General features: G+C 33.6%; 3 protein-coding genes across 3 annotated transcripts; 1 reads left to right on the top strand and 2 right to left on the bottom strand.

The window, feature by feature from the left end:
- Positions 1 to 16,569: 16,569 nt before the first annotated feature.
- LOC133188343 (HEAT repeat-containing protein 3-like) lies at positions 16,570 to 39,799 on the bottom strand. Its single transcript, XM_061323723.1, has 16 exons — positions 39,580 to 39,799; positions 37,720 to 37,892; positions 37,538 to 37,625; positions 36,661 to 36,761; positions 31,146 to 31,255; positions 30,665 to 30,808; positions 29,049 to 29,263; positions 28,459 to 28,552; positions 27,235 to 27,335; positions 26,692 to 26,754; positions 26,539 to 26,597; positions 26,060 to 26,196; positions 24,719 to 24,807; positions 21,799 to 21,954; positions 18,874 to 19,047; positions 16,570 to 16,914 (listed from the first exon to the last, which is right to left on the bottom strand). The coding sequence occupies exons 1-16, from the start codon at positions 39,718 to 39,720 to the stop codon at positions 16,807 to 16,809; spliced, it is 1,953 nt and encodes a 650-aa protein (XP_061179707.1). The 5' UTR covers positions 39,721 to 39,799; the 3' UTR covers positions 16,570 to 16,806.
- Positions 39,800 to 39,976: 177 nt separating this feature from the next.
- LOC133188344 (uncharacterized) lies at positions 39,977 to 48,882 on the top strand. Its single transcript, XM_061323725.1, has 4 exons — positions 39,977 to 40,209; positions 41,604 to 41,714; positions 41,923 to 42,045; positions 48,544 to 48,882. The coding sequence occupies exons 1-4, from the start codon at positions 40,032 to 40,034 to the stop codon at positions 48,741 to 48,743; spliced, it is 612 nt and encodes a 203-aa protein (XP_061179709.1). The 5' UTR covers positions 39,977 to 40,031; the 3' UTR covers positions 48,744 to 48,882.
- A 3,870-nt stretch (positions 48,883 to 52,752) lies between these two features.
- On the bottom strand, positions 52,753 to 59,383 carry LOC133188813 (diphosphomevalonate decarboxylase-like). The gene is made up of 11 exons (XM_061324297.1): positions 59,296 to 59,383; positions 58,467 to 58,537; positions 58,311 to 58,378; positions 56,011 to 56,057; positions 55,765 to 55,905; positions 55,622 to 55,676; positions 55,005 to 55,149; positions 54,540 to 54,707; positions 54,028 to 54,150; positions 53,163 to 53,315; positions 52,753 to 52,979 (listed from the first exon to the last, which is right to left on the bottom strand). The coding sequence occupies exons 1-11, from the start codon at positions 59,363 to 59,365 to the stop codon at positions 52,833 to 52,835; spliced, it is 1,188 nt and encodes a 395-aa protein (XP_061180281.1). The 5' UTR covers positions 59,366 to 59,383; the 3' UTR covers positions 52,753 to 52,832.
- Positions 59,384 to 72,089: the final 12,706 nt, after the last annotated feature.

The following is a 72,089-nucleotide window of genomic DNA, read 5'->3' as shown; positions in this document are numbered from 1 at the left end:
TTGAAATTTCAGTGAACTTCCATCAAAAGGACACTTCCTCTGCCTGTACTGTTTTTTTAATCCAATTTTATATTTCTTGGTAAAAAAGTATACGACACGAAATACATGCTTCTTTTTATCGTTATTTCTTTTCAGCAAACTTTGTTGCCTTGTTTTCTAAAAATAGAAATTTTCAATGAGATTCGTTTTAAACTCTACTTTTTAGTGGTTTTTATCCAATTTCAATAAAATTTTGTTTATAGGAAGACTATATTAAGCTGCAAAATATTTTTAAATCCCATGATTGACTATTGTCACAAATGGTTTTAAAAAATAGGAATTTCCTTGAAATTCTTGATAAACCTTACTCCTATTTCAGTTTTCTGATTTCAATTAAGCTTGGTACACAAGTAGACTTCACAAAGATGAATACTGATTTCGACAAACAGTGTTGCCCTCATTACAAACAATAGAATATTATCGATTTCAATTATAGTCTTGCCATAGTTATTAAAAATAAAAATTTCTATCAAATTCATTCAAAACGTTACTCCCGTTTTGATCCAATTTTTATAATAGGTTAGAACACAAAGAGTCTACATGCACTTTACATATTTCTGTGTATATCTGTTCAATGTTATGACTAACAGTATTGTCATAGAAAAAAAAAATTAATTGTAAATACATGAATTCCTTCAAAATACAGCCACTCTTGCAGTTAATATTACATTTTGGCAACATCTGGTAAACAGGTACAAACACTTCCTAGTGTAAGATTACAATGAATGATATTGTCATGATTACTAGTCAGAGAAATTTGCTAAAACACACGCTACAGTTAACTACTCTCTGTGTTATAGAAGTCTTCGGATGTAATGGATCAAGATATAAAGAGAAAAGCATCATGAAGAGGAAGAATCAATAAGGAAAGCATCGACTGCATAAAAAAACTCCAGGAAAACCAAAAGGTGAGGAGGAGCCCATTGCCCGTTGCCCAGCTATGTCCAGCAGCCAACATTACAGGAAGCGGTAAGAAACTGCTTTTGTTGCATTTTTGAATGCCTGATCTCCATTATGACTCCAAGTAAGAGCGAGTTTGTAATTGGACTTCTTTGATGCCTTGGTTTTGCTCTGTTAACAGAGGACGGTTTAAGCTGACCAGGATCCTGTAGCGAGAGGATCTCAATCAACTGCAGCCACCACTGGAAGATGCGGTAAGATTCAAACTGTTTTTTGCATCCTTTTCATGACCATGCCAATTGATTTTGACCTTATCAGGCCTTGACCTATTGATTTCCAATTGACAGGATGCATGCACTCCGACAGGGCCCGTCAGACGAACAGCGCCAGGAATCAATTCCGCAGCCAGGAAGCCTAATAGAGAAGCTTTTTTGATTGATTCCTTTCTGTCTCTTTTTCTGTCTCCTATCCCCTCCCTACTCTAACATGACTAACCATCCAATTCCCCCTCCCGCTACCCTCCCCTTCCTTTTTACCCTTTCCTGACCTAACTGTCTTTATTATCTAACTTATTTTTCATCTAACTTTCATGTGCTGATTATTTGTACTCGAATTTCTGTCATTTGTTTCCTTGTTGTGCTTTTTTTTTTCACTAACCTTTTATCAGTTGTATATTTTCAGGGCCTGGGACGAGCGACGACGCAGGAGCACCATGGCCAACCCATTGAGGAAGAGGAGCGCATTGTCTAGCTATGTCCAGCAGCCAACATTGGAGGAAGTGGTAAGTAAGAAGCTTTTGTTGCACTTTTGAATTCCCGATTTTCATTATGACCCCAAGTAAGAGCGAGTTTGTAATTGGACTTGCTCTTCGCACTTTGTGAATCTTAATGACTCTTTCTCAGTTGATATGAGGTCTTTGTGTTTCTTTGATGCCTTGGTTTTGCTCTGTTAACAGAGGACGGTTTAAGCTGACCAGGATCCTGTAGCGAGAGGATCTCAATCAACTGCAGCCACCACTGGAAGATGCGGTAAGATTCAGACTATTTTCTGCATCCTTTTCATGACCATGCCAATTGATTTTGACCTTATCAGGCCTTGACCTATTGATTTCCAATTGACAGGATGCATGCACTCCGACAGGGCCCGTCAGACGAACAGCGCCAGGAATCAATTCCGCAGCCAGGAAGCCTAATAGAGAAGCTTTTTTGATTGATTCCTTTCTGTCTCTTTTTCTGTCTCCTATCCCCTCCCTACTCTAACATGACTAACCATCCAATTCCCCCTCCCGCTACCCTCCCCTTCCTTTTTACCCTTTCCTGACCTAACTGTCTTTATTATCTAACTTATTTTTCATCTAACTTTCATGTGCTGATTATTTGTACTCGAATTTCTGTCATTTGTTTCCTTGTTGTGCTTTTTTTTTACTAACCTTTTATCAGTTGTATATTTTAAGGGCCTGGGACGAGCGACGACGCAGGAGCACCATGGCTAACCCATTGAGGAAGAGGAGCGCATTGTCTAGCTATGTCCAGCAGCCAACATTGGAGGAAGCGGTAAGTAAGAAGCTTTTGTTGCACTTTTGAATTCCCGATTTTCATTATGACCCCAAGTAAGAGCGAGTTTGTAATTGGACTTGCTCTTCGCACTTTGTGAATCTTAATGACTCTTTCTCAGTTGATATGAAGTCTTTGTGTTTCTTTGATGCCTTGGTTTTGCTCTGTTAACAGAGGACGGTTTAAGCTGACCAGGATCCTGTAGCGAGAGGATCTCAATCAACTGCATCCACCACTGGAAGATGCGGTAAGATTCAGACTATTTTCTGCATCCTTTTCATGACCATGCCAATTGATTTTGACCTTATCAGGCCTTGACCTATTGATTTCCAATTGACAGGATGCATGCACTCCGACAGGGCCCGTCAGACGAACAGCGCCAGGAATCAATTCCGCAGCCAGGAAGCCTAATAGAGAAGCTTTTTTGATTGATTCCTTTCTGTCTCTTTTTCTGTCTCCTATCTCCTCCCTACTCTAACATGACTAACCATCCAATTCCCCCTCCCGCTACCCTCCCCTTCCTTTTTATCCTTTCCTGACCTAACTGTCTTTATTATCTAACTTATTTTTCATCTAACTTTCATGTGCTGATTATTTGTACTCGAATTTCTGTCATTTGTTTCCTTGTTGTGCTTTTTTTTTAGCTCTACTGGTCAGAGACCAGAAGAGCTTATGCGATAGTAAGGTGTCCGTCGTCCGTCCGTCTGTCTGTCTGTCTGTCTGTCTGTCCGTCTGTCTGTAAACAATTTTTCAAAACGCTACTCCTCCTACAGTTTTGGTCCGATTTCAATATAACTTGGCACACAAGTAGACTACACTAAGATACATAATTTAGTGCATCGGTTTTTGATTTCGATGGACGGTGTTGTCATGGTTACTAAAAATAGAAATTTCTGTGAAATTCCTTTAAAACGCTACTCCTCCTACAGTTTTGGTCCGATTTCAATATAACTTGGCACACAAGTAGACTACACTAAGATACATAATTTAGTGCATCGGTTTTTGATTTCGATGGACGGTGTTGCCATGGTTACTAAAAATAGAAATTTCTGTGAAATTTCTTTAAAACGCTACTCCTCCTACAGTTTTGGTCCGATTTCAGTATAACTTGGCACACAAGTAGACTACACTAAGATACATAATTTAGTGCATTGGTTTTTGATTTCGATGGACGGTGTTGCCATGGTTACTAAAAATAGAAATTTCTGTGAAATTCCTTTAAAACGCTACTCCTCCTACAGTTTTGGTCCGATTTCAATATAACTTGGCACACAAGTAGACTACACTAAGATACATAATTTAGTGCATCGGTTTTTGATTTCGATGGACGGTGTTGTCATGGTTACTAAAAATAGAAATTTCTGTGAAATTTCTTTAAAACGCTACTCCTCCTACAGTTTTGGTCCGATTTCAATATAACTTGGCACACAAGTAGACTACACTAAGATACATAATTTAGTGCATTGGTTTTTGATTTCGATGGACGGTGTTGTCATGGTTACTAAAAATAGAAATTTCTGTGAAATTTCTTTAAAACGCTACTCCTCCTACAGTTTTGGTCCGATTTCAATATAACTTGGCACACAAGTAGACTACACTAAGATACATAATTTAGTGCATTGGTTTTTGATTTCGATGGACGGTGTTGCCATGGTTACTAAAAATAGGAATTTCTGTGAAATTCCTTTAAAACACTACTCCTGCTACAGTTTTAGTCTGCTTCTAATATAATTAGGCATACAAGAAGACTATACTAAGATACATAATTTATTGCATTGGTTTTTGAATTCGATGAACAGTGTTGCCATGGTTACTTAAAATAGAAATGTCTGTGAAATTCCTTTAAAACGTTACTCCTCCTACAATTTTGGTCTGATTTCAATCTAATTTGGCACGCAGTTAGAATACACTACGATACATAATATGTATTTCTGTTTTTTTTTATTTGGGTGAATGGTGTTGTCATGGTTACCGGTACTAAAAATAGAAATTTCCGTGAAATGCTTTCAAAACGCTACTACTCCTAGTTTTCATTTGATTTCAATATAACTTGTCACAAAAGTAGACTACATTAAGATACATAATTCTATTTATTGTTGCATGTTGCAATGTTTCAAATCCAAGTGCTACTTTTCTTTTGTTATACAAACAGACCAGTAGAGCTACAGTCTCATCAGAGACTTCTGGTTTACTAACCTTTTATCAGTTGTATATTTTCAGGGCCTGGGACGAGCGACGACGCAGGAGCACCATGGCCAACCCATTGAGGAAGAGGAGCGCATTGTCTAGCTATGTCCAGCAGCCAACATTGGAGGAAGCGGTAAGTAAGAAGCTTTTGTTGCACTTTTGAATTCCCGATTTTCATTATGACCCCAAGTAAGAGCGAGTTTGTAATTGGACTTGCTCTTCGCATTTTGTGAATCTTAATGACTCTTTCTCAGTTGATATGAGGTCTTTGTGTTTCTTTGATGCCTTGGTTTTGCTCTGTTAACAGAGGACGGTTTAAGCTGACCAGGATCCTGTAGCGAGAGGATCTCAATCAACTGCAGCCACCACTGGAAGATGCAGTAAGATTCAGACTATTTTCTGCATCCTTTTCATGACCATGCCAATTGATTTTGACCTTATCAGGCCTTGACCTATTGATTTCCAATTGACAGGATGCACACCGACAGGGCCCGTCAGACGAACAGCGCCAGGAATCAATTCCGCAGCCAGGAAGCCTAATAGAGAAGCTTTTTTGATTGATTTCTTTCTGTCTCTTTTTCTGTCTCCTATCCTCTCCCTACTCTAACATGACTAACCATCCAATTCCCCCTCCCGCTACCCTCCCCTTCCTTTTTATCCTTTCCTGACCTAACTGTCTTTATTATCTAACTTATTTTTCATCTAACTTTCATGTGCTGATTATTTGTACTCGAATTTCTGTCATTTGTTTCCTTGTTGTGTTTTATTTTTTACTAACCTTTTATCAGTTGTATATTTTCAGGGCCTGGGATGAGCGACGACGCAGGAGCACCATGGCCAACCCATTGAGGAAGAGGAGCGCATTGTCTAGCTATGTCCAGCAGCCAACATTGGAGGAAGCGGTAAGTAAGAAACTGCTTTTGTGCACTTTTGAATTCCTGATTTCCATTATGACCTCAAGTAAAAGTGAGTTTGTTATTGGACTTGCTCTTTACACTTTTTGAATTTAATTGACTCTTTCTCAGTTGATATGAAGTCTTTGTGTTTCTTTGATGTCTTGGTTTTGCTCTGTTAACAGAGGAAGGTTTAAGCTGATCAGGATCCTGTAGCGAGAGGATCTCAATCAACTACAGCCACCACTGGAAGATTCAGTAAGATTCAAACTGTTTTTTGCATCCTTTTCATGACTATGCCAATTGGTTTTGACCTTATCAGGTCTTGACCTATTGATTTCCAATTGACAGGATGAACACCGACAGGGCCCGTCAGACGAACAGCGCGAGGAATCCATTTCGCAGCCAGGAAGCCTAATAGAGAACCTTTTTTATTGATTCCTTTCTGTCTCTTTTTCTGTCTTCTATTCCCCACATATTCTTACATTTAACCATCCCCCCTCCCTTCACCTTTCCGTTTCTTTTGCCCTTTTTCTGGCCTAACTGTCTTTTTTATCTATTTTTTCATGTAATTTTCATGTGATGATGATGTATACTTGAATATCTGTCATTTGTTTCCTTGTTGTGATTTTTTACTAACCTATCAGTTTTTTCAGGGCTTTGGATGCAAGGGGGATGAAGACCAACCAACTGAAAAAGTGGAATTCTTTAGCCATCTATGTCCAGTGGGCAATATCCGTGATAGCGGTAAGAAGCTGCTTTTGGTGCACTTTTGAATTCCTGATTTACATTATAACTTCATTAAAAGAAGCTAGAGTACTCATTTTACTTCCTGAAGTTTGTGTTATCAGATGAATATTATTAGACACCTCTATGGTTTTTCACAGGAGTGATGAATAGGGAATTACTACAGCCGCTCGTTGAAGAATTGGTAAGATTCATGATTTAACACCTTTTACTGTGTTGATTTGTACCATTCGCATTTGATGAAGATCGTTAATTCTCTTGAACTTTTATATTCCTATTTTAGAAAAACATTTTAAGGTAGCTTTCTATCACCAGCTTTGAAGAGGAGACTGTCAAAAGTAAAAGTGCTTAAAGTTCAGCCACCTGCCAGGAGATGTTCCGTGATGGAATGTGGCTAATCCAAGATGTGAGGGTAAGACGCAATGCACACATGTTTCACTAAGTAAACTATTGGTAATCTGTGTCTGTTTTAAGAAAATCTTTACAATTTATTGACATGTTTCTTTCAACAGGAAAGTTAGGCTATCGTGGATCAAAACGTAAAGAAGAAACTCTTTATGTAGAAGAAGAGTCCAAAAGGGAAGGATCGACTGAAGTCAATTCCCCACGTGAAGGTAAGATTGGAACTCAAGTTGGTCTTTGCACTTTTTACTGACTCTTTCTCACTTGATATGATTTCTTCATATTTCTTTGATGCTTTAGTTTTGCTTTGAAAGCACAAGGAGGTTTAAGCTGAACTTCCCATAGGAAGGAGGAGTTTGTCTCTCATTTAACTGTATCTACCACTGAAAGATGAGAGATTTGGGATTTCCTTCCTGCACATATTCCTTAAACTGGTTTTCAATTGAATTTGTCCGCATCAAGACTTCTAAATTAAATGATGCAGAGGAGCAGAATAAATGAAGAGGAAGACTAAGGCAAGATTTCAGAAGATGAGGAGCAGCAGGATCCGTGAATAGGAGAAGTAGGACAAGGCCAACCAACAGAAGAAGGACCAGCAGGACCCATGAAGAGGAGGACCAAGCCCGACCAACAAAGAAAAGGAGCAGCAGGATCTACGTAGAGGAGGATATTTGATAGAAGAAGAGGAGTCCATTACCCAGCCGTGACCAGTGGCCAACATTGGCAAAAGTGGTAAGCAAAAGAATTGCATTGTTGCTTTTGGATCCTTTGTTTTATTTTAACTTGACTAGTTGTGCTTTTTTAATATCCTGACTTTCTGTGTTAATAGGAGAATTGTTAGGAAAACCTCAATACTACTGTGAGGTATAACTTCGTTGTTGGCAGGATTGCTGAGAGCAAGGATGGACTGCAGCCAACCATGGAAAAAATGGTTTGTTTCATGATTTCTTCGTGTTTTATGTTTTTGTGTTAATAGAAGAATGCTCAGGCAAGCTTCCGTCCTACTGTGAGATATAACTCCATTATCTGTCTATATCTCAGTATTTTCTTTTAAGTGTATCCAATATTTTTTTCTCCAAAGTTTGTATAATTAATATATACTTGAAGAGGTTAATATGATTAAATCTCATTTTTCTTGTGCCAGCATGGTGAATGTAAGTTGACTCTTAACTATGATATTTTTGGAAAGGTCAGGGTCAAAGTTTGGAAATGTTTCAAAGTCTTGCAATGGCATATAACTTTGAAGGGGAAAAAATTTAAAACATATGCTTGGTAGGAAAGTTCAGGGTCAAGGGTTTGGAAATGTTTCAAAGTCTTGAATTGGCATAACTTTGAAGGGAAGAAAAATTTAAAAGGTTTGCTTGGTAAGATGTTCACGACCACAAGTCCCTGCCATGATTAGGCTAGAGAGGGGCTCCAAAGTTTTACATAGAAATGTAGGAGAAAAGTCTCTAAAGGAAAAAAATTCTTAAGAATTTCATGACACTAAATTGTAAAACATATACTAGTACACCCCCCCCACACCTATATATATATATATATATATATATATATATATATATATATATATATATATATATATATATATATATATATATATATATATATATATATTAGGGATGGCAACGAATATTCGAACATTCGAATATTCATTCGATGAGTTGATATTCGAATATGAATTTAAGATTCAAATATTCGGTGTTTTTCAGATTTCATAAAAAGAAGTACTGTGATTAATAAATTTTGATTGGAACAGTGCTGGAATTATCCCTGTTTAATTTACTAGCGATTAATTTCGATCGCCTAATTTCTTTCACTACTTTCTTATCTGATAAATCTACTAAATTACATGTATTTTGTTTTGAGTAAGGTGTTAAAGAATTGTACAATAATGCTTTATGTATAATACAAAACGTACTTTCATATTTTTTATTAGTTAGATACGATCGGGTCTAGAATCGAGGACAACAAATAAAATCTAAGAATGTCTAAAAGGCGTGAAGAGTATACTTATCAAAATAAAATTAATTGATCATTGAATGAATGTCCGATAGAATTAATCAGTAATTAGTATTGTAAAGGGCTTAATTTCAGAATAAATGTGTAAATTACTTATTATCTTGGGTTGTGCATAATCCTGAATTTTACATTCATTATCGGGAAATTAGTTAATTACGTAGGGAAATTGTGTATGGAAATATTTCTTTACATTGTATCAAAGATTATAATCATATCTCTTATTAGGCAGATAGCTGTAATTTATTACACGTATTGAAATCTGAACAGTATACCGTTACGGCTATCTTGCCTTTTGTAAGACGACTGATTCCTCACTTGGAGCTACCATAAATAACGTTTCATTTGTTAAAATTATACTTCTCTACATTTAAATCAATTATTTATTTCAAACATTGACAAATATCAAATGGAATTTCTTATTGTACACCTATAAGTCTTCATACAATTTTACTTCCAATATAAGTATACCTACACCAAATCTTTCATGAGAGTAGGATGATGCATATTTAAAATAAAACAGATTATTTTTTTATCGAATATTCGAATATATTCGAATACTTTTATTGAATATTCGAATATGAATTATTGACAAAATTGACATCCCTAATGTATATATATATATATATATATATATATAGAGAGAGAGAGAGAGAGAGAGAGAGAGAGAGAGAGAGAGAAATAATTGAAAAACACATTTCTTTAAAACTTTTCTTTTCAATAACTTCAATGCTACAAATTGTCATTTTATTTATTGTTTATTCATGTGGTAAAGAATTATATTTATTCAAACTATTGGGTCCATTATTTTCCAAAAAATATGACAGAAAAAAAACTTAAATGTTTTTTAACAGGAAATTGTCAAATTCATATGCAGTCAGTATCATGTATTTCATAATCTAATCAGGGAGTGGAAATCTGTATATTGTCTTATTAAGTAATTTAATTAAAATCTTCTAAACTATACAACTTTGAATTGTCAATAATTTTAAGAATGTCATCATGTAGCATGGATTCAAAGTCTCTACCATTGCCTTTTGGAGCTAAAGAGAGATAGTGTTGGAGCTCTATAGATTTGTCAAAAGAACACATATCGTGGCTCAGAAACTCTGGTAACAGTAAAGGCCTATGGGCCTCTTCTTTCAATATTAAAAAAATGTAATTGTTGGCTGTTTTTATATTGTTCAAACTCAGTATAGCTTGCTGGGTTTTTCATAGATGTTTAAGTATATTTCAAATCCTATTTTACAGTTAAAGTGACAAATTTCTTTTTTGATAGAACTCATCAGCATAAATCATATGAACTGTTGATGTTTGTGGAACAAAGAAGGCTGAGCTACGCATCAGTATACTTTATGTCATGTCATGGAGCAAGAGAAATATAGGGAGAGCCATTTGTTACTGAAGGATGTGTAGAACTCTGACCTTTTGTGGAGGATTCTTTTGTTTTGGATCTGTTTCCTTCTGTTCTGTGACTTTATGTGAAGGATCTATGACTTTGTGTGAAGGATCTGTGACTTTATGTGAGGATCTGTGTCCTTGTGTGGAGGAACTGGGAACTAGTGTTAAGGATCTGTAACTCTCTGGTAAGGATCTGTGACTTTATGTGAGGATCTGTGACCTTGTGTGGAGGAACTGGGAACTAGTGTTGAGGATATATGACTTTCTGGTAAGGATCTGTGAACTTGTGTTGAAGATCTGTGACCTTTTGTGAAGAAGTAGGGAGCTAGTGTTAAGGATCTATAACACTGCGATAAGGATCTGTGAACTTGTGTTGAGGGTCTGTGACCTTATGTGTAGGAACTGGGAACTTGTGTTAAGGATCTGTGTCCTTGTATTAAGGATCTGTGACTTTATGAGGAGGATCGGTGATTTTCACCCAATTTCTTGCAGTTTCCAATTTTTGGTCCTTCATATTGATGTTCACAGTGAAGAAAAAAATGGTACTTCCCGTGCTTTGATAGTATAGCGGGAAAATGTTTCATTAATGACAAGATGTTTGTATACATGTAGTGTGTATTGGTCAGGGATTGACCACTAGAAATTCTGATGTGTAGTACATCTAGTAGGAAACTGGTTTTAAAGGTTGGTCATTCTAGCCTTTGACTAAAGCGAGCAACATCAAAGTTTTCATTATATGTAGATATACTCAAAACGTGTTTTTATTAGGTTTAGATGTAAGTTGTGAAGTACGTCGCAAATTTTTAATTATATGTAGATATATGCAAAACGTGTTTTATTAGGTTTAGATGTAAGTTGTGAGGTATGTCGTAATGGTTGATTTTTTTTTTTTTGCATGCAGCGAAACTTGGCAACAAACACAGGTTTTCTAAAGTTATTGGAGTTATTTTATCTCTAAAGTTTGCCTAGTCGGCCCTGATGCTGTTCAAATATGTTTCATATTGAATTTTAATATATGCAACAGATTTTGCAAATCTGTCAGGTTCTTTGCATATAACGTGCTGTTTATCGATATTGATTCAGTGTTTTGTAATTTACAATAAAGTATGGAGTCTATCACGTCCTTGCCTGTCATGCATAGCATGTAGTAGTTGTTTATGTTTTATAAAAGTAAAAGAGTAAATACCTCTAACTCTTTATAAGCCAGTTAATTCCCTAACTACACCAGTTGAAATTGACCAATTTATATTTCCAGTAAATGAATGTATATCTAACGTTCGCACTTAGACTCAAATAATATTTTGTGTTGGAATCAATTTTTCATTGTTTCTACAATATTTTTATGAACATTTTCGTGGGATCCGGAAGTTTTTAATGACATAGAAAGGGATCATTATACTCTTGCCTTTAATGTTTAATGTGTGGTCTATTTGGTTTAACAACAATTTTCATTCTTTATGTACTTAAAATATAATAAATGATGTACGCTTTTCTGAGTTATATATAGTTATTGCAAATATTTTTTCCAACAACCAGTAAATAATAACATGTAAATCTTCACAATGTGAGATGAAATAAACAAAACCCCCAAAAAAATGTAAATCTGAGTACTTTTTATTGTAGCCATCTTTGAGAGTATTGCAGTGAAATGACAGTAGAACTTCATAATGCTTCACAATATTAATCATACAGAAAATAATGTATTTGAGTAGCTTTTTTATTGCATCCTCTTAGAAAATATTAAGATGAAATGACAGTGGGAGCTTATATTTATCAAATCTGATATCTACTTCATAAAACAATCCTTCTTCTTCTCTCTGGATTGCTGAACTATATTTAAAAGTATATAGTACAACGACTTTGAATTGTGTAAATCTTCATATATGATGTCAAATAAAAAGTAACATAAAAATCTGAGTAGTTTTTTATTGCAGCCATCTGAGAGAGTATTATAGTGCAATGACATTCAAGCTTTACAAAATCTGGTCTCGAAACCTTTAACAGAAAAACAATTCCAATTTGCTATAACTTTTAAGATAATTTTGAAAATATCAAAATGTTTTAACTAGTTTGTGTTTGTATTTCCTCCTTTTAAAACATGTTTGTTAAAAATCAAGATATTTAAAATAAAAAGATGCCCATATGGGCCACATTGCTCACCTGAGTCACGGTGGTCCAGCTGTTCTTCTTCAGCAGATTTCCCCCCATTATATTCCTATGTAAAACTTTGATCACATATTGTTGCCCCACCCTATTCCCAAAGTCATAATTTGAATAAACTTGAATCTACACTACCTGAGGATGTTTCCATATAAATACAAGCAAACTGTAAGAATTGTGGTCCCCCGCTTTCGGTGCCTTAGTGGATGGGATGCCATTATCTATGGCTTGTTGTAACTGCCTTGTTCGTGTACCCTGTCTTGTCTGTGCGTTATACAAAAACACGTAAATCATTGAATTGATTACTAAGTACAGTTATGGCAAAGATTATAGCTTCTCAAAACTACATCAAACTTCAAGATCAAGGTCATGAGGTCAAATACCACAATACAATCCGAAAGGTCACAAGTAATGCACATGTGAAAAACAAAATATCAAAAACCACCGGGAAGGTATTGAAACAGGTAATGCACATGTCAAATGTAAATGCCATATTTTCTCTTAATCAAAAGTTATCAGCAATGTTAAAATTTTTGAAAACAAGGTTAAAATTCAAGGTCGTGGGGTTTAAAACCATAGTGAATTTGGAAATGCTTGTCACAGGTAATGCACGTTTCAAATAGGAATGCCCCATCTTCACCCCTTCTAAAGTTAGCAACACTGATGAAATGTTTGAAATTTAGGTCAAACTTGAAGGTCAAAGTCACGGAGTCAATTATCACAACATATTCGGAAACATTTTGACACAGGTATTGCACTTGTCAAATATGAACGCCCTACCATACTAGTATGTCATTCAAAAGTAATCACAAAAGTTAAAAGTGTTGAAAATTAGGTCAACCATGAAGGTCAAGGTCAAGGGGTCAAAAGAATAGCATGCTGAGAAACATCTTGTCACAGGTAATGCACATGTCAAACATGAAAGTCCTGTCTATTTCAACCAAAAGTTATAAGCAAAGTTCAAGGTCACGTGGTCAAAAACCATAACTGTAATAGTATTTATGAACATGAAAGCATTTTAAACTCAAATATATGTATTAATCTATGTCTCAATGAGTATTGACCTACACTACTACTTATGAGGTTTGTTACCGACTGTTCACAGAAATGTGTCAGGTTGTTCAAGTCCAGAAAGCGAGAATTCCGTGGACTTGACAACCTGTTATATTTTTGTAGACAGTCAGTAACAAACCTAATAAGTGTTTTGTTTTGTTGAGGTCCAATAATTTAACAGGCCTATCGAAATCGGTTACAATTAAACTATTTTCTCGTTTCTGCAAATCACCCTTGATTCGTCACCTTGTTTATCGATTACATCACTGAAAAGGGGTCCTACTTTAAATTTAATCGCAGCTTTGCCAAATCGGTAAGAACATAATGAATTTATTGGTTTCTTTTAAGATGAATGATCAAGTGTTTGGAGACACTATCAGACTTGCCTCGGATGCTGGATCTAACCTTCATTTTCAGATGGGTAAACGGGTTAAAGTTTTTGTAGCAGGTGCTATTTTCAAGAAACTATAAGGCTTGTTGCGACAAAACTTGCATGGATGATGCATCTAGGGATGCACATTTGGTGCCAGTCTTGCGTAGATGTTTGATATAGCCCTACATTTTCTGGATGAGTGAACAGGTTAAAGTTTTTGTAGCAGGTCCATTCCCAAGTAACTAACTGGAAAAAATTGCATTGATACATCTAGAGATGCACACTACCAGACTTACTTCAGATGCTGGAACTGACCTAAATTTTTCAGATGAGTGAACAGGTTAATGTTTTTGGAGCAGGTCCATTTCCAAGTAACTATATCCTCCAACTGGAAAAAATTGCATGGATGATACTGGATTTGCTTCAAATGTTGGATTACTCTTACATTTTCCATATGAGTAAACAGATTAAAGTTTTCAGAGCAGATCTATTCCCAAGTAACTTTCAAGCCATATAGTGACTAAACTTGCATGAAGGATGTATGATGTACTACCAGACTTGTTTCAGATGCTGGATCTGACTGACATTTCATGATGATGAAACAGGTTAAGTGTTAAGAGATCTATTCCCAAGTAGCCTGGTGATTAAACTTGCATCAATGATGCATGTAAGGATGCACATTACCAAGCATGCTTTGGATGCTGGATCTGATCTGCATATTTGATATATATCCAAGTTTCTGTAAATCTTACCATGACCAAACCTGTATGGAGCGCAGCATCTAGGGATACAAATTAGCAAAACATCTATTTGGTTTGAGATTTGCCTTTCTGATAGATAAAATTTGTTGAGGTGAGCTTATGTTTTTGAAATGTTGCTTCACAAGACTGAAACTATTAAAAAAATATATTAAAAGAAAAATATATATCAAGAATTAACATGCATTTATGATAGATAGGTGAATGAAAATACGTAATCCTCTATAAAAAAAAAATAAAAGGCAAGAATTTTGAAACAAAATAAGTCTGGTACCAGGTGGATTCGAACCATGAGCCTAAGAAATGGAATTAGTAATGAGAGTCACCTGTCTAATCATCTGAACTATAATGACTATGAGATTCTCTGTAACTAACACAAGTCAACTGGAACTGTATATCTGTGTAGCACACTTTGTTCAAGGACAAGAAACATTCACTCTGTGTTACTAGATAGTACTAAATACAGGTGTTCTCATCTGCAAGGAGCTGCGGATTGCAATTGTATATCTTTATACATTTGAAAAATATGTTTGAAAGAATTTGATCAATTCATTGTGCAAACATTTATTCCATCTATTATATCCTACTACTGAACACTAGTGCTTGTCTGAATTATCAAGTTGGAACATGGTAACATGTATTGATCAAAGTCTTGCACCATTTTAAATTTATATTTAGTAGTATATATTTAATGGTTATCACTAGTCAATGTCAGATTATTTATTTTCTTACAAGCAGAGAACTAAATATTTATTTTCAACATTTTCAAGGACTCTTTATTTCACAAATCTGCCATTATTGGTTTATGATTTTAAACCAGTTCATGCATGAAACGTAGGTAATCGAAGATTACTGAGCTCACCTCAAAGAATGTTATCTTAAGTAAGGCAAAGTCCCACACTAAACTATTATTCTAGTAGAGTGAATCCCTATTTGCAACATATATGCAATTTTGGTAGGGCTTGCATTTACTTGGGAACTGACTTGTCCTAAAAACTTAAACTGGTCACTCATCCAAAAAATGCAGATCAGATCTAGCATACAAAGCAAGTCTCTGTGTGCATCCCTTGATGCATCTTCAAAAATATGTTTGGCCCAGGTAGGCCTTATAGTCACTTGGGAATGGACCGACTTAAGAAGCTTTAACCTCATCAATCATCAGTGTATTTCACATCCAGCAACAGAAGTTAATCTGGTAGCGCGCATCCCTGGATGTATCATCAGTGTAAGTTTGCTCTATGAAGGGCTTTAAAATTAACCTGGAATGAACATGCTTCAAAACCTTTAACATGGTCACTCATCCAGAAATATAGGACAAATCCAGCATCCAAAGCAGATCTGGTAGTGTACATCCCTAAATGCATTGTCCATCAAAATTTGGTCCAGATATGGCTTTAATTTACACTGGAATGAACCTGCTGCAAAAACTTCAACCTGGTCACTCATCTAGAAAATGTAGGTCAAATCCAGCATCCAAAGTAAATCTGATAGTGTGCATCCCTGGATGCAAAATCTATGCAAGCTTGGTCCAAATGGGGCTTGAGGTTACACTGGAATGAGCCTGTGCCAAAATTTTAACCTGGTTATTCGTCCAGAAAATGTAGGTCAAATCTGGCATCTGAATCAAGTTTGAAATTGTTCATCCCTTGATGCATCATTCTTGCAAGTTTGAACTAGGAAGAAATTGAAGGTACACTGGAATGAGCCATTCTCCAAAAGCTTTAACCTGGTCATTCATCAAGAAAATGTAGGTCAAATCCAGCATCTGAATTAAGTCTGGTAGTTTGCATCAATGAATGTTTCTTCAATGTAATGTTGGTCAGCATAGTGCTTAAAGTTATCGCTTCAAAAACTCTAACCTGGTCATTCTTTAGCTGAAAATACAGCATCTGAAACCTGGACTGGTAAAATGGAACATACTTAAACCATTGTCAGTGCAACACTGATCAATGTAGACCAAAGAATACTTAAAAAAAATCTGCTTCAAAAAACTTTAACCGGCACATTGATGGGTATTACATAAGCTCCCCTTACTTTGTTGAGGTGAGCTAAAAATGCTTAAATACTTGTATCTGAAGAACAATTACTTTTCATTTGTTTTGAATTGGTAAATTTAATCAAAACAACTGGTATACACAGCACCTACATGAACCTTGTACATGTATAATATTCATATGAACCAACACATGGCAAATGTGTTTTATATCACTAATATCAAATCTCTTCAAAACAAGGTATTGCAATCAATAAAATTCATAAAATGTCAACAATCCAGCTCTACCTCAATATAATATTACATGTATTATTATAAATTAAAATCACTCTTATGATTTCTTCTTGGAAAGTTTGTATTTCACAAACCGAATCAGGTTTGTTCTTGCTGTAGAAATTACAGGATAATGTTCATCTGGTTTCTTTTTAACCATATTTACCTGAAATAAAAATACAATAAACTTAAATTGATTTGATTGAGAAAAAAAGATACTGGTACACATACAGCTGTATGTTGTAAAGTGTTAAATTTTCACACTCAATTTATGTCCACCTCTCTTCATTCCCTTTTTTGTAATTTTTTCGTGGTGGACATACACGCATGAATAAGGCATGAACTACATGTAGTGTCTGTCTGGTGACATTAATGAATCCCTTATTTCTTCGTAAATATTAGGCTGGCTATCAAGTGTGATTTTCCCTAAATGAAGGAAGGGCCATATCTGTATATATTTGTAGGCACTAGGCAAATCCTTTTCTTCATCGTATTAATAATGATGAAAATTACTTTTTGCAAGTTCAATTAATCTAAATCCCATATCCTGGAAGCAGGTACAAATCCCTTAAAATGTTACATTTACCTTTCATTAAAGTTCAGTTTAGTGAAAAAGTCATCAAGAAAGAACATGTAAATTGCCATATTTTAATACGGGAATTAACTTGGTTCTATAAAGAACATAATTAGTACTGTAAAATCACAATTAATTTTCATTGGTGTTTAATTTCTGTTGCTTTTGTGGTATGAAAGACGGAGACCCATGAATTCATGTCCACTGTGAAATCTTAGTATTTCTAATCAAATCAGCACAAAACTTCTTCAACCAGACAACGATAAATATGACTAATCATGGCTATGCTCTTTTTGAGAAGAAATTTTTTACTGATATATCCTTTATATTCCTTTGTATAACTTTGATCCCCTGTTATGGCCCCTCTTTACACCGGGAGGTCATGATTTAAAGAAATTTGAATCTACATGACCTGAGGATGCTCCTATATTTGTATCACTAAACATGGCTTTGCTTTCTTGAGAAGATTTTAAAAGATTGTTCCTATGTAAAACTGAGATCCCCCATTGTGGCCCCCAAATAATTATGGGGTCACAATTTGAACAAACTTGAATCTACACTACCTGAGGATGCTATATATTCCTAAGTAAAACTTTGATTGCCCATTGTGGCCCTACCAAATCCCCAGGGGTCATGATTTGAACAAATTTGAATCTACACTACCAGAGGATGCTTCCACATAAATATGACCAATCATGGCTTTGCTGTTCTTGACAAGAAAATTTTTAAAGATTTTTTCTTTTAAAGATTTTTTTCTTATGTATTCCTAAGTGAAACTAAATGCCTATTGTGGCCCCACCCTAACCCAAGGGGTCATGATTTGAACAAATCTGAATCACTGACACTTCCTGAGGATGCTTCCATATAAATATGACCAGTCATGGCCGTGCTGTTCTTGAGAAGAAAATTTTTAAAGATTTTTTCCTATGTATTTCAGTGTAAAAATTTGATCACCTATTGTGGCTCCCCTACCCCCAGGGGTCATGATTTGAACAAACTTGAATCTACACTATCATGTATGTTTCATATTTTCTAGCCCAGTGGTTCTTGAGAAGATTTTTATAAGATAGCATCAAATTTTTACTAATTCTTAATTATTTCCCCTTAAAAGAGAGTGTGGCCCTTTATTTGAATAAACTTGAATCTCCTTAACCCAACAATGCTTTGTGGCAAGTTTGGTTGATATTGGCCCAGTGGTTCTGGAGAAGAAATCAAAAGTGTGGAAAGTTTACAGACAAATGGACTACAGACAAAATGTGATTAGAAAAGCTCACCTTAGCTTTCAGCTCATGTGACCTAACAAGACATTTAAAATACTGCGACCCTTTTCACAAAAAATCTTACGACTAAGACAAAAATTTTCCCCTTCTTCATAAAGTATCTAGGCTGCAGTAGGAAATAAAAAAGGTCTTATTTTTTTCACATCAGATAACATTGTAAAAATATCTAAGAAAACAAAAATAAGTATATTTATTAAACAAAAAATTACAGAGTTGACAAATTTTTATCTTAGTCGTAAGAAGTTTTGTGAAAAGGGCCACAGGTACTTACTCTTGCTTTCATGTCTGGTATAAATTTGGACAGTCTCTCTGTGAGACCTATCTCCTGAGCAACAGGGTCAAGATGATCTTCCCCAAAAACATCAAATATACAATCCAATGCTTCTGATACCACCCATAAGTCTCTGTCACCACACACAATGGTCAACAAGAAAATGCCTATGTTCTGTGAGAAAAAAAAATCAAAATATACTGTAACACAATTATAGAAAAGTAACAGGGCTAGCTTAAAATAATTTGTTTCATTATATGATTGAATAATTCCCATCTCTCTGATTGGCTGAGATCCAACAATGTTAGAAAAATACTACGTTATATTGACCTGCACGTTACCTTATAGGTCCATATAAGGAAGTCTTCATTCTACATTGGACCAAATATAGATAGGGAATTTCCAAATTGATACCAATAGTTTTAGAAAGTTATTTCACTTGCACCTGACTTCTACTCATATGAACATAATTACATTAATGCACATAGATTCTTGATTCTTGGGTGAGGGTTGGGGGTGCAGGAGGCCTGCCCCTCTCCTTTAGATAATGTAACTTTAATTTAAATTTTAAAGATAAAAAATTTCAATGAAAGCCCCCCTTCCCTTTTTTATGGACCTTTACATCCCATCAAAAAACAAGAGGCCCAGGGGCCACATCACTCACCTGAGCACTATGGCTAGAAAAAAGCAGAAATCAGTTCAGTCTTGAAAGGTTGAAAAGTTTAAATATAAAAGTTGGGGGGGGGGGGGGTCATGAATTGAACAAATTTGAATCTACATTATCTGAGGATGCTTCCATTTAAATATGAACAATCATGGCTTTGCTGTTCTTGAGTAGAAGATTTTTAAAGATTTAACCTATGTATTCCTATGTAAAACTTTGATCACCCATTGTGGCCCCACCCAACCCCAGGGGTCATGTTTGAACAAACTTGAATGTACACTATCTAAGAATGCTTCCATATGAATATGAATATGCATATCATGGCTTTGCTGTTCTTAAGAAATAGTTTTTTTAAAAAGATTTTTACTACGTGTTCCTATGTAAAACTTTCATCACCCATTGTGGCCCCACCCTATCCCCGGGGGTCATGATTTGAACAAATTTGAATCTACACTATCTGAGGATGCTTCCTTGTAAATATGACCAATCATGGCTTTTCTGTTCTTGAAAAGAAGATTTTTAAATATTTTTCCTATATATTCCTATGTAAAACTTTGATCGCCCATTGTGGCCCCACCAGACCCCAGGGGCTCATGATTTGAATAAACTTGAATCAACACTATCTGAGGATGCTACCATATAAATATGACCAATCATGGCTTTGCTGTTCTTGAGAAGAAGATTTTTAAAGATTTTTCCTATATATTCATATGTAAAATTTTGATCGCCCATTGTGGCCCCACCCGACCCCCAGGGGTCATGATTTGAACAAATTTGAATCTACACTATCTGAGGATGCTTCTTTGTAAATACGACCAATCATGGCTTTGCTGTTCTTGAAAAGAAGATCTTTAAATATTTTTCCTATATATTCCTATGTAAAACTTTGATCGCCCATTGTGGCCCCACCCGACCCCCGGGGGTCACGATTTGAACAAACTTGAATCTACACTATCTGAGGATGCTACCATATAAATATGACCAATCATGGCTTTGCTGTTCTTGAGAAGAAGATTTTTAAAGATTTTTCCTATATATTCCTATGTAAAACTTTGATCGCCCATTGTGGCCCCACCCGACCCCCAGGGGTCATGATTTGAACAAACTTGAATCTACACTACCTGAAGATGCTTCCACATAAGTTTCATATTTTCAAGCAGAGTGGTTCTTGAGAAGAAGAGTTTTTAATGATGCCATTAATTTTTCACAAATTCTTAATTATCTCCCCTTGGAAGAAGGCGTGGCCCTTCATTTGAACAAACTTGAATCCCCTTTATCTAAGGATACTTTGTGGCAAGTTTGGTTGAAATTGGCCCCGTGGTTCTTGAGAAGAAGATGAAAATGTGAAAAGTTTACAACAACAACGACAACAACGACGACAGACAACGGACCCCCTTTTTCAAAATCAATCATGTATATATGCCCGACATTTATTTTTTCTACATTGCACCTAAACTAGAATTAAAAATTCCAAGATAACACAACTGGTTGCTTTTAACCCCGTTTCTCTCATTATGTTTGGCTATAACTTCAGTAGATGTGAACGAGTAAGATGGTATGGATTGCTTAATGAGTGTTTGTCATTTAATCATATAATAAAACAATTATTGCTGGTATACGATGATTTCAACACCTGAGGAGTACAATATTCACTGAGCCCAAAGGGCGAGGTGAATATTGTACTCCTCAGGTGTCGAAATCATCATATTGACCTCAAAAACCAGCAATAATTGTATAATATCCTTCATTACATTAACTCAATATCTTTTTTCTTAATCCATGTACATGTGCAGTCAAACCTCGTTATCTCAACCTTGATGGGACTGAGAAAAAAACTTTTTGAGACATCCAAGGGTTCAAAATATTGAGGTTGAAATATAATAAAAAGTGGTTGTTGGTATCCAAAATCACTTCGACATATCCATGGTCTTTGAGATACCAAAGTTCAACTGTATTAATTTTCATTAATTCAAAAATTTGCTATTTCTTAACTACATGTAAGTGAAAATATGTTTTCTTCATAAGCAAGTGTTTACTTATTTGCATTTTCTAAATTATATTTTTTTTTAAAGAATACTTTAATTATAAGATAAATCTTTCAAGAAAAAATTTCAAACTACAGGTAGTCAAATTGTGACTTTATATTTTAGAAGGATGAGACACACACAATGAGGTCCAGTGTATGTTACAGTACACTTAAAATGAAACTACACTGTACATCTAACTTGATTTTAATGCCTGCAATATACAAATCCACTTACCTTCATAATATCCACATTTTGTAAACCAGTCTGTTTGCTAAAGACCACGCCTACTGTTGATATGACTCTAATTATGTTGACCTTGATGTCGGCAGATTGACAAGAGCGACCGAGGTCAAAGAGAAACTGCAGGTCAGACACTGACACCTCCAGCAGCTGAAACATTCAGTGATTGAAAATATGAAGTATTTTAATTTGGAACACATTCTGCAGACAGCCGGACACCATATTGTGATAGTCCACCTGTTTGTCTATCAGACCTTAAAACAAAGTTTGTTGAATCAAAATATTATGCGTTACTGGTTTTTTAACAATTAAAATTTCAACTCAAAGGTGAAGGTCAAAACAAACATTACGTAAACTAGAACTGTCCAAAATGGACAAATTCCCCCACTGGGTTTTTCAGGAAAGGTACCAAGTCACTAGAAGTATTTTATGGATGTAAGAGGTGATTACTATTATTTAAACATCTTGAGTGAAAATTTCATTTCTCATTGTATTTTTTAATGAATGTTGAACTAAGCTGCAGCCTTTGAAAACATCAAAATACCAATAATTATATTGTTACTTTCATTTTTAGGTTGAAAAAATTAATTGCAATTATCTGTCATCCTTGTGAGACATGAGTGTCTGCTGTGTTATGCACTGTGTGTAGTTCAATGTAAATGCATATTTATGTCATTGCTGATAAAAACAAAGTTTTTTAAAATTTGTTACAAAGCTTTATATAATAGGAAAAAAAATGTAATCTTAATGCAACATTTTTTAATATGTTACTGCATAACTCTTGGATTTGTAGTGACTATCTGTCATAAAACTTTTTGTTAATATACTTGGTGATTTTTTAAAAAGATTTTAATGACCTGCTTTTAAGCTGAAATTCACATTTTTCTACAAATGTACCATCTGGCAGTTTCTTGATTCTTTGTCTAAAATTTAAATGAACCCAAATGACTCAATTATAAATGAAAAAAAAATACCTGTACAATGACGAAAAATTGTCCAATCACGATAAAAATATCAGGTGCTTATCTTTATATGGTGAATAATAAGTGTACAAATTTTCAGACAAATCCACGCAATAGTCTCCAAGAACAAGTCCGGATAAAATCATGTCTACAGACAGACGGACATGCTGATTACAATATTCCCCCATTCAAAATTTGTTTGGGGGGTATAATTATGCAGAAACCATTAATGTTTCCAACTTCTAAGTTAATGTCAAATTACATCTTTGTGTCAGATCTTCTCTGAAGTATGTTTTTATGTTCATTTTCTCATATCTCAGAGGGTAAAATACTTATTCTGTACTAATGTCCCTAGGTAGGACTGTCAATGATTTTGACCAAAAATTCTAGCTTTAAAGGTTGTAATCAAAACTTTGTCTATTAAAATTCCTTGACTGGAGTTCTTTTCCCTTGGCCCACTTTTCATATACTGGTACACACAGATAATGTCCTTGTGTAAAGGGTGTACAAATCAGACCTTCAGAACAAATATCTTTTTCAGGTCAGTGCCCCCCCCCCCCCCCCCCCCCCTTGACTAATCTTGTTTGTATGTCTCTTAAAGATGGGTACCAACTCACATCAAGTTTGGTTTTAATTTAATAAATATGCAATCATGTACATGAATACGAGTTTCAAAACCACATTGTGAATTCAAAATGATGGATGGACATAATGTGCTTTTCACAGAAAACTGTGAAGCTCAATGTTCTTAACCTTGAACTAAAAATCTCACATAATACGAGGGCTGTTCGGAAATTATTGAGACAATGTGTTTATTCTTTTTTCTAATGAACGTCTTTTGGTGAAAATTTGCATATAGGTTTGACAAATAATAAAAATTAATAAAAGCAAAAAATATTTTACAAATATTTTTTTTCTTCTTCTCAGTGGTATATTTATGTGTCAATGGTAGGGTTACCCGGCGCAGTCACGAAATCAGGTGTTGAAAATATGTTACACCAATGTTCAAACTCCCAGTGGACTCATAGTAAGAGCGAAAATAATTCAATTTATGTATATAATTTTTCAATTTTAATTTTGACTTCATTTTGTGTAAGTTTGTTAGAATTTCGATCAGAAATACGGAGATCATAAATAAATTCAAGCACGGCATAGAAATCTGAGAACGACGACAAAATGGAATTTGACGTCAAGGCGGCGCAGCGAGCATACCTTTAATTTTGGGTAGTGCTAAGGAGAACTCTTTTCCAGACTAAACAATGAAAATGCAAAAAATGTGTCTAAGGGTTTTATTTTTTCATTGTTATATATTTTATTCTAACAAAATATTCAACAAGAGTAAAAACAAGAGCTCCAGACGACCATCAATTATTACAAAGTAAATAACGTTGACCCGCTGTGCAAAGATTGGTACTGCGTGATGCTAATTCAACCTGTATATGACACTTCGTGTATTCTTTATACTGAGGTAATAGCACACATTTTTTTTAATTTTATTTTTTAAAGAAATTTTCAAGAAAAGAGACAGTTTGATTTTGGGAATGTTATATGTGATAACAGAGAAAGAAGAGTAAACGCTTCCCGATCGTTTCACTTGCAAAAACATCTCTGGCTGACGTGACAATGCTGCTCCAGATTGATAGACATATGCATGTTTATAATTTCACTGGAACTTGTCTAATTATCCTATAAAATTTTGCACGTTTCTTTTATTCGTTATTTATAAAATGTTGACGAAGTTTCATGAATGTATCTCTGGCCTTTATGGAGTAAAAGTAAATGTCTCAATAATTTCCAAACAGCCCTCGTACATCATTTTATTAACACCTATTATCATACTGCAAAATCAAATTTATATTTGCAGTTGCACCAATAATACTCTGCACAGTTTCAAAGTTTCCATGTCGCAATTAATCTAGGGAATAACTCAGTGTTAATGAGCTCTGTATTACCTTGGGTGAGCCAGAGTTGGCAAGTTTCTGAATCACAGCACGCAATGCACTCGTGGTTGCCTCCAACAGTAGGTTGTCACCTTGAGTACCTATGCAAATACAATGCACATTCAGTCAACTAAACATTCAATCATTATATTAAAATATTTAAAATCTTAGTTTAAAATGGGCAGACAAAATAGAGCCCTCAGTCCCATTTATTTTTAGTCCTGCCCTAACACCAGAACCCCATGAATGTCACAATTTAGGTTGATGCACCTTTGCTCATCATAATGATGCACTTAGTTTGTCTGCTAAATATCAAAATGCAGAGTAGATTTTCAATGAATCAATGCATTTTCACTATGAGATCAATAGAGCCACGCCCTAACACCAGAACCCCTGCCCCTGGGGCCATGATTTTTCACAAATTAGGTAGAGGCACTGTTGCTCATCATAACCATTTTACAAATTTGTTTTTCTGCTAAATATCCAGGTGTAGAGAAGAATATTTATTTAAAAAAAAAATCAATGTATTTTCATGATATAATCAATAGAGCCCCACCACTACACCCAGAACCCCTGAACCGAGGGCCATGAATTTTACAATTTATGTTGAGGCACTCTTGGTCATCATAACCACACTTTATCTGCTTAATACCCAGGAACAGGGGAGAGGATTTTTAAAGAATGAATGCACTTTCACTATATGATCAATTCAGCCCAGCCCTAATATCAGAACTCCTGTCCTTGTGCCATGATTTTTATAATTTTGGAAGAGGCACTCTTGATCATCATAATCATGGATTTTGTCTGCTAAATACAGGGGAGGGGGACAAGATTTTTAAAAGAATTTATGCATTTTCATTAATATGATCAATTATAGAGTTCCTTTTAACACCAGAACCTCTAACCCTGGGCCATAAATTATATTATTTTGATAAAGGGCTCAATGCTTATCATAATCATGCCAAAAGTTTGACTGCTTGATATTCAGGAATTAAGAAGATTTTAAGATTTTTGAAGATTGCATTAAATTTGACAGTGTTGGCCCCACCTCTCAGACCCCAGAAGGTGGAGACTATAAATTCACAACTTCGTTCCCCTTTGCCCATAGATGCTACAAACCAAAATTAGTTAAAATTGATTTGGTTATTTCAGAGAAGTTGAAAACATTCACAAATTTAAGACTAACACACAACAAATGCGGATAGACAAAAACAGATAGCAATAGGTCACCTTTTTTTAAAATGTTTACAATCGGATGAAAAAATATAAGACCTTCACTTACATGTAAGTTTCCCCCCCAATAAATTTTTCAATTTGAATCACTGGGACAGAATCTCAATCATTTTGACTCACTTTTAACATTGGTCATCAGGGTAGCTAGACTTGTCCACACTTGGTGTAATCTCTCAGCTCCTCCCAACAGGTCAAGGTCCATACTATTCACCATATTGTTCATACACAGAAGAGCATGGGCCTGTAACCTCACAAAACTGTAAAATAGTTCTGTACCTTTACAATAATTTTTAAATGTGCTTCAGATTTCCTTAACCAAGTTTGTTTTTATGGTTTGTTATGAGAGAAAATTGTAACACCAGCAGATCAATAATAATTTGCTTTATACAAAAGAACATTGCATAGGCAAAAATTTTGTATGGTTATCATTTAAAAATTTCACAACTAAATGTACCTTTCCGGAGACTTATCTGTTGGTATTGATACTTGAAAAATTGTTTCTCTTATTCATAATTACCAGCTGGAGATTTCATTATTCACATAAGAAAAGAAATTTCCTTTTTTGCCTCTACAGTACAGTAATTTCTCTTCTTTAATACCTTTTAGTTATGCTTTTAGGAAGACTGCCACAATCAACTGCTAAACACTTTAAACAGACCTGGATAAAAATTAGAATATTATTTTTTTTTTAAACAAAGGCAGAAAATTAAGATGTGTTATCTGTTGAATCATGAAAAAAATTAAATGTTTACCTTGTCAAATAAACAAAACTCTTTCACCCCTTGCTGAACTTCTGTTGAAACGCAGAGAGAAGACTGACAAAGAAAGAAAAAATGATCTGAAATGATCATCAAACAAAACTGAATAACAGTTTAGAAATTATTCTTGTTAATACAGAGATTTATTTTTTTATACTGCTGCAATGTCTTGGCCTTTGGGGACAAATGAACTTATTAAAATATCAATTCTATGAACTCCATAATAATTTTTTTATTCAGTTCTTTATTTTCCTTATGCCATATGGCACATCAGATAATAAGACACATGTACAAAATGAAATGAATAATTAAACCTTCCTGTGTACTCCTTTTCTAAAAATTTAATTAAATCACACTGAACATCCAACCTGCTCCATGTATACGTTTTCAACATACATGTACGACATGTGTTTATAGGAATACTTCAGTGGGTGAAAATGGAAAATGAGTTATTCAAGATGAAATTTTTTCATCATAAAATGACTGAATATCAGAAATGATACTCCTTTAGGATAATTTCCCTAAGCTGACACATACAAACATATCAATGGTGTCCTGCTCCATGGCTTCCTCTGACACGTCCACATCATCATCACAACTACTAGACTCGCTGTTCTCCATATCTTCCCAGCCATCATCTGTCAGAATGAATATCATGCTACCTTTTTATTTTTCAAGTGGACTAACACATTGTTAGAATCTTTTTCAGAGAGGTATATATATCACAAATGCAGAATAAGTGCTGAACTTTATTTTTTCTGACCTAGTGATAATCAGAGCCTATGCTAGTAACTCAGTGGTTTAAAGCATTCTCTAATAGCTGAATCCACACTTCTCAAAAGTTAGGTTCCTTGGCGCAATCTTAGGAGAAAAACCCATTGAATTCTCACAGTAGCCTTTGTAGTTTTCTGGTTTGTAACTTTGTCATCTGAGAAAAAAGCTGTGCCTCTTGTACATGTATATTGATAGCCCCAGAATGGGGCTACCCATGCATCAAAAGGAAAAAAAAATTAACACTGTGGGTTTATTGGAGCACACCAAAATGTTTGGTAGCATAAAGAGAAGAAATGTCTTTTCTTTCCCTTTTGACCTTTTGGTTGACCCTGCAAAGGGACACAACTTTTGCAAAGTGTGGATTGAACTATAGGTTCAGTCTACAGTACATCAACAGTTCCACTCCAGTTGGATTGAGTTTTTAATTTTTTTCAATTATTTAAGGAAAAATTCTATTTCCCCCTTAACCTCAAGTTTTAAATACTCTAATACCAAAAGTTAATTTTATGTTCCATCAATAATTATTGAAGTTTTTCAGGTGTGTTGTATCTCCTTCAGTCTCTTTCAGATAAAATTTGCATGACCAAGACATGTAAACTTTTTTGTCTTAAATTTTTTTTCATGAAATAGTTCTGAATTTCCAAAGTAAAACTGCTTCTATTCATCATTTCTATTTAATTCAATTAAATTTTGCAACTTGCTACCCACCAAAATACCTAACAGATGGGTACCATACACAACATGAATTTCCTTATCCAGTGAAAGTGATGATAATCAAATTAAATGTTAAAATTCCAGAAAGTACACAAGAACATGTCATCCAGTCTCTATAAAGCTCTTGAAACAGAAACACTGTACTTATATATTTCTCCTTTCACTATGATATGTTTCATTATTCCCACACAGTGATTCTTCTTTTGGTTCTCTATAACAAAAAAAAATAATACAAAAAACAGACAATGTTTCTGTCTAGTTTCAATAACTTACCATTTATGCAACATAAATTTGCAACAATCTCAAGGGCAACTTGTTGCGCAGACAAAATATTCTGAACATCTCGGAATTTTTCATTTACTTCTTCCTGTAATATATAAGCAAATCAATTCAACTTCATTACAGTCTTCACATACAGACTGAGAGTATTTAATGAACTCACAAAGAAACATGCATGTACATGTTCATTTATATATGCACAATAGTTTTAATTTCACTTCGTATGTAACATAAACCTTTTCCTATTCAGCATTATTACATTCTAATATAATCCCATTCATTCCCTTTTTGTGAAAAATTACAAAATGATTGTTGCATGTTGTGATAAAACACGATTGTGATGTAGTGGGAAAATCAGATTTTGTGTCATTCAGATTTAGTGTGCTGAGGTTATGACGTATTTTCTTCAGTTTTATAAGACTGAGTTTCAGATTAGTAAGGGGCTAGATATTTTTTCCTGGGAAGTCAAGTGGCTTTTATAATAAAGCAATGACCAGCACAACATATCTTTCTAGGATATCTGCATGCATATTTGTTTTCAAATTCATCTTGAAAGCTGATGATGCTGTTAATATAAACCTTACCTGGCCAGTGACTATTTTGTGTGGTGTGCCATTTTCCTCTTCAGTCACCATCCCAATTTCACCATTTAATAAAGAATTACTTGCACCAGCTACTTTCTGAGCTGTATCCATGGCTTCCAGTGTCAATACATCAGACACTGATCTCAATAAGGATGTCAAATTCATACTGCCAGAAACATTTGCAGCTTTTCCTGAGCTGACATTTACCATAATACCTATACAATATAAGGGAAGAAATAATACCAGGGTAAAAGTAAGATTGAAGGTGCAAATAGATGCAATCCAGACTTCATGTGTATTCAAATATTTGGAAAAAAGTACAATAATCTATTGTTTTAGGGTTCAAAATCACAGAAATATGTTTTTGATTTACTTTAATTTCATTTGATCAAACAACAAGAATTGCAAATATACATGTACTAGGAATCAAATAATATCAATTTTGCACATTCATCAAATAAATGTATTTTCATTGTTTAAGTACTTGGGAATGCTCATAGAAACTGTTACAGTACGTATCAAAGAAACTTCATGTTGCAACTACTTTGATGTTGAGCTCGAGTATATGGTGAAAACTATCTAATCCGACACTAGTGCAATCTGTTTCACTGTGAATTCCGACCTTTATTTTCATTCCCATTTTACTATTTTCCAAGTTATTTCCACTGTGCAATCAGAAACCCTGCCTATTTTGACTAAAAATTTGTCTCCCAGTGCATGTTGGATTAGACAAGTTTCACTGTATTAATTCTGAACACTGGCTTGTTAGAATAAAAACTTTTGAATATCTAAAACACAACTGTCATGCCCCACACAATTGTAGATTTGGGGGTGTATCGCTGTTGGTCTGTCTGTCTAATTGTTGCAAAAATTTAACCTTGGCCATAACTTTTGAATGATTGGTGCCTTTCATATTTCACATATTAATTCCTTATGACAAGACCTTTTTTAGGGTATCAGCACTTTTGATCTCATGTCCTTAACTTTGAAGTTTGACCTTTTGAAAAACTTTTAATCTTGGTCATATCTTTTGAACAGTTGGTGCTAAACTGTCATATTTCACATGTGTATTCCTACTGACAAAACCTTTTTTTTGGGGGGGGGGGGGGGGGGGGGGGGAGGGGGGAATCAACATTTTTGACCTCATGACTTTGACCTTGGAGTTTGACATACCTTTGAAAAACTTTAACCTTGGACATAACTTTTGAACTGTTGGTGTTAGGATTTAATATTTCAAATGTGTATTCTTTGTGACAAGACCTTTTTTTCTTTTGGTATCAACAATAAACTCATAACCTTGACCTTGGAGTTTGACCTGCTTTTGAAAAACTTTAACCTTGCCACTAACTTCTGAACAGTTGGTGCGAGGACTTTCATATTTATATTCTTCGTGACAAGGCCTTTCTTTGGGTACCATCATTTTTGACCTCACGACCTTGATCCTGGAGTTAGGCCTATATACTTTTAAAAGACTTTTATCATGACAATGAACTGCCATACAGGGCATTAGTGTTTCACAGAAATGTCTTGTTTCTTCATGTTTCAAGGCCAAAATATAAAATGCATTCATTACATGTAAAACCTAAAATCTTTAAGCATCTTTTGTGAAACTTTACCTGTTGCAAGTGTTTTTAATAGGATAAGGTCAGATGAATCAGTGCTGAGAGAAATTAAAGAATTCAGAAGACCAAGAACATCTGGGTCCTGAAACATCTTGATGACAGGGGAATTGTCTTCTGTTACTGTGTACAGGCAGTTTGCTGAAATATTGACAAATATAACTGAAGAGCAATCTAATCAATGATATATTTAAAACTACAGGGGTATGTCAGACCAAAAAATTACCTTTTGAGTCAACTTTAACTATACTGAAAATGGACAAAGTACAAGAATTTTTTTAGACCGAGAATAAATTAAGTATTGTACTGTTAAATAATTATCTTAAATATTCTGATCTGGGTCTTTTTTTTCTCCTTTCAAACAAATCTACATCTTTTACCTGTACCAAATATGCATGAAATTTTGCTAGAAAATATTTACAGATCTGAGTTCATTAAGAAACAGCTATTAAGATTGATAAAAGACTTAAGTTCTAACCAACAGTGACTGCCAATTCTTCTCCATACACTGTGTACTGCATACATGGACACAAGACTGGAAACAAGTTCTCTTTGTTAAAAACCTCCAAAGCCTCTTCACTATTCTCACTGAAAAAAAAAGAAGCTTTGAATAATGATTTTAAAATAACACAAAAATCTAATCACTCATGCAAGACATTCTTCAGATCAGTTAACATGGGAAACCAACATGTCTGTTAAAGAAGCAGTTTTAAGGAAAGTCAATCAGATAAACTTACTGATATTGATTAATAAGACTTGTAAATATATAAGTTCTGGAATATGGATTGGAAAAATATTCATGTAATTTTTTCATTTAGGACCATAATATGTAATGATATGAAAAGTGTTTTTTCATATTCTATTCATTAAACACATATTGCCATGTCTGAGATGGACAAATAAACTAGAAAACTGACCAGTCAGCAAGGGCCCCGCCGAGGGGTAGAAATATAAGGGTGCAGCTTACAGAATGAGAATTTTAATTGATTACAAAAATTTAAAAATATACGAAGAAGAATATGCAATAACAACTGTATTTAATAAATTTCAAGATAATTCATAAATATCCAACAACCTGTAAAGAGTATCCCTGTATTTACATAAGGTAGTAAAAAACATCATATCTATAATAACTCATTTAAATGTATATTTAAACAAGAATAAAGCATGTGTTTTATAAAATGCCAGCCTTCAGTGAATGCAAATATCACCCAGGCTTGACCTTAACTTCAAAACAAACATCAGTTGCAGTCTTGCAGACAAATGTTAATTCATCTTACATGTAAAGTGACAAAGATAAGCCTGGAAAATTTTCTGCCCTAGACAAGATAATTAATCCCAGGGGGTTAATTGTACTGCTCTCACATTCTTTTCTTCCAAGTTTACAATAAGAACTTTTTCAGTAATAATTAGAATGAGTTTATTATTGGACTACCTGTTAAAATAGTATTCTTGAATTTACATATGGCAGCCAAAAAAAAAAAAAAAGAATAAATAATAATAAATAAAATAAGTAAATAAAATCAAAAACAAAAAAACAATAAAAAACAAAACATATCTTTATGTATATCTTGTTTTTAGTTTTTAATAAAATCATAACTCATTGTGTATTTTACCAAAATAAAGTATGAACATTATTTTTAAAAATCCACATTTCAGAAAATGTAAATCATTCAGAATTGACCTTAACTTCAAAACAAACTTCATTTGCAGACAGAGGTGTTAATTAATCTCAATTTGACAGAAGCAGATAATGCTTTGGATTTTCTTCTAGAGGAAAGTTAATTAATCCCATGGGACTAGTTGCAGCTTTCACAGTTTACAATAAGAACATTCTCAGCAGTTATCTCTCTTTGCCCTGGCCATTCATTCTAATGTAAAGTTAAGGAATCTAACCCACCACCCCAGCTCCAAAGTGGATGACATAGAGAACCAAACTTAGCATCAAAATATGTCTTACTGCCTCTTCAACCAACATACCAAATTTGAACTTAATTGGTCAACTACAAAAAAAGTTATGGGAAAAAAACAGAAAAAATTTGTGGACGGAAGAATGACAGACGGACAGACAGACAGAGTGATTACCATAGGGCACCCGCAAATCCTTGCGGGGCCCTAATAAGAAGTGATAATCAGTGGGAATGGATTGTGTAATTCAAGATCTTGCATTACAAATGGAGATAACGAATTGGTTATCTGTGGGAATGGTTTATGTAATTCGAGATCTCAAGATACATGTACGTATCGAGATGATGAATTTATAATCTGTGGGAATGGATTGTGTAACTCGAGATCTCAAATTACTTTTTATTTTTTTGAAAAAGGACAAGTGCACTTAACACTCAAGCTCAATAAAATGGTGCAAATGATGTCGCTGGGGGTTAAGCGTAAAAAAATAATGAAATGTCAAAGAAAATACTTTTTGAATGAACGCATGAATATGTAACCTTCAAGGCAAAAATACAAAAATGAAGTGAACAAATCATATTGAGATATTTTATTTGGCATATAGTGATTTTTTGAAACGTAAGTTACTGTCGCCAACATCGAATAATTACACTTAAATGGCTATTTTTTGTACAAATAACAGTTGAATCTTAAATTAGATAGCATATGTCTTCAAAACATTTATTTGTAAAATGCTTTTACTAAATTATTGAGCATAATCACAAATATATTACCAAACTTTGATCTGATATCCCCATGTCGCCAGAAACAAAATAAAAACAGACTGTGACGTTAAATATAGTATGAGTATTAGGTATTGTATGCCTGTAAGATTGGAATACGTTTCATTTTGAAGGAAACTTCTTGAAAATTAAACAAAAAATGTTACAAAGCCTTGTATATGTTACAAATACTTTGAAATTACATTCTATCTTCCTATTTTACATGCGTATGGATAGGCATGAAACATTCATTGTATTAGTTTAATAGATGAAATAGAATGATATCATAGTTAAACATGTGATACTTTTCTTCTATCCAACAACTGTATTCCATGCTCCAACCATGATTTAACAATGTCTTATTGTTAGCTTACTATTTAAGAGAAAATGATTAAATGAAACAACCATTACCGAAACATTCGTTACCAAACCTCTTAAAAAAGAATGATTTATGAGTTCAAACATCTTCTGCACATATACGTAGTCAAATATTTTGCACCAGTATTCAAATTTTGACATCCGGGGTACGGTACTGCCTTTTTTATGATTTTTTTCTAAAGTCTAGACAGTGTTGGTGAGTTTGTTTTCTAGAATGCAATAACAATGAATCAAATGTAATGAATTAGTATGTAACTGTTAATATTTATATAACGACCGACAACAACTACACAACCAGTATCAATCTACACCTGAATGTCCTCTGTTAGTCTTGAAAGGTGTTGAAACGTTCGTTACCGAAGGTAACGAATGTTACAAAATTTTTAACAAATCATATATCAAAATAGCAACAATATTTACAGAATTTCTTTCATGACTAATTGTTCGAATGTAAACTTTATTGATTGATTTGTATCATTTTAAGCTTAAGTTGCATAAATTTTGATATAAACTGATTCTAGAGACGCATTAATGAACACACACGTTAATTCTGAAGAAAAACATTAATTGAAATTATTTTGAAAGACATTTTTAGATTGAATCATATGATATTGATTAAACAAAGGCTTGAGTTTCTATTCTGAATCTACATCAGGGTTTTTTGTTTCTCTCTTATAATTTTGATACTGTTAAACTCACATTTTATGTTAAGTAACGTACGTTTCAGCATTTTATTTTAGTTGAACTATGGCAATGACCCAAGCAGAAATACGAAGGAAGTTTCCATTGATGGTTAAATGATTTCAAGCTAAAAGTCATCAGAAAAATTGTTATTTACATTATTTTAGGTTCTGTTAAAACGTCTATACAGACAATTTTACATATATCTCTTATCCGTTTGTACATATAGTACAGTTCAAGGAAAATATGACACGATGATATAGATGATGCAGTTCAAATTATGATTTCTTTTGACATTTTCAATACCATGGCACAAGCAGAGCAGAAATTACATCTCATGAATTGGTCCATTTTGTTGGAATTAATCTTAAAAACAGTAAATATTACTTCTTATGAAACATTCGTTACATACGGACATTGTTGCATTTGAAAGTGTAAATAAGAACAAGATCGCAATTCATGAACAACATTTTATTTAACGTTTTTATAATGGATCCTCTATTCATTTAGAACCCCCATTTGCGCTGGGCAGTTTTGATTTTTCTTGAGGCATATTTGAAATATAAAATTTTAGAGATATGTCAAATTCATTTGAAGAAAAAAATATAATACGAAATCTGACTGCATCAATTCATAAAATACATTATGACAGTTGACCTTTTTTGTCTTATCACAAAAGTAAGTAGACCGATTTGCTTTTGACATTGAGGATTTATTTCAATCTATATTATTTCATCCTAAAATCTTAAAGGAAAACTATAAATAAATATAATACATAACGCTTGTTTCTCAGCAAATAATGATCAACAATACACCTTTATTTCAAATTGACGTAATTTCTTAACCAATGAACTTAACTTGAAAAATCTTTGGGAATACAAACTTGATATGTTGATCTATCTGAAAATGTTATTAGCAGATGGATAATCAAAAGTCGATTTTTGAAGAAAAAATATCTTGAATTGCACCAATTTATTGAGTTTGGGTGTTAAGCATTGCTTAATGGGCCCTTTTCAGTGCCGTTTTACTTTAGAATATATTACCAAATTGTTCTCTTTTGGTAATAATTAAACACAAGTGGGATATTTCTAATTAAAATCACGTTAAAACATCTCCTAAATCAGCAAGGATTTGAAACAAATGAAGATTTTTAAATGCCTTAAGATACCCCAAATCTGGAAAAGTCGTACTGAAACTATTTTGAGTTTCGTTTATTTAAATCAAGGGGAGGAGACATTTAAATTGACACTTGAACAATCTGATGGTGGATCATTGACGGGCACGTTTGCTGATTCGATTGAAACTTCTTGCCTGAGAAAAAAATCAAATGAAGTTGTATAGATACCTGTAGCCATAGTGATCAAACTAAGAAATTTGCACGCTTGCATTTAAAATAATACAATAAGTACTTTAAATTTTAAAATGAAAAAAGTGTATTTAGGTGGCTTTCAATACCGGTACCATTGTCTTGCATGAATGTTAAAAATGTTTGACGCTTTCATGTATTTTGACATTTTAACGACATTAAACTCTCCTAACCCTCCCGTGCTCCTAAAACCAAATACATACAAACATCTCTATGCGACACAACTTCGATATAATGATACAAAACATGGCTATCTTTTACAGTGAGCACCTTTGAGGAATGTTTACCTTGGTACAACTCACGTAACTACCGGTATTTTAAATGAGTTCTTCCACAGATGGGTTCAACATAGGTCATACAGGTAAATAGCTCTCGCTCGCTTTAGGAAAAACATTGATTTTTTCATACATTTTTAATATTTTAAGTACAAGCCTAATCTTGTACAAATTTCCTACTTTCGCACAAGTTTTATAAATGTATAATGCGTTTTTTGTCATTCGCACAAGTTTGTACAACGTTAGGCAACGTACAGTAAACAAAAGCTTTGAAATGAATGACCGTCCTTGATTTACTATAGACAATCACAAATGTCGGCTGACCCCAACCACATTGTATGGCTTTGCTCTATGTATATTCATGAATTTCAGCGATAAAATTTGTTGAATCTTATGGTTTAGATATCAATTAATGATCTGAGATGAAAAATTATGCTTAATTTGATTCTTCATTTTTTCACATTTTACCGGGGCCCATAAGTGCACTCGTTCTTTAAGTGTCCCTTCAGGGCTTTTGTACTAGATAGAAAGTTTACAAGTAAACTTAATCAAAAAAAGCTCATTTGATTCTTAAGCTAAGGTAAAAGGAAACAGAACAAACATTTACAGTATCAAGTTACCTACCACAGATTCCACAATATATGCACAGCTTCTGTGAAAATGGAAGACTTAAAGTCCTTGTGTTTCTTTCCTGTAGACTTTTCTGGGGTCCAGTTAGAATCATACTGTGCAAAAAATAAAATAAAAGTGATATTACATGTATAAAGTTCAATAGATAAACTTTTAAGACAGATTGAGAAATTATACCTGGTCATTGTTTTTCCTCCTGACATTTTGGAATGAAACTCACAAAACCGTGTGAAATATATTTTTTTGATTAATACAATTCTTTTGTTTTCACCAATATGTACATGTAATTATAAAAAATTTGATTAAAATATCATTGAACATTTTCTTAAAAAATTTAAGAATATGGGGAATGGGCATAGGCACTTTGTTTCTGCAATAAATTTTTACCCTAAAGTATCAATAAAACAAGGTATCCAACTCTGAATTACATAGATTTTACCTCCATACACAGTCCTCCCCCTACTTTTCATCCTGAACAGATGAATGATGATTTCGAGCAGGATAATTTTAATGAATTTAATTAATGGTCAGCACTAGTCTATTTAAATTTGATTTTAAAATGCTTATAATCCTCAACATGAAAATTTGCATATCAGTTACCAAAAAGTGCTCAGAGTCCAAAGTGATACATCTTCGGTAAACAAATCGGACAATTGGCTAGCGAAGATGAAAGTGATATAAAATGCCCAGATACATAATCCCTGTATTTCTAGATGCAGTTGCAAACATTTTCTGCCATGCTTGTAGGCCTTAAAGGGTATCTCATTTCACATTTTTGGTAATATTTCTTTTGGAAATGAAAGAAAACAATTTTCATTATAATGATGATTTTCAAATTTGTTGGTTAATGCAACACAGCCTTTTAGTTTACCTGTTTAAAAAGAATCAGGAGAGGAGTGAGCACATCCTTCTTGACCATTTCTTGACAAACTGTTTCACCACCGTCTACACTTAGATTTCTACAGAAAAAAAAAATACATCAGAATACACATAAAGCTCACAACTCAACTATCACACAATTACAGTTCTTCATCTAGACACAAAAGTCATTACCTCAGTGCCCCAAGGGCTTTGACTTGAATCTCTGGGTTTTTATCTAAAATCACTGGGGCCAGAATTTTCACAACATTGTGTTGGAGGAGAATTTTTACAGCACTTGGCTGGGATACAAGATTGGCTAAAGTTGTACAACTACATTCCCTCTCTTCTTCTGATGGACCATTCAGCTGTATAAATATTATAGCTGGTTCAATTCTAAGTAGATTGTTGATAGCACATACTTAGTGCAGTATATTTTTTAAAATAGCATTAAATTAAATACACTAAAAAGCCTTGTACCTTCATTCGTATCATGTATCCTGTAAAGAATAATGATGTGGGTACTGTATACATGTATATTAATTAGAGCACCATCCAGACATTTTGACCATATTAAAGTTAATTTATGTGTTTTATGTTTATGTGTTGTACCACTGTATGTGTTGACAGAACTTATTTTTGAGTATTTGTCATGCATGTCTATATTTTGTGTTGAATTTCATTTGTATTCTCCAATGCATGAAATTGTATTTGTGTAAATGTTCAAAATGAAATCACGTAAGATTATTTGCTTCTGACAGAATTATTTAATATCAAATAATGATTATGATAATTATTAAGATTTTCTTTTATTTTTAATTATATGACTAAATTAACAAAGGAATTATTTTTATGATAAATTGAACTGTGATAAAGAAGTGGTAATCATTTTTACATCAACTTTATTCAATGAGAATATAAACTATAAAGTATGAGACTTATTATAATAATGACGTATTGTATTTGTGTTAAATTTATATTTTTATCTGGCTAAAAATTTTTATTGCTATTACAGGGTCTACATACATACATACATATTTTATTCAATAAATATAAGAACCAAGGATGTTGTTTTTCTTGAATGAACTCTTTTACATCACCCCCCCCCCCCCCAATTAATTAAAAGAACATATTATATAGCTGTATATCTATGATAAGTAAACTTGTTATTCATAATCCTCTGTATCTGGTTGATAACAAACACCAGAAACCCAATATCCAATGATTTTAATGTATGATTATTATGATAATATCCCATAATTCCCAGAAATATTGTAAATATTCCCAATTCTTATTGCCCTGGCCCCAGTCCAAAAAAGTGGTGTGAGAGCCCTGAATTGTCACAGTAACCAAATCTACTGGTTATTGCTTGACTTGTCTAAGGCCAGGGAGTAGGGTGCACTACTCATGCCAGGTGAACCCCCTACCCTCCCAGAGCAGGGGTCACACATGAATCAGTGCAAAACATCCCAATACCAATTTAGTTATTTACACTTATATTACATAGTGAGACTCCAGGTTACTGTAGATTCCTAAATATATGCAAGGAATAAATTATCATGTAATTACGCGAGAAGCACCACTCGCAAAATAAAATTACTCGCTTTTATTTTTATGGTGCTTTAATATTTTTAAAAATCTCTTGATAAATCACCCATTCGCGGATTATTGTTCTGGCGATTTGACGCCCTTTGGCCATTTCACGATATTAAGTACTTGTGTAAAATAAGGAATCTACAGTATGGTTGTGATCAATATTTTGCTTAGGGTACAACTTGTCTTCTGTACTCGCAAACCCAAAGTCAACTCATAACCAAAGTACTGATTATGACTGAACTTCTGCTTGCTGGAAATGTGTTCGATTTGACTTCTTTACGAGTTGACTACAAACAGAACCAGCTGCAATAGGGAACTTCAGATTTTCAAGCAGGGTTGTGATTTCAGACGTTACATGAATTTCCGCGAGAAACGGCGAGTGTTTAAAGTCATGAGAATCTCAATTTAAGAAAGAGAGAAAAAAAGACACACAGAGTCCATGCATCTAGGAGTTTTCACCTTTTCTAGTAGAGAATGAATCGAGTCACTGTTTGGAGATTCTGTACTCTGCTCCATTTCATTCTCTGCATCTTTAACACTCATCAAACCCGTTGGTTTTGGTCTCGCTATTTTGAATTTTTTATTCTTCGTTTTCCCCATAGTTAATTCATTTTTACATCACTAATTAAACTTCAAAACCAAAACTGCAGCGGGCAGCCATGTGGACGTTTGTTTTTCTTTGTCACTTCCGGTGAAAGTGAAGTCAGCCGCCAGTCCGTATTATAAATTTAGATTTTTAAGGAAAGCTTTGGGATTCACTTCAAGAAAATATTTCCTATTTTTTTAAATTGTCTGTGGATTACCAATTTATCACATTAAAGCCAAATGGAAACAATGCCAATGTAACCCTACGAAACTAAACTTTAGACATCTGTTCTATGCCAAGGGCATAGGATAGAGAGCTCCTGAAAATGCCTGGATATGGTTTACAGGGGTTTCCTCCAGAATTTAAGAAAAAATATCGGCGACAAATATTAGAAGAACCCACAGAATGGGACAAAGTTGGGAAAATGCATTTGTTCTTTGGTGACATTAGAACTAATACAACCAAAAAAATGTACATTCTTGGCAAAGCCGGATTTATATATGGTAAAGAAGTTTAAAGTTGATTATATTTTAGAACTAACTATCTAGTTTTTTTAATATAATAAATATGTATTAAATTGAAGTAAGAGGTTATGTGCATAAACACGAAGCTGTTTTGGGATGATATGCCTATACAATGACTAACATGACCAGCTGCAGCAATATTTACACACTTGTTCATCTGATTGAGAAATTTTGGACAGACAAACCAGAGAGCTACAGATGATGAGCCAAGCATTGTAAAAACCTTTGATTTATGGCCAAGTTATTTTGTCGATCAACGCTTATGTCATTTCTGGTATTATATATAATATTATATGGCATTGTGTTCCCTCGCTTAAACTTTTGGTATATCCTGGAAGCAATAATTGCATGCATGTCAATGTTCATTATAAGTTGCCAAGCCAAAAAGAGCAAATGATTTTATCAGACAATTCAATTCTATAACTAGTTCCTGTTTCTTTAAGCAAGATTTGTATTTCCCGTGATGACTGAGTGAAAGTAAATTAAAATATAGAGTTGCAAAAAAGTATAAAAGAAATGCTGATTCCCGTTTTTATGTCCCTGCCATAAAATGACCGTGGTATATAAGTGTTACCCTGTTTCGTCTTGCTGTCATTCCGTCATCATTCACTTTCTGTTCATTATCTCTGTAACAGTTGCACACAGTCAGCTCAAATTTGACATATGGAAACGCCATAGAAATCTGCAGGTCAAGTTTAAATTTGGTGATGGTCAAATGATTTTTGACAGAGTTATCCCAAGTGGCTTCTAAAATGGCTATACCCATGGATATTGTAGAAAAGCAGTTAACGTTACTGTAGATTTTTGAGTGAAAGTGATAGGCAGGAGAAGGTGTAAAAAGGTAGTCATGCATTTTTCCCATTTAACTTAATGATTTAAGAAGATAACAGTGATTTCTATTCATTAGTACTTTGTTGTCTTTGAACTACAAGTTTTTTGAATTCCTGGTATAAATAAATTGTTGAAAATGAAAAAGAAAAACTCAATGTTTAAACATTTATACAATGCAGTTTTCTCAATGCATGTCCATAAAACATTTATAAATGTATTACATGTATAAAGGATCCTTAAAGTGTCTTACTTGCAACCTAAACATTTTTTCCATTTTCTATGAAAAATTATGGCCTACCTAAAAAAATGGAAGAAAGAAGAAATCGTGTTAAATAATGAAGAGTTCATGTTGGGTTTTCAATGATGAAATCATATTTAAAAAGAGACACTTTAAAGATCCATCAAATAAAATTATGGAGATAATTAAGATATATTTCTAATGGGAATTGTGTATTGAATATGCACACAGTCATTAAGCAATTCTGAATATTACTGAGTGGTATGAAAAAGTCTTAAAAAATTACAATTTTTTCTATTCACAGGGGTGTATTTCTCAGTGGCAGACTGCTACCTGTTACCCCATCCCAAAAATCCTGGATCTCGTACTGCACGCTATTTTGCACAACTGTTGGCAAGAAATGTACCTTTGTCAAGTAAGTTCAGTGATATTCTATATACTTAAGGCTGATAATGCAAAGTAATTATATAAGAACACACACATTTAATAGGGCCTTTCTGAACACATCACTGGGTTTTGAGAAATTAAGCTTGGCATGAAGTAATTTTTCACTGAATTATGGTACAAAATCTTAACTAAATTTATTTGAAATATATTACATACATGTACATTTCTTTTTTCAGTGTTTTCTACATTATTCTTTGGAGCTTCATGGTATGCCTGGAATACATACTTTGACAGAGATAATTTATATGGGGTGTTTTTTGCTGCCAATGCCACCTGGGCTGTAGTTAAAGGCCCCATCTGTAAGTAGCTAAAACTGATTTTTTTCAAAAGTAGGTCAAACTCCAATGTCATAAGTAACTAAAATTAAAGTATTTCAAATGTAGGTCAAACTTCAAGGTCAAGGTCAGGAGTTAAAAAATGTTGGTATCTAAAGAAAGGTCACAAGTGAAATATGAGAAACTAGGGCTGTCACGGTTCCAAAATTTTTCGGGTCGGGTCGGTTCTGTAAATTTTCGGTTCGGTTCCGGATTTTTCAGGTCGGGTATTTAAATCTATTTTAAACCTTAATTTCATGAATTTAACTTGAAAAATCTTTATTTGTTACATTAAATTTACATTGAAAACAAGTCTTAACCATGCCAACGTCTAGACATCGGTGACTTGGCCTACTATTAGCCACAACCTGACCATTCCTGCTCGTTTTGATAATTATCTAATACTTCCGTGACAAGTGTTTTGTCATGGAATGAAGTAGATTTCAGTTGTGATGTTCATTTATCACTGTTATCGTAATCATTCCTTTGATTTCGTCGCCATTTTTTGTATTGAACAGACTCTAATATATAAACGAGACCCGAACCGAAATCCGGAAAAATGGAACCGGAACCGAACCGAACAACTTGGACCGCGGTTCTCGGTTATTTCGGGTACTCGTGACAGCCCTATGAGAAACCCTTGTACCAACCATTCAAAAGTTATAGTCCAGGTAAAAAATTTTTTCAAAAGTAGGTCGAAATCCAAGGTCAGGAGGTGAAAAATGTTGGTACTCAGGGAAAGGTCTTGTTTCAAGGAATATATCTGTGAAATATGAAAGCCCTAGCTCTAATCATTCAAAAGTTATGACCAAGGTTGAAGTTGTTGTGGACAAATAGACAGAGGGACAGACCAAAAACTATATGCATCCGAATCTGTGATTACAGGGGCATGAAAACAAATTATTGATTTTCGAATCTGTGATAAAAGGGGCATGACAACAAATTATTTACTTTAGACAATATGAATAAATCAGATTCCGATTTAATTCTTGTATACATATTTACAGATAAAATTGATCATCCTAAATTGTGATATCTCCAGGGTTGCAAATAATATAAATATAAACATTTAAACTTGATGGGCTATATTGACCCCCAACTTTACAAGTTTTACTAGCCTAAATTAGTATTTGGGACCCACATTTAAAAATTAAAAGTCAAAAACAATTACATAGAAGAACAAACTCTTTTTCATATGTTGTTTTACTTAGTCAAATTTATTTCACCTATCAGAATCCAGTGCTGTGGTTTCATCAGTATTCGTGAGCATCACTTTTTGTGGATTTAGTGAAGTGCACACAGTTTTGAGAATACATTTTGAGGATACACAGTTTGTGAAAAATGGTCATCAGTCATACCAATGAATTTTTGTTTTGGTCAATTTTTTTTTTTTTTACATCAGAGTTATTACTTATTTTGGTATGCTTCAGCTGGAACTTCACACCTTTACATTGGCACAAGTAGTAAATCTTTAAAACAATATCAGTGATTGGGAAGGGCTTGCGCCATGCACCATAGTCGCATTGAAGTGAAAATTGGCGTATTAAATCAACCATTGGTGGCACCAAGGTGCGCATTCAAATTTTAGCGATATTAGTTGGAAATATATTGCATACAACTTTCTTGCTTGTTTTACTTTCATTTTAAATGCAGTCATTTTAATACAATAAATCTCATTGGTTAAAACCCAACAAAAACTGTTTCCTGTTACATGAAGTGCTTTATAAAGTTTATTTAGGACATCAAAGGTACATTATCTCACTCATTTCCCATTTTTAATTGAGATTTTGACGTTATTGATCCAAAATATGAGAAAATTATATTGTTTGCGGGTTCCATTAAATGTGAAACACTCCATACGTGAAAAATAAGATTTGGTTAATAAAGAAACATGTTTCCTATCCTATTTCACATTTTGTGTGTCATTTTGTTTTTTCTTGAAATGGCCCATCAGAATATATATAGATGGCCCATTCATTTTCAAAATGGCCCATTAAAAACTTTGACAGTTGGACCATAGTCCCATTGACCTTTATGGCCTAGCTTCCCAATGACTGCAATATACAAGTGAATATACTCTTATATATTTCACTTAAGGACCCTATATACACCAATGAAAAATGTTTTTTAGGCTCTGAGAAAATTATATCATATAAAGATATAAATATGGAGTTCATCTATTTAATTTTCAACATAGGGTACCTGCCATTTATCTCCAGGAAAAATATTCAAAGACGATGAATTGTTGGTGAACTGAAATCACTGTTGCTTACTTAAATGGCAAAAATACATGCAAATAAGGCGTTCATTTAATTCAACTAGACCAAATGAAATGTTCAGAATGTTTGAATTGATTACAAATTGAATAACAAATTTAGATTTCAATTTATTCCATTTTAGATCTAAGGGCAGATCACTCTAACTGCATAAAAATAGCATGGAATTGGAACTCTTTAGTGTGCAGTGTATAGAGGGTTCTTAAATCTAATTTATTTGTATTGAAAAAATTTGGAACCTTTGAATTCCATATTGCCACTTCATCTGAGCCCAATAGAAATAAATAGTAAATATGTAGTTAAAACACATGTATAAAGTGAATTCTCCGGGATATTTAATAGAATTTCAAGTTTTTTTTAATACATTAGAAAGACATGAGAGAAACCATTTTCATGAATGATACACACAACATGTTGTTACTGGACTTGATTGTGACACCCAGACTCACCCTTTTACTTGTATATCTCCAAATATTGACCAATATTTTTTTTAACTCACCTGAACAAAGTTGAGGGGAGCTTATGTAATATCCTTGGCGTTGGTGTCAACGCCCAGGTTAAAGTTTTTGGAGTAGATTTCTTTTTAAGTACTTCTATGCCCTACATTAATCAGAGATGCATGGAAGTTTCATTGTACCAGTCAAGGTTTCAGATGCTGTAATTTCAGCTAAAGATTGACCAGGTTAATGTTTTGGGAGCAGGTTAAAGTGTTTGGAGCATGTTGAAGTTTATGGTGCAGGTTTCATTTCCAAGTAACTATAAGCCCTATATTGACCAAACTTGCATGGATGATACATCTAAGGGTACACATTTCCAGGCTTGCTTTGGATGCTGGATCTGACCTATATTTTCCAGATGAGTGAGTAGATTAAAGTTTTTGGAGCAATTTCTTTCTTAAGTGACTATAAGTGCTATGTTAACTAACTTTGCACTGAAGATACATTTATTGACAGGCCTGTAGCAACCTTTTCAAAAAGGGGGGGGGGGGCAACTTTGGAAAAAAATCTGAAAAGCAAAACAAAAAAAACCCAATTATCTCTCCCAGTCCTTTATACAACAACAAAAAGTGGGGGGGCATCTTAAGGAAAATTTACTATAGCAGAATACTATACCCCTTTCCTCACATTCTATGAGCCTGATTGATGCACAATACTAGAGTTGCTTCAGATGCTGAATTTGACATATATTTTCCAGAAAAGTGACCAGGTGAAAGTTTTTGGAGCAGGTTCATTCCCAAGCAACTGTAAGACCTACCTGGAATAAACTTGCATGGATGATGCATCTAGGGATGAACCTATCAGACTTGCTTTAGATGTGGATCTGAATGACCATAAGAAATTTTTTAGAGCAGGTCCATTCCCAAGTAACTTTAAGACCTACCTGAATCAAACTTGCATGGATGATGCATCTAGAGATGCACAACACTACTAGATATTTAGTTTAGCGTGGGGCCTTGTGTTACTTAAAGACAACATTCATTGAGGTGAGCTCTGTAATCTCCAATTACCCATGTTTCAGATCATTTCATTTCAAATCAAATATATATATTAAGTTCAAATATTTCTTGCTACTTAAAAGTTTTTTTTCGAAAAAACTAAGTATGTGATGGTAGCATGGAGTAAATGAATATTGTACCAGTCTGTAAATAGCAAAACCTGACATTGACACATACACACACACAAATTAAATTTTTTAATGAGTACTCAACTATTGTTTGAGTAAAACATCCTACTATTCCACTAAGCTGTCTTAGAAAATTGACATCCATACTACGAGGTAAATACTTTGAAAATCATCCAGAAATTTAATCTTAAGGCACTTGAATCTTCTTTTGAATTTGTTTTTAACCTGTATGATCTATAATTTCTGAACTAAGTAACGTAAAAAAAATGAAGTCCATACTTCTAGGTAAATACTTTGAAAATGATCCAGAAAGAACTATGTACGGTACTTGCATATTTTCACCCCCACAAAATTCATATTTTGAAAATTTCTTGAAATGTGCTGAAATATATATATTGTAATAGAAATCTAAATTAACAAAAAATATTATAGTTTCAAAGTAGGTTATTGGCAATTTTTAGCTCACCTCAATGAAGTTGGGGGAGCTGATGTAATACCGTCGGCGTCTCAGGTTAAGGTTTTTGGAGCAGTTTTCTTTTCAAGTACTTCTATGGCCTATATCAGTCAGAGATGCATGGAGGATGCTTCTAGTGTGTTTCATTGTACCAGTCAAGGTTTCAGATGCTGCAATTTCAGCTAAAGAATGCCCAGGTTAATGTTTTTGGAGCAGGTTAAAGTTTTTGGAGCAGGTTAAAGTTTTTGGAGCAGGTCTCATTTCCAAGTAACTATAAGCCCTATATTGACCAAACTTGCATGGATGATACATCTAAGGATGGACACTACTGGACTTGCTTCGGATGCTGTATCTGACCTACATTTTCCAGATGAGTAACCAGGTTAAAGTTTTTGGAGCAGATGTCATTTCCAAGTATCTATAAACCCTATATTGACCAAACTTGCATGGATAATACATCTAAGGATGCACACTACTGGACTTGCTTCGGATGCTGTATCTGACCTACATTTTCTGGATGAGTAACCAGGTTAAAGTTTTTGGAGCAGATGTCATTTCCAAGTAATTATAAGCCCTATATTGACCAAACTTGCATGGATGATACATCTAAGGATGCACACTACTGGACTTACTTGAGGTGCTGGATCTGACCTACATTTTCCGGATGAGTAACCAGGTTAAAGTTTTGGAGCAGATGTCATTTCCAAGTAACTTTAAGCCCTGTATTGACTAAACTTGCATGGATGATGCATCTAAGGATACACTACTGGACTTGCTTCGGATGCTGGATCTGACCTACATTTTCTGGATGAGTAACCAGGTTAAAGGTTTTGAAGCAGATGTCATTTCCAAGTAACTATAAGGCCTATCTGAACCAAACTTGCATGGATGATGCATCAAGGGACGAACAATCTCAAACTTGCTTCGGATGCTGGATTTGACTTACATTTTCTGGGTGAGTGACAAGTTTTAAGTTTTCAGATAAGTCTATTCCCAAGTAACTGCAAGCCCTATCAGACCAAAATTGCATAAATGTTGCATCTAGGAATGCACACTCCTAGATTATTAGTTAGTGTGGGACTTTGCCTTACTTAAAGACAACATTCGTTGAGGTGAGCCCTGTAATCTCTGATTACCTATGTTTGTTTCTATGACGTCACATACTATTCAGATTTTGTGTTATTTTTCGGAAAGAGGAAAAAAATGGACAAAATTTGTTCAATGTTTACTATAAAATTTAAAGAGCGCAGACCTGCTCCAGAACAATATTTACATATTTCATTGATATTATCATTCTACACATTATATCAAAATATTGAGTTGGAGCAGACCAGAGCTCGGTAACTTTTACTCAAAATATAGACATAATATACACCTTTTTCTGTATAAATCATGGAAATTTTTGAATTTACTCCATTTTCCTTATGTCTTATCTAACATATGGTGTCAAGGCTTATGAAAATATTCAGTGCTTTGAAGTCTGCAGATATCCCCCTGTTTTAGAATGTAATTATATGTTTCTTCGTCAGAGTTTCATTTTGGGGGCAAATATTTATCATTACCGAATATAGTCCTTTAGTCTTATGGTACTTGAATCTTGTTTTGAATTTGTTTTGAATCTGTATGTCAGATGTATAATTTCTGAACTAAATAAGATTCTAGATAAGAATCTTAGATGGTTACCTTGCCTGACTCACTTCCCAAAGCTTCACTCTGATCATGTGAAGGTTGTCAGCTATTCACTTAGCAAAAGTCTTCAAACTACAAAAGTCTTCAAACTACATAGGATGGGACGTTAAATGGGGCCCCGTGTCAAGGATAACAACCCCCTTGGCACGTAAAAGATCGTTTTTTTGGTTCTCGAAAAAAGAGTAGGCTCACTGGGGGCCGCCAGAGAAACCCAAAATATCTTTCAATCCTGAACATAACTTTTCACCGCTGAAATATGGCTGAAATATTGCAGACTCGGCATTAAACAAAATCAATCAATCAATCAATCAATCAAAGTACATATACAAACATATTAAAATTGACATACCTTTGTACTTATTTTCTGCAAACTGCTGTTTGTGGAAAGAAAAATATCATATTTTGTCTCTCCATTATCCAAATAATCTTTTTATTTTACAGTGAAGAAATACAAAAAGATGCACATCTTCTGGCCAATGGCTTTTTTAATGGGGCTCATTCACGTCAGTGGTTATGAGAAAACTGTCCCAACTTGGCCATCAGGTACAGCCGTGCAGTTTTGCAATCCAAGGCATTACGAACAAGATCTCTTTGGAAATAAGATAAGACCAATGCCCGGAGTTTCCTATGATATTGACTGAAATGGATATGATTTTATCAAAGATGACAATACTATGAACTTTCAAGTACATTTTTTTCTGGTGTTTTCTCATTTGAATGTACATATAATTTTAGAGATTGGGAAATTAAATGAGTAACACATTAAATTTAATTATCTTACTGACTTATCATCTTGTTTGGGGGTCATTTCATAGGGTTGTATGTACATGTTTAAGAATGACAATCTTTTTTTTTCATGCTGCATTCTTCTCATGGTAGCTTACATTTAATATTGGATGTTCATTATGAATGGATCTACTGTACACAGGTTAAATTCTGTCCCCACTTTATTTTTGCACCATTGGTCCTTGTTCCAAGTGGGTAAATTTAAATGGAGCAAATTCAAACTAGATATGTCCATAGGACATGAATGCCCCGCAAAGTGAATATTAGTAATGCAACAGTAAAATTTGTATTAGTGTATGAAGTTTGATGAGAATGTCTTGAATAGTTTCTTTAAAATTGAAATTCTATAATTTCAGGTATAGATGATGAATTCTCATAAAATTATGTATAACTTGCATAAGCTAACATAAAATATCATAAATGGTTTCTTTAAAACTAAGCAAAATGTAAATTAAAGAAAAGTGAGATCAAGGTCACAGGAAAGTGCAAGGTCAAATGTTTTTGATACAGTTGAATAGTTCTCACTGTAGGTATCAGCATATAAAGTTTTTTAAAAATATCTTGAATGGTTTATTTAAGGAAGCCGACTGGGGTTTTATTGTGTGAAAACTACTATAGAGAAATTCTTTAATTTTATACCATATATACCTTACATTGACTTAAGTATACATGCCAAGGTTAGTGAAAATCTACCATCAAGTTATTTTTTAGGGACCATCTCAAAATACAAGTACATTTACTATAGGATTTTATAGGAAAATACCATTTTTTCGCACTTCAGAGCAAATTTTGCAAATGCTACTGTAGACGTTTTGCTCAAATTATATTATTTGATGGGTAATACTATATTGTACATTTTGTGCAAGAAACACAAAATTCTACCATCTGGTTTCCAGAGGGGGCATCTCAAAATTCATGATATTTACCTGTTTTTATGGAGTACATGTACAACAAAACATGACAGATACCACAGATTTACATTAAAAAAAATAAAAATGATTGTAAGATTATCAATTTCCTATGTTTAAAATTTCAAGAGCATGTATTTTATACTTTTTATTTTATGGCATAATTAATGACCCCGCTTAAAGAACTTTGGTTATTCATAACGTCAAAAACACACTATTACGATGTCTATCTACCCATCATTTGAAAAATCATTTTAAAAATCAGTTATTTAAAAATGTAATTAGATTTTTTAACCTGAGATTTCCTAAATTTGTTAATTTTTAAAAATTATGTGAAAATAGTTGCTTTAAAAGAGTAAATATGCTTTATTTTACTATGCTGCGCAAAGTATTGTGCAATTAAAACCCCAGTTGGCCCCTTTAAAACTGAGCTAACACTGATTTTAAAAAAAGTGAGGTCAAGGTCAAAGGAAAGACCAAGGTCAAAAAGTGTTGATGCAGTTGAAAAGCTCACATCAGTATGTATAAGCATATGAAGTTTGATAAAAATATCATGAATGTTTTTTTAAAACTGAGCTAAACATAAATTAAAGAAAAGTGAGGTCAAGGTCAAAGGAAAGGTCAAGGTCAAAAAATGTTGATGCAGTTGAATAGCTAATTCCAGTATGTATCAACATATGAAGTTTGATAACACTATCCTGAATGGTTTATATACAATTGAGCTAAATACTAATTTGAGAAAAGTGAGGGCAAAGGAAAGGTCAAGGTCAAAACTCTTGATGCAGTTGAAAAGCAAATATCAGTATGTATCAGCATATGAAGTTTGATTACACTATCTTGAATGGTTTCTTTAAAACTGTGCTAAACACTAATTAAGGAAAAGTGAGGTCAAAGGAAGGGTCAAGGTAAAAAAATGTTGATGCAGTTAGATAGCTTACATCAGAATGTATCTGTTTATGAAGTTTGATTACACTATCTTTTATGATTTCTTTAAAATTGAGCTTAACACTACTCTAAAGAGGTCAAGTGAGGTCAAGGTCAAAGGAAAGGTCAAGGTCCAAAAATGTTGATGCAGTTGAATAGCTCTCATCAGTATATGAAGTTTGATAAAATATCATGAATAATGAGCTTTGAAACTGAGCTTTGAACTGAGCTACATGTAAATGCAGGGCAGATCTGGATCAGGAACTCTTGGCTAGCGAAGATGCATCGTCTCAAGCCACGGTCCGGAGTCTGCATACAGCTCTCTCCTACAGAATTGGAGAGGATTGTATATTTTAGCCATGGTTTGCGATGATGGTGATGGTGTAATAGGGCAAAAATAACTTGGTGAAAATAATCCTGTATACAGTATTTAAAAAGTAACTAAAAAAGCCAACAAAGGAGATCGAATGTTTGAAAATGAAATATCTAAGCTTGTCACCGACAGAATAAATACTGGTAAGGAAAGTAACAAATTAACTAAATATACACCTACATAGCTAGCCTAAGGTATCCAAGATTTTATAGATATTAAAATATTATTTACAAAATAATTATTCAGTCAAACTTTGTTATCCAATACTTGATGGGGCAAGAAAAATTTCGTGCTGTCCAAGGATGAAAGACAATGAGGTTGAATATATTTTAAAAAAAGGTGGTTAGGACTTCCAACTCACTTCAGTATATTCATGGTATTGATCTCAAAATCAATAGGGCCACATACTGTAGATTGGCAAATAATCATGATGGTTTTAATTTCACTATGTTCACGATTCATCATTTTTCCGTGAAATTACATTCATCATGAATGAAATCATTAGTTTTTTAAAAACGTTTAAATGCTTAAACGAAATCTAAATTTATTTCTTGCATTATGTAATTAGAACCATCACAATTAGTACTTTTTGAGAAATCGTGAAATTTTAACACCATGGAATTAAAACGACTTGCAGTACTCCATAGGAGATATCGGAGGAGTGTTTTCAAAGTTTGATCTGTCAAGCTTAGGATTCCCAGGATATTGAGCAGACAGAATCTTCATTTATCCATAGTAATTTGACCTTTGATCTATTGACCTCAAAATCAAGAGATCACCTACTTTTTAGGGGGTTCCATAGCTGCAGATCTTAGCTCGCTGGTCTGGAAAAAATTCAGGATGGCCAGAGAGCTACAGTGCCACCCATTGACAAAAAGTGTATATTTATTGCACACAAAATGTGCTCTTTTTCCTGATTTATTTCTCTGTACATCTCAAAATATTACTCACCATGTCTTCCTAAATTATTCTTTCACTACTTCTACTAAAAAGTCATGCCTTGGACCGAATTGTCTTGCCATTCAAAATGGCAGTATAAATAGGCAAAATTTTTGATGGTCTCAATTTCAAGCCCAGAATGGCTATCAACAATGGCTTTTGGGAATGTTTGGTTGTGGAAGTAGTAAATGACTATGCTAGGAACATGGTTAGTAAAATTTTGAATTAGCAGCTTAAGTATGCAGAGATATAAATAGAAAGACAGTGCACTTTTTCATGCACAATAAATATACACTTTTTTTCAGTGGTCATCTACTCCTTGGGGAGTACCAGAGTACAAAGTTTGATGTCAGTCAAGCAAAGAGTTCTCAAGATATTGAGCATTCACAGGGTTGTCCCTAAAAAATGGAAATAATGGGACATTTAATAGGTAGAAGGGAGTTTTGGGTTCCTCCCCTAACAGAAAATTGAGGGGGAATACCAAAATAACTGGGGGATCATGCCACTAAAGGCATGGAAATTCCCCAACCCCTGGGTCTTAGGAACAACCCTGATTCAATCTTTTTATATCATGATTATTTTTATCTTTGACCTTGTGCTCTCAAAATCAGTAGGGGTCATATCTTTCTCCTCTGGCTGATGTCATTATGAAGAAATGTACTTTATTTAAATATGTATTCTGGTCTCTGTTTTTTAATTTTAATGTGTACTGAACAATGCTTAGTGTTTTTCATTTTATTATATTTCATATAAAAAGAGTTATAGAGTATTGCAAAAATCTCTTCATGGTTCAGGTCCTGTCATTGATGAAGTTTAGGTAAGCCATCACTGGCTAGAAGTCCACAATCCGTTTCCTTCACACTTGGCTCTGGTCCAGGTTTTGTGTAGATGACAAATTTAAGGGCCCTGGGAACCACTTTAAGTTCAATGAACGTAGTATAATCCACCTATAATTTAAAAACTGATGATTAAATTTACTTCAGTTGCTGTCTTCTTAAAAACTTTATTTGTTTCAATGAAATATACTTTAGAGAATTTTTTTGCTGCTAGTGTCAAACTAAATACTACCGAGTATACATGTATGGCCAAAAAAAAAAAAAAATTGAAATGGATTATCATCTGTAGCTTACATGATAATCATCCTTCTCTGGAACTGGTAATCCTCTAAGAAAGTGGGGGTCAGAACTGGGATAGAAGTAACGAAGAATATTTATAATTGTTGGGACATCTTTTTCTTGCATGAATAAGAAGGCATTAGGACCTGCATCAAAGCTGTAAGCTACCTAGAAAAGCAAGACATACAAAATTAAGTCACTCAGACAACAATACTGAAAACTATGGCAGCTATACAAAATTTAGACCCATGTAATGCCTCATCTCCTCCCAAACCCCACCCCCAATTAAAACTATAAAATAATTCATGTTATCAGTTCAATAAAGTGTAGCCTAGCAGTTTTTGAAATATTTGGAGTGGGGGGGGGGGGGTACCAACAAGATCATGGACACACTAGTCACTACACATTTTGAGTAAGCTTGCACACAAGATTTTTTTTCCCAGTCTTCTCATGTCTAAGGACAGCAATTCTGTTTTAGAATAAGAAACTCATTAAAAACCTTGCATTTCTCAACAGCTATATTACAATTTTCCTGCATGTTGAATTTTTTGATTTTACAGAAAATGTATGTTTTTCAACAGGGTTATAATTCTGTGGACTCACAATATCTTTTCAATTCTTGGACTGCCTTTGTATGTCTGCAATATACTTTAAGCACACCATAATCCGCAGAAAATCTGTGACCGTGAACATAGTGTTAATTGTTAATTAACCCCCCTCCCCCCCCCCCCCCCCCCAAAAAAAAAAACATGTCTACAGTACTCAGATCTTTTTCAACATTTCATTCCATATTCTTGGACTAGCAAACATTAGTTGATATATAAATCATATTAAATTACTTTCATTATATGAGAAAAAAAATATCAAAACTTTATATTACCATGTTTGAGGTATTGTCTTCATTAATTGCATGAACAAGCTGCATGATGTGATGAGATGTGTCGTTGAGATAGGACACGGGGGGATATGTGTCCAAGCAAACAGCATGCAGCTGATTACTGTCCTGTTGTTAAAAAGAAGTTTCTAAGTCTGGATCAGTACAAAAATTCAGTACAACAAGATCAAAGTACAGTCAAACCTCACTTTCCTGAACATGATGGAGCCAAGGATTCCAGATATTGCATGAGGATAAAATACATACAAGAAAGAGTACTCAAAATATTAATTTCAAGAGAACAAAGATCAACAGCATTTCCAGATTCAATTATCAAGAAACTTTCATTCATATATACATGTACATATTTCAAATCTTTGAAGTTGAAATTAATTTCTTATAACATTTTTCCCTGATCATTTTTTCCACAATATTCTTTATAAAGCATACTTGAAAAAATACATGAATCCATATGAATAAAATTTTAAAACAATGAAAGATGCATGTACACCATATACCTTCATTGTTATTTCTGCAAATGAATGGAAGTCTTTATTCAGTATTGCTTGTTTGATCTTGTCGACTTTCTGAGGTACAGTTTGTAATCGTTGCTGCAGGAGTTCTGATGTTGCTACAGTTGTCTGCATACCCACTGTGCTTCCTGTGTGCTTAGTTTGATCCGAAACCTAAAATGTTTCACTCTATTTGTTATCAATTCACTTGAAAGATTTCTTGACATTGTGTTACACAAAGATAGATAAATGAGCATTTTATTTGCATTTTTTGGCCCCATTTTAATAACAACAGTAATTTCTGTTGATTATACTTAGTTGTCTTTGAATATTTATCTTTGGGGTAACTGGCTGGTACCCTAATGTTGAAAATGAAATAGACAAACTCAGTATTCACATTGTCATATAAGACAGTTTTTTTTCCATGTCAAAAAACATTTTTTAGGGGATTTAAGAGATGCTGTCTCTCACCACTAGTATAAGTATCCTAAGCTCTGGCCAGTGTGTTTCTGGGGCTATTTGTTCTGCCTTTGAGTCCTCCCCATCAGACGATTCTCCTTTGTTCCAGATGACAAAGCCTCCATACAAACTGCGACAGGCACTGCCAGAGCCTAGTCTGAACACAAACAAATTGGTCGCTTTAATTACAGATATTTCATATAGAGTCATAAATTTCTAACATAAAACAAATCTTTGCTCTTTGATATAGGGAACAATGTGTATAAATTAAACTGGCATTAAAACTGTTTCTGTCTCATGCAAATTCATGTTGTGATTACATGAAAATCAATGTGTGGTAAGCAGGAGAATTAATGCATTTCCAAAATTTATATCACTAACACATTATCTTTTGTTTGAATCTGCTTTGAAATAACATTAACATTTCATTTATATTAGATGGAAATAGAAGGTATAAGTTTACATATGTATATAGATTCAAGTAATAAATTTAATATGCATCTAATGGGAAATTCCTCAGTGATACATTTTATCGTTAAAAAATAAAGAATTCAGTGGTATAAAGTTCTGTTATGAATTATTTTCTATTTTATTCTCCTTAATTTTGTTTTTGCTAAATAAATCCTCACCTAGCTATTTTGGATATATCTCCATTAATGCCATACAGCTTAGACAAAGCATACACTGGAAATAAAAGTAATAAACTTTTGCTTGAACAGTAACAAGTACTCAGTTTAATGAACAAAAGCCTGGATCACAAAAATCTACTCACCCAAACAGGCATACCCAGCTGCAGAGGATGCAAGCCCAGCAGCAGTTGGGAAGTTGTTCTCTGAACAAATGTGTAGTTTCCATTGCAGCTTTTCATCCAGCTGATCACAATCTGTCTTCCTTTTTCTGCTCAGCCTTTTTACTAAAGAGTTACAACTGGTCTGCATTCATTTATTATAACATAAATAAAAATATTCAAGCTGTTCTCAAATTTGAATATTAAGTACTGATGCACATGCATTCTTACTTTGTGATATGACAGACTGTAATCTGGCATTTTTCATGGATTGCTCCCTGAAAAAAAAATTATACAGAAAAATATGCTAAATATTATCAAATTCTCAGGAATACATAATAAATTAAAATACATGTATATGGTAAAAGTATCAATTAAAATATATGTCTTTCAAAATAAGGTGTACTTTCAAATCAGTATACTGTTGATCATTATTTTTTTTAAAATATGAAACTTTTTTTTTATATTAAGGCATGCATTTATTCACAGGATATAACTTTCATATACTGTATATATCTTCTACTTGGTAAAGTACCTGCTGTGTTATTCTTGACATAATACATGATAGGATCCCAGGATACATGTACCCACAGTAGGATAGGATACACTCATGATTCAACAAGATATGTGCATGATATATGATAAGATAGACAATAGATAAAAGTAAAACCATATAAAGAAATTTACAGAATGCAAAACCTACAAATAACAGTTAAATAACAATTTACTTGATAGACCAATGAATAAATGCAAAAACCAATAAATAATCTTCCCAATAAACCTAAGCTTATATGCACATCATAAAATATGCCTGTTTGAGAAGTCTAAGTTTAGATCTTCATGAACTTTTTAAAAATGAGAAACATAAAATTTATGAAATACAAGGGGTGATCAAAAAGTTCGTGAACTAATTGAATTACTTCCTTAAAAGAAATAAAATGAGGTTTCAGTGTTCATTATTTTTTAAAGTAGTCTTCTCCGATTTTAATGCACATCTGCGATTGTTCTGCCCATGTGCGAATCACGTGATCCAGGCAGTCACATGACATGCTCCATAGGGCTCTGTTCACGGAAGCTAAGAGATTCTTCCGAGTCTTATATTTCTTACCATGCAAGTTATTTTTTCTAAAAAGAACAGACCATCTGTCAGAAATAGCCAAATCTCAGCAATAGGATGGGTGGATAAGGATATCCCTTACCAGAATTAGCATGGTGACCATACAACCTGAATCCTCTGTCTTGGGAGCGTCGTTTATCCAATGTGGAAAAAGTATGGGCGCCTTCTTTTTTTCATATCTCATATGTTTAAAGTCTAAAGTAAATGATATTTAAGGGGTTTTATAATAAATTATATTTACATGTATTGTTCAAATATTCAACTATTTTTCTAATTGTAACTTGGCAATCTTTCAAAACAAATTGCTAAATTAAGGACAGCTCTTTTTACCGGCTTGCTTTTGCTGGGCAACAGAACGAACATCATCTTTAATCATCTCCCTGCCTTCACTAAAACAATAAATCCAATTAATGATTGAACTTCTGGTAAGTCTTTTGTCTTCATAAACATTGTACAAATTATCATATTCTACTGCAAAGGAATTTCTGAGATATACATTAAACTTTACAGTCGTTCGTTGCTCAATTATGACTGAGTCAACCATTTTTTGTCACAAGTCACCTACATATTGACGTCATTTTCACACTGTGACGTCACAAACACACAGCAAAACATTATACAACATCTGCTATTTATAGAACATGTGTATGACTATATGTGTGCCAAATTTCATTCTGATCTGAATTATGTTTTGTAAATATTGAGATAGTTCGTGAACTTTTTGATCACCCCTTGTAAACACAAAACACGGTGAAGGAAAATCCAATAAACACAAAATATGATGGAATTACTGATAAATGGCACAAAAATGGAGGAAAAAAAACCCTGATAGGATATAAGCACGAAAGGACAGGATTCATGATTGATAAGATATGCCTATGATCATGATGATACAGATAGGTCATGATAGAATGTCAAGAAGAATGTTGCAGGTCCTTTAATAAGTCAAATAAACTTTCATCTTTTTTCCTCTTGAAGACACTATCACAAAAAAAATGCCTAAGCTTTAGAGAAATACCACATTCAACAGGGGTGTAGCTAGGGAGTGTTTAATGACTGGAAGCAAATCAAGACAGGGGGTTGGGGGCTGCCTTAAAGCCCCCAATGGGTCCTGGGCAAAGCCCTGGTGAGGGCCCCTGGAAGCTGGCAAGTTTTCAGCATTTCTGACACTTAATTTTGAGTATCCAGAAAAGAGAGTTACATAAAAATAATCTGAGTTTCAACGTTTAAAATGCTTATTTCCTCATCATGAAATTAACAATAAAGAAGAAAATGTATTGCCTGATTTATGATGGGATTCAATTTTTGTTTTAGTATTATTATTTGTGAAAATGATGTGGAAGCACTTGCGTATGCCTATAGGCAAGTACGCCTAGCTACGTGCCTGTTCAAAGAATGAATAAAACCTGCATACTTTCCATTTAACCACATCTTGTCTTCGTTGAAGTTTCTGCTTATAGCAACTGTAGTTCTGGCTCTCAGCTATAAAAATGAAATAATATTTAACAAAAATAATAAATTATCATTATTATTTAATTAATTGATGTATGTATTCAAAGTTTAGACTTACCTCTTCATGGTTCAAGGTGATACTGACTGAAGAATTCAATGGCAAAATCAGTTTCTCATCTCTCTTTCCCCCTGTTTATGATAAAGATTACATATACATGTATAATTATATGGATGTCACACAGGCAATTGTTTCTGTTATAAGTTTTTTAACCCCTAGTATAATTATTATACTATGGGTTAAAACAATGATTGCAGAAACAAATGCCTGTGGGGTGTCATCTGACTTCATTGAAAGTAGGAACAATAACAGTCAGGACATTAGTATTCTCAAGAATTCTATAAGATGGCCCTGATAGCAATGGATATTAGCTATAGCTACAATTCTCATAAGAAAGACGTTTTAAACACCAATTAACAGTATGGTTAAAATGACAAAAATTTATTACATGTATGAATGTGTTCTGTTGATAAACATAGTTTAATGTAATTGGTTATGAGCAAATCTATAATAATAATTCTCAAAATCACGATTAAGTAAATTAAATTAGCTAACTCTAGGAACAGTCACCTAGATAAACATTTTATAATTACACATTGACAAGTTCTTCATGACTGATAGTGATATATAAACATAGCTACCATTCCACAATTCAAATCATAACACACCCAGTGAACAAAATTCATCTACTTTTCTTTCACATTATATTAAATAAAGCTCAACTTTAACTATTTTTCTTATGATTTTTTTTTCTCTCTCCGCATTTTTATTTCATCTTCGTGCAAATTCGAGAAACACGTGCGATAGTGAGGAAATTCGAAATATAAGCAGGATGTCTTTTCATCCGTCCGAAAGCTAAATTTTCAATGCATGCCTTACATAGACTTACAGTATTTTATAACCGCAATATTGACCGGAGAATCACAAGTAATCCACTCCATATCATCCTGGATATTCATTTTTAATCAAATGTACCGCTTTCCGGAAATATTTTTACTTCCTGTGTAGAGTCTCTTTTTAGACTCTAAATTAGAGTTTCTTTTTTTTCTTTATTAATTCATACAAAATTGTTTCTTTATTCATGAAAATACATTTATTTTAATGAGTAGGGCCTATTACAAATAAATGAATGTGAATATCAAAAAAAAAAAAAAAATAAATAAATAAATAAAATAAAATAAAATAAATAAATAAACAAAAACAGCAATTACATTATTGTCTATTGTCAAATAAATCAATAAGAATACCAAAAAATTATAAATAAAAAAAAAAACAGCAATTAGACTATAAACCAAAACTTGTATAAAAATAGGGAGGTACATATATAGGTAATTGATTAAACAGATACATAATCAAGAGAGGGTCTCAGAGCTTTTATGTCTATTTATAAATGATGAAATGTAATAGGAGGTTTAATTTAGCAACTGCTGTGTTTATTGAAAAAGCTAGAAAAGCATGTTTTAAAATGAAAAGAATTATTGGTTTTGATAACCAATGTAAGCTTTTAGAAAAACTTTTTGATGCTATTGTACTTCCAGTTCTTCTTTATTGTAGTGAAACATGGGGAGTGGATCTCTCATTCAAAAATATTTCAAATATAGAAAAATTTCAGTTAAAATTTATTAAAGATCCTTGGAGTGCATTGCAAAACATCCAATGCTGGTTGTCTAGCAGAACTTTTAAAAGAGGCTACCACTTTGGTCTAAAATTTCATGCTCAAGTATTAAATATTAGAATCACCTGAAAACTTTTCTTTGGCTTTTAAACTAATTACCAATTTAATCCACTATAGTAACTGCAATTCTTGGACTAAGAAATTATTTTCTGCTCTAGATAATCTGGGATTTTCAAACATTAAAAAATATAAAAATTCCATTCAACACCTTTTACCCAACATAAAACAAAGAATCATTGACCAGTGCACTCAAGAGCATCAAAAATCTTTGGTTCAGAAAAACTTGAATTCTATAAAAAAAAAAATTATACACAATTAAGAAAAAGAAGTTCATATGTTGATTTACTCAGAAAAAGATCTGAGAGATCTTCACTTAGTAGAATTAGATTAAGTACACATAAACGTGCAATAGAAATTCGATTTTCGAAACTTGCAAATCGAATTAAATGTCAAACTCACAACTTATCAATAGCACAATGCTTCTAGTTCTCACCAGTATTGCTTAAAAGGAAATACCAATCCACATTTCGATACAAGTCTCATGAGATTTCAAAATACACGAAATCTGAACAAACCGAGACATTTTGATAAAACGTTTTCACCAAACACTTTTTATAACAAAGGAACAATAAATTTAAAGCGATATTAGTTATATATAAGAACTAGAAGCATTGTACTGTTGATAAGATGTGGGTTCGACATTTAATTCGGTACGCATGTATCGAAAATCGACCCGAAAATGCCTCCTCAGTTTGGAGGCGGCGAATTTCCACTTTTCATATGCATAATGGCACCGGTTCTGACGTTTTCAATTCCTGGCATGTCAAATACCAATATCGTGAAAAACAACTGGAAAACGTCAGATATTTAGGACTATCTTAGCAAGAAAACCATAATCAGAGAAGAAACATGCTATTCAACTCAAACCTACATTATTATATCATAAAGCAAAAGGCAACTTGTATTTTTATATCCTGTTTGCTGCTTATACTGATTGAAAAGTTCTTTAACTGCTTAATGTTTGTTTGTTTGCTTTGGTTTATGTAACTTCGACAAATTTTCAGTCATGCTGGGACGCCACTACTGGTGAAGGACTGTACTTGGTACGTGTAGCTTTTGAGCAATAATGCATGCTTTCGTATCAGCACCTATTGCAATACGGGACCTCGGTTAATATGGTTCCATCCGAAGTACAGGTATCCATTCTCGCAGTTGGATTTGAATCCAGTTGATAAGAAATCAAGTCCTTGGCGTACTCCGCGACTCTAGAACAAAACAGCTCTAACAACTGTGACATGCGGGCGATAAATGCTTAGTATACTATGTTATAAAATTGAGAAAGATTGTTATAATTTTTAGGACGACACTAAAGTGTCATTAAAAGCTTATTTTAATCGGATAAAAAGAATTTAGACTTTCAAGTGTTTATTATTTTCACATCTTTTTCCCATTCCCATATTTTTTCGGAGAATAATCATTTTTAAATCGCATTAGGAGAAAATACAAATCTGCCTAATTTGTCTTAAAATCCGTTAAATGGCAACTGCATCGAACAAATAATGATTTAAAAATCATGCTTCATAAGCCACCAGTCAGGATATAATCTGGAAAAGAATTCTCTTACTTCACATGCGTCGTGTAATTGAATTCAAAGTACTTATAAAGTCAGATACGAAAGATATTTTTGGCCTAAATATGGTGTATATTCATAAGACGTGAGTACCTAAGAGGTAAGAACCAAAATATGTTGGTTTAAAAGTATTTTGAAGCTTTTTACCTTCTATGTCATATTGAATTAATACTTATACAATTTTATTCAGAATTATTGCTTGTGGCTTCCGATTTTGGCAGAATCAACAATCACACTAGCATAAGTCTCATAACAAATGGTTTTATGAAAGTAATATGAACGTAATTATATCCCTCTTCGAAAACAAAGTTTGAGGATATGTTCGTCCGTCCGTCTGTCCGTGCAATCTTATCCGGGTTATAACTTTGTAATGGAGAATCACTGGAAATTCATACTTGGTATAGAGATTGCTTAATATGATCCAAGGGTTTTTCATGACCTTGACGCAAGGTCATTCCGACATTTTCAAGGTCACTGGCAGAAAAAGTATAAAATTATTGTCCTGTCAACATGTATAACTTTGACTTTGTAATGGAGAATCACTGGAAGCTTAAACTTGATACAGATATTGCTTATGATCCAAGGGTGTATTATGACCTTCACCCAAGGTCATTCCGGCACTTTGTAATGAAGAATCATTCGAAGCGCATACTTGGTACAGAAATTGTTTAAGACCTTAGGGTGTGTCGCGACCTTGACCCAAGGTCATTCCGGCAAGTTCAAGGTCACTGGTATAAAAAGTGTAAAATTCATGACAGGTCTACGTTTTTCTAATGAAGAAACATTGCATGTCCATATTTCATCGAAAGATTACTAAAGACAAGAGGGTGTGTCATTTTTTAAAAACAAGGTCTGTTTGACAAGTTCGAGGTCACATTTACAGAATTTGAATGCGCACACTTTAAAAAAAATTCTTAGGGTATTATTTTGTGAGCTCGCTCACATTATCTTTACTTAAAAATGCTTGATAAGAAGCAAACATTTATAAGGAGAAACATAGTCTACGAAACAAATGTGTTGCAAGATGATAATCATTTGTAAATAGGTACAGAAAATTTATTCTAATTAGAGGTCATTCTTCAATGTTGAAAACTGAGTCCAACGCCTTGAAGTCTGTGTTAGAAAAAATGCTGCAACTTTAGGGAAAAAAAACGCATGTGTTGAATTTCTATCGAAGCTTTAAGCCATGGACTTTTAATAAAGATTTTAAGAAGTATTTTGCTTATTTTATTTAAATTCCTTATAGAGAGAGTTACTCCTTCAACATTTTAACTGTGATCGATCCTAAAAATTTTAAAATATTCATTAAAAGATTTGAATACATGTTTAAAGCTTTTCTTCTTAAAAATCGTGGAAAATGCTTAATGCTATTAAACAAATAGTCGATTTTAAAAATGGTGAAACCATTTGACCAATGTGAATGCTTTTTTAAAAAAAAATATATTACAGTTGAAAATATCAACACCTTCAACACCAGTAGAAAATGTAACACCTTTATACTTATATACATTTTCAGTCTGGCGCCAAATCCATTTTGAATATTTCTGAGCATAAAATAACCTTTTGCGAGAATATGGAGTCACTATGTTTTTTCATTTTTTTTTTTTGGTCACAGCCCCGAAAAAAAAAAAAAAAAAAAATCCTTGTTTGTTTTCCGAAATTAATTTTCCTTCTTTAGAACTTGGCTTGGGCTCTAAATTAGCATTTAGCATCAACTACTCCCCAAAATATAACAATGTTGCAATTTTTCTCATCCAGAAAGTTTTTGTCGTATATTCATTGGTCACACAAGCGTCTGAGAAGATCAAAAAATGTGAAATAAATATTTTTGGGAGCTATTCAGTTTCAATCTGATTAAAATCAGATCCTTTGATCCGCTCACATAGATCGCTAATTGTGTAGCGATCTATGTGAGCGGATCAAAGGATCTGATTTTAATCAGACTGTATTCAGTTTCACCTTTTTGCATCTCAAAGACAAATCTATCCATCCATTAGCTAATTTCATCACCTTACATTATGCAATAGATTTCGTATTTTTTCGCAAGAGTTGTTCCCCTTGATTTATGGCAGTGTTCTATACAGTCGCTCTCTCCAAAAAAGTAATTTCTAGTACTTAATTAAAGGTGGTTTCCGGGCAAAATGATTGGTTACGTTGATGGGACTAAGGATTTATTTACATTATGGACATATGACATGTGTTTGATTTGTGATTTAGAAGTTTTTTGAAAAGTTTTTGGATTTTTTTCAATGCGATTTTTAAGCTACTTTCTGAGTTTGTTACATGTCCAGTTTGAATAAATATTTTAATTTTCCTCAGCATGACCACACGCTTTTTAGCTCACCTGAGCTGAAAGCTCAAGTTAGCTTTTCTGATCACCCGTTGTCCGTCGTCCGTCTGTCCGTCCGTCCGTAAACTTTTCACATTTTCAATTCTTCTCAAGAACCACTGAGCCAAATTTAACCAAAGTTGGTACAAAGCATGATTGGGTCGAAGGGAAGTTTAAATTGTTAAAATGAAGGGCCTAGCCCCCTTACAAGAGGAGATAATCAAGAAAAGACAAAAATAAGGTGGGGTCATTAAAAAATCTTCTCAAGAACCACAGGGCCAGAAAAGCTGAAACTTATATGGAAGCATCCTAAGGTAGTGTAGATTCTAAATTGTTCAAACAATGACCCCCGGCGGTAAGGTGGGGCCACAATAGGGAATCCAAGATTTACATTGAAATATATAGAAAAAAAAATCTTTAAAAAATCTACTGGACCAGAAAGGCTTAAAATTGTATGGAAGCATCCTGTGATAGTGTTGATTCTAAATTGTTCAAATAATGCCCCGGGGGAGGGGTAGGGTGAGGCCACAATAGGGAATCCAAGTTTTACATTAAAATATATAGGGAAAATCTTTAAAAATCTTCTTCTCAGGAACTACTGGGCCCGAAAAGCTGAAACTTATGTGGAAGCATCCTGGGATAGTGAAGATTCTAAATTGTTCAAATCAAAAAAGGGTGGGGCTCTAATAGACATTACAAGGGGGGGGGGGGTCTGGTGAAGACAGCAGGGCGAAAGTTACTCAGGTGAGCGTTGTGGCCCATGGGCCTCTTGTTCTACTTTTTAGTAAAAGGATCTGCAAACCATTTTTAAGTGGATCTACTGCAATCATAGTCATGGAGGCTTTTCACAATGGTTTCCATATCAGAAATTTCTAAATCAAAAGTGTGTTTCGTAATTATACCTGCACTTCAAAATAAAGCATGGATACAATATAATTGTTGTTATCCCGGACCGTCCATTAGTCATATTCTTTTTCAAACTCCTCTTACATATTTAGCGGTAGCCAAATCATCTTTTGGAATATAATTGGTTGTGTCCTGTAGATGTATAATAAGGTTTAGGGATTTTCATTTTCATTCTCTGGGTCAACTGAGGATTGAAAAACGTTCTTCTACAAAATGTGGTTATAAAACTTCTCTTACATTTTACGCAGTAGCCAAATTGTCTTTTGGAAATAAGATTGGTGTCCTGTAGATATGCACTAATATTTCCGGATTTTCATTTTCATCCGGGAAACCAATATTTGGGGCCAAGAATTGAAAACGCCTTTTTATACACGAAAGCAATCTCTCAAAACCACTTTTTACACTTTATCAAATTTTTAAACTATGCCCACACTTTCTGAAGAAAGTGAGGGAATATTGTTCCCCTAGTCGATCTCTCTGTTTATCTATTACACTATTTTCTTCCTTAATCTCCTCTCACATTTTAAACAACTCTAATAAGGTAAGTCATTTTTTGGAATCTGATTTGTTGTTTCCTGTCGATATGCAATTAGGTGTAAGAGTTCAGTTTTATTCTGGTGGCAATTGGAGGGTTAAACAACGATGTTTTTCTTAAAAAAATAAAATTTTAAAAATCTTCTCAGACCGTCTATTACATACAGGTGATTCTAAGAGTAAAACTGCATCATCTGCAAAATAACCAACATCTTTAACTACATACCAAGTTTTTGTTCAGTCTTATATGATATTGTTGAAACACCAATGTTATTTTATGTAATTAAAAAAAAAGATTCTACATAATTTAGAATAAAGCAGATAAAATGTTGATAGGTTTTCCCCTTGTCTTACACCTATTCTGCACTGAAAGTATTCAGTAACCATATCATTAACAGTTATTCTCGATTTCCTTTCAGAGTAAATTTTCACCATCACATCAAAACATTTTCCAGCAATACCATTTTGAAAAGGTTTTTGGCATAATCCTATTCTCCATACATTGTCAAAGGCAGTTTTAAAATCTATAAACGCACAATGCATTTTTCTTTTTCAATAGAGTGGATAACTCAATTAATGATTTCAAGGGGAAAATATTATCTATTATAGAATAATTTGATTAAAAAAACCCATTGATTTTCGTTCAGTATATTGTATTATTCAGGATAATTATTTAATCGTTTAGGTAAAATAGATGTAAATATTTTAATATGCCGTTAAGTAAAAAGATGGGTTTTTGATTTTCTGGGGCTTGGCGTCCCCCCTTTTTTTAAATAGGCAAATTATTACCAATAATCTAAGCTTCAGGTAAAACTGCGGAGTTGAGAACAATATTCAAAAACATATATTACATTAAATTTTAGACTTAAACTTATCTATAACAATCATATTTTGACAAGCTTAAGGTATTTCAATGTAATGTAACATTTCCTATCTGCGTACCTTCGTAAAGTCTGCACAGCTGTGGTCAGCTGACCAAATTGCTTGCTTTTACTTGGACATTTTAAATTTGAATGATTCGTATTAATGATTCCTGCAGAATGTACACCAAATACGTCCTTCTTCTTTCTTTAATATACGTCTTCTTTTTTCTCTATGGTAAATGGAAAAATAATACATGCATAAAGTACACAGGAATATAATTGTTTCCGGTACACTTTAAACAAATGTATCTGCTGTATGGTTTTTAGTAAACAAATTCCTCCTTCAAATTAAAAGAAAATCCCAACACAACCCCGTGTAATTACTTTAATGATTTTATGTTTAAAAGGTTCAACTCTTGTGACATGATTTCATTTTTCAAATTGATTAAAGCAGGTCTTCAATAGGTCAATGTTATATGACAAATGTGATGTTTAGAAATTATTTACGGGTATACTTGGTTATCCAAGATTTTGGAATCATTTCAAAGTAAAGAACCATGGACACAGAAGAAATGAAGAAATATTGATAAAGTTTGACAACTTTTCGCCAGCTCATACATCTTTGACAAACGTGCAGTAGCTAATTGGCAATTGGGGATGCCAACTAGTATTGGGGAGGGGTAAAACTCGATTATGACACAAAATTTCAAGCTTATTTCGTACAATCACATAAGCAATAAGTGGTAAATGAGTTACAGTACACAAAAAGCCGGTGTAAAGACGAATAAAGACCCCCATAGAATAATGACCGGGGGTCATTTTTCAACGACAAAAAATGACCCCCAGCCGTAGAAAAAATCAATTTTTTGTAGAAAAAGAGCCCTAGGGGTCTTTTTTTTTTATGTGCGCGTCCTATGAAAAATTGACCCCCGTTGAAAAATGACTCCCTTTCCAACAGAGTGAGGCCATCATTAAAATTATCTTTGTTTCCCCTAACCCGACCCTAAAATTTCAAGTTGAGTAGGTAGGTAGGTAAATTATTTTTTTTTATGACAACAGTTTTGAAAATACATTCTGAAAATTGAATAATATATCTATAAATAAGAAAGAACAAAAGAAACCGATTTTAAACCTAATATCATACAAATGAAATTTAAAAGCAACATGTATGGTAAATTAATTCACAAATATTATTCATTTGAACTTATGAAATATCTCAGGCCAGCGTAAATTTATTGAAATTGAATTTTTACAACAAAAAAAAAAAAAAACAAAAAACAAAAAAAAAAACGTAGGCCCATGCAGTGTCACAGTATACATGTAGATGTTGGCACGATAAAGATCCCTTACTGATGCTTTATGATCAATGGCCATACGTGCCGAGAAAAAGTCTAAATTAGAAGCCCTCCACCAGGCAGGTGTTCAAATGTTGTCGACCCAGCAATTTTTAAAGGTATTTTAAAGCAAAGAAACAACCTATTTTCAATGGCCCAACTAAAGAAAAGAAAAATACACTGGACGTCTCAGGAAGCCGTACCATAAGCCAACTTTAAAGATTTTAACACTATTTGAAAAGACAGTACCTGTATAGACAATATTTAATTCAACCAAACCATATCTAAAATGATTAAAGTTATATCTAATATTATAGTTACGAAGTTTACCCCATAAATAAAAGGAATGAAGAAACGACATCCGAATTATATTTATCAAGATGAAATAATTATACAAAGATAAATTTACAAATCCTATGGTCCTATATAGTAAAAATAGAATCACACATGAAGTGTTTTTTAGATCGAAACGAATGAAATGCAGTGAAATTTATTGATATGAATACACAAAGTGGGCCCCTCATCTGCTCATGAGGCAGGCTTTGTCATGCCCACTACGTACGTTAATTTTAGAAGACACATTTGTAAATGCCATGTTAACACTCCTTAGTCATGGTATATTTAATTCACGAAATGTTTCAAGAGTGTAGGATTCTAATAAGTTAAAGATGTATATCAAGATTGATACATCGCCGTTGTTTTATAACACTAAATAACCCTCTGTGGCCACATGTTGTGGGCGCCAAATGAGAGTAAACCAAAAGCCGCCATTCTGATAAAAAACGAATTTTGATGAAATTGTATTTTATAAAGTTGATAAACAATAAAAAATAAATATTTGAATAATCTTATTAAAAAAACTTTTCAGTCGGCACGATTTAAGTGGGTCGGTCGCGTTAGGGGAAACAAACCTATTTTTTATTTTGGCCTGATAGAAAATTTGTAACAGGTGATTGATGCCAAGGGTTGAATCTCAATGCTTAATTCTTCTTTATGCCCTTTTTGACCAACACTGGACGAACGCGCAATTAAAATGCAATAAAACAGCATTACATTTACATGCATATTTCTATCTTTTAAGCCTATTGTGTTCTCAGCACATTTTGAAAATCGCAAAATGGCTACTTTTAGTTATAACTCTTAACGTAATCTCCCTTTATGACTGCCTTCCATTTGTTTCATATTTAGATATTCATTGTTAGATATTTGACCGATTATAGACATTCATAGCTAAATAACAGACAAGCGGGATGTTCTGGCTTTTCTGTGGTAAACATGTCCTCACAAGGTATCCAGCATGCTTTGAGTACGATCAACTTTTTTTTAAAAAGTTAAGGGAAAAAATGAATAAGTTTTCGGAAATAAATACGGAAGGTTATGCAATATAATATTTATATATAGTGTAATATATTGTAATATATCACTTTATTTTATACGTAATATTATGTGGTCGTTCAGTTCTCATACTTGTTAAATCTATGTTCATCATGTGCCTGCCAGAAAAGTTGTTCGTTTACGATTTTATTGAAAATAATATGTCAGCCTATCTTGATACGATTGTGGTAATAGCTATTATCATCATATTTTACCTGTTGTTGCTTCATGTAAAGTCGTAGGATTTATAATATCTGGGATAAGAGGGTGGATTTTACATTTCATGTTTTGGTAGCCATCATACTTTACTCGGATCGTCACTTTCGGTTTAGTGACATATTTACTATAGTAATCTCTTATTCAAGTTATGAGTATTGGATCAGATTCTACATTTTAATTTGAGTTGTTGTGTATTTTGAGGCTATAAGTAGTTCTTTTTTGTCAGCATTAACTTTATTATCAGTCAGCTTAATCGGAACTACATTTGTTTACGCTATCGTTGGTAGTTACGATATTCATACGCTACATTGTTCAGTACCTATTGTACAGCCTAGGGATGTTTTATGAACATTGAAGGTATTAATTTATTCGTCTAGTCAAGTTTATGTTATGTATTCTATTTCGAGTTGTTAATTTTACGTTGTTATATTTGTTACGATATTGTACGGCAGCTTGTGTTGCAAAAATAGTTCTGTGTGGGAACTCAGCTTCCCGTACAAGCTGTTGATTGGTTGATAGTTCGTACGGCATATTTTCATTGGATAATTTGAGTCATGTGACAGGGGATGGGAGGTTATATAAGCAAGCGCGTACTACGTTACGACAGATTTCAGCTAGTTGTACGGCGGCATCATTTAAAAAAAGATAAAGAAGAAAGCAAAGACGGTGAGATACTTATAATGTAAATTACACGTAATTAGCCTAGTTAGAAATCTCCTACCACATTGGACGACCTAAACTTGTGTTTCTGAAGAATCAGCTATGTTTTCTCATGTTGTTATATGAGTATTGCCTATATTGTTATGATAATGAGATGCTGTACGTACAATAAATGATAAGTATGACTGATCATCATCTTAAGTATTATTCCACCAAGTATCTACAGAGAGAGGAGCCTGGTCTATTTTACATGAGAGCAAACTAAATTGGCGCATCCTGGTAAATAGATGATATATTTAGATGATGAAGCAATGACCTGTATACATGCTGAGGATTCAGAAATACTAGCCACCCCTTGGGTAGCTTACAATATATTTTTAAATGACATAAAAATTCGTGCAAATGAGGTAGAAAGTATAACGAATGACATAATATCTCGTGCTAACGACATACTATGGATATATTTCCTAATGATAAAAAGGTGAAGATAACGAACAGTGATGATTTTTAAATATCCACAAACAATACAATTCTGTTAACAGGGCATAAAAAAGGACCCCCGAAAATTGCAGAGATTGGATCAGGTGCCTAGAAAGAGTGAGCATCTTCTGTTGACCTGTCACACCCACCGTGAGCCCTATTAATAAATCAGGTATTCAACATCAGGGCTCTTATTGGCGACTAATTTAGTCGCCTTGTCGCCTAAAAATTTTGATTGGCGCCGAAAACTTTTTTCTAAGTCGCCAAATTGGCGACCATTTTAAACTGAGTTGGTTATCGTCAAATTACTCAACTATAAACATTTTCAACATTTTTTTTTCATAAAGAGCAAAGAAGAAGTTTAAAAGTTAGCAATTGACATGCCCCCATATATTGACTTAAATATCTGTTTCTAAATTTGCACCCCAAAAAATTTTCTGGCGACTAAAAATTTGCATTGACGACTAAATTATTTTTATTAGGAGCCAGCTGGCGCCTAAATTTTAGAGGTCACCTAGAGGCCTGAACATTCCATTGTCGATTTTAGTATAAAAACATAGGCCAAACAATTGACCCAATTATAGGTTATATTTGTTGACGGGGTCATTGATACGACCATTGAATTTACGAAATGCCGACTTTAAACGAGGTTGTTACATGTATCTGTCAGTAGCCTGCCTCGATTCAAAAAGTAATCGTGCTCTTGAGCATCGAATAAGTTGGTAGACGTTAACATCATACGCAAATGATAGCGAAATATTACTACATTAATAAGGAAAGTTGACGATGGAAAAAGCTGAAGTCATTCCGTTTGTCAGACAATTTAGTTGTTAGTTGGTCTTTATCGTCTATAGTCCGTAGAACGTCCAAATATGAAGCAGACGTGGCAAACATAAGGACATAAAATTTCTGCATGTCTGAAATACATACAATGGTATAATGTGCATTCAATTTTATTTATAAACAGTGGTCTGTGGGAATTTCTTTTCAAATATATAAAAGTAATAAAGAAGAATCCCAGTATAATGTACATTCAAGTCTGTTAACATGGTCGTCTGAGAATAGGATACATACATGAAATATATGGAGATAACGAACAGTATTAAAGCTCAAAAGTTCATTAAACAATACAAATGGAGCAGAGCAAACACGGACCTCTAAAACATCAGAGGAGGGATCAGGTGCCATGGAGGAGTGAGCATCCCCTGCCAACCAGTCACACCAGCCGTGTGCTCCTTGTCTTGATCGGGAAATAACGGAAAAATTCATTCAATGTGTAAATAATGGCCTAACAATTAGTATAAAAAACGTCAGTCAGCATTTGGCTTAATGAAAAATTGTATTTGCTGACAAGGTCATTGTATCGACCATAGAACTTGCGAAATGACGACTTTAAACGAGACTGCTGATATTCTTGTTTCATCAACTTGTTTGTCAATAACTAACCTCGTCTTAGAAATTGTTCATACGTAGAGCAAGAGGAATAGTTTTTTAAATCTATTTTAAATCAGTGATACATTTGTCAAATCAATATGAAAACATTTCAATATCGTGTAAATTGAAGCAGATTATTGTTTTCAATTCATCATTAAAGGCAGACCATTTTATTGACCTTCCAGGTGAACATAAGGATTTATTTTTCCTACATTGAACTGAAAATAGATTGAAAACAATTCTGA

Source organism: Saccostrea echinata, unplaced genomic scaffold (genome assembly GCF_033153115.1).
Source record: "Saccostrea echinata isolate AGI-Se365-2 ecotype Australia unplaced genomic scaffold, CSIRO_AGI_Sech_v1 ptg000016l, whole genome shotgun sequence".
Classification (NCBI taxonomy): Eukaryota; Metazoa; Mollusca; class Bivalvia; order Ostreida; family Ostreidae; genus Saccostrea; species Saccostrea echinata.
The sequence above is the reverse complement of the archived record's forward strand: the minus strand, read 5'-3'. Positions and strand labels throughout refer to the sequence as shown.

What these genes read in the sequence shown, in the direction of transcription:
- LOC133188343 (XM_061323723.1), bottom strand. Translation starts at nt 39,720, where the DNA reads ATGGGGAAAACGAAGAATAAAAAATTCAAAATAGCGAGACCAAAACCA. An exon ending in CCTAAAAGCATAACTAAAAG is followed by an intron (nt 26,197 to 26,538) that starts GTATTAAAGAAG and finishes ACTATTTTACAG; the next exon opens with TTTTGTGAGGTTACAGGCCC. An exon ending in CCAACTCTGGCTCACCCAAG is followed by an intron (nt 21,955 to 24,718) that starts GTAATACAGAGC and finishes TGAATGTTTCAG; the next exon opens with CTGCTGGAGGTGTCAGTGTC.
- LOC133188813 (XM_061324297.1), bottom strand. Translation starts at nt 59,365, where the DNA reads ATGAATATCCAGGATGATATGGAGTGGATTACTTGTGATTCTCCGGTC. An exon ending in GATATATCCAAAATAGCTAG is followed by an intron (nt 55,150 to 55,621) that starts GTGAGGATTTAT and finishes GTTTGTGTTCAG; the next exon opens with ACTAGGCTCTGGCAGTGCCT. An exon ending in AAGACAATACCTCAAACATG is followed by an intron (nt 53,316 to 54,027) that starts GTAATATAAAGT and finishes TTGCTTTTCTAG; the next exon opens with GTAGCTTACAGCTTTGATGC.
- LOC133188344 (XM_061323725.1), top strand. Translation starts at nt 40,032, where the DNA reads ATGCCTGGATATGGTTTACAGGGGTTTCCTCCAGAATTTAAGAAAAAA. An exon ending in CAAAGCCGGATTTATATATG is followed by an intron (nt 40,210 to 41,603) that starts GTAAAGAAGTTT and finishes TTCTATTCACAG; the next exon opens with GGGTGTATTTCTCAGTGGCA. An exon ending in AAGAAATGTACCTTTGTCAA is followed by an intron (nt 41,715 to 41,922) that starts GTAAGTTCAGTG and finishes TTCTTTTTTCAG; the next exon opens with TGTTTTCTACATTATTCTTT.